A 72,089-nucleotide genomic window follows, 5' to 3' on the forward strand; every position below is an offset into this window, starting at 1 on the left:
GCTGGGCTGATTCTAATTATAATGTTGGGTTGGGCCAGCAATGTTATCAAAAAATAAAAGGGCTGAGCATTTTGTTATAAATATGTTTAAATAATAAGTGATATTATTACATTCATCCTTAAATCTTACCAAGCTTTTGTACACAATCACTAGGATTTTCGTGCCAAAACAATCCAGGATTTTATTTGTTAAGAAATTATTTTTATAAGTTAATAAGATGTGGGATATTGTTTTCTTACATATGTAAGTATCTGTTAAATATATGATGACAATAAAAATAATATATAATAACATATAAATATTTTTTTTTAGAAAAATAGGGAGCATCTCCCCGGTTCCATTGCTGAGAATGAAACCACAACATATTCTGATACAGCAGCTCAAAGAGCAGTTCGAAAGCAAAGGTAGAAAAGCTACAAACTAGGGGGGTGGATGAACAAGTTCTCCGAATAACACAAATCACCCGAGCGGTGCCAAAGGCAGAGCAGATAGAGCACTCAAATGACACAAGGAGGGTCCAGCGAAGCCTTCATGGTCTTCAGCCGAGGGGCCGTGTCAGCCAGCGGCGACCAGTAAGCAAGCGGAGACACCAGGCTGGAAGGCGTAGCATGGTGGATGTCCCTCTTTTTCGGCGCCAGGTGCCCATCATCTTCATCAGAGATCTTGAGACGAGCCCACGGGTCCAGCCCCAGAGCAGGTCGAGCCTTATTCAGCCACAAGTGATCGCTAACGGTTTCTGGAGGGATCTTGTTAGGGTTTTCACGAAGCTCATCAACTTGTTCTTGTCCGACCCGGAGGAGAGAATCGCCCAGTTCCTCACCATGTTCCTGATCAACCTCAAGACCTGCGGAATGGAAATCCAGGAGGTGTTACTGAAAATCATAGCATTTCTATATTTTTAGAGGCACCAAAGGACAGCTGAGCTAACAATGTTTAAAACTGAGAACTTTTTGGTAGCAATCCAGAATCTGGGGACAGATTCGAAGGATGAGCCAATCTGACTAGAGAAATATTCCTCAATGTGGGCCCAGAGATGTTTAGCAACTATACATTCAAAAAATAGGTGAGAACAAGACTCTTGTTCCAAGCAGTAAACACAATCAAGGGGTTTGATGATGTGTCTCTTCCTAAGGTTATCCCTAGTCATCAATTTGTTTTTGGAGAGAAGCCAGAGAAATACATGAATTTTAGGGGGAACTCTCAATTTCCAGACAGCAGGAATAAACATGGGTTGAACCCCTCTAAAGTTGATAACATGATAGAGGGAGCTAGAGGAATACTTCCCCTTATTGTCCAGCTGCCAAATCAGGGCATCCGGCTCGGAGTAAAGGTAATGCTTTTGGCAATTTCTTCCAACTGGAACCACTGTTCCATGAGACTATCACTAAAGTTCCTTCTAAAAGAGAGTTTTAGGCATTGACCATCCCAAACTTCATTGATACTTTTGTTAAGCTCATTGCGGACAGAGTAAATAGGCCAAAATTGGACTGCTAGGGGGGATGTGCCAAACCGAGTATCTTCCCAGAACTTGGTTCTGCTCCCATCCCCTATGTTCCATCTGTAGCCAAATTTCACAGCATGCATAATAGATTTTAATCCTTTCAAGAATCTAGAGGTCTTAGGGTTGGAGGAAGGGACAAAAATATTAGGTTTATTTCCTAGGTATTTATGGGCAATAAGAAGCTTCCAGGGTTTCAGGTCTTCCTCATAGAATCTTTTAATCCAAGACCCTAGAAGACAAATGTTAATTTGTTGGAGGTTAGGTATGCCTAGGCCTCCAAAATCTTTTTTCATAGAGACTAGGGTCCAATTAGCAAGGTGTAGCTTCCTATTTCCCTCAAAATCATTCCACAACAAATGAGACATCTGAGAATTGATGAGGTTCACTGCCCATTTAGGGAACTTGAAGAAGGAGAGTAGATACACTAGAATGCTAGCCAAACAAGCTTGTATGAGGATCAATCTACCTCTGTAAGAGAGAAGTTTGCCCCTCCACCCAGCAATCCTTTTAATGATTTTATCCAGAAGGGGTTGTATATCCTCTCTCCTCAGTTTATCATAATGGAGAGGGATACCTAGGTACTTAATGGGAAGTTACCTTTATTATAGACTAGAATAGAGAGGAAGTCAGCTAACTCCTGATCATCCATGTTGATAGGGATGAGTTCACTTTATAGTAGTTGATTCTCATGCCTGAGACTTGTTCAAACCAGGTTAGAACAGTTTTCAGATTGCTAGCATGTGTGGATTCATTGTCTAAGAAAAGGATGGTATCATTTGCATATTGAAGGCAGATGATGCCACCAGGGCAGACCTCAGGACAGAGCCCTGCAATCAGACTATGATCAGCAGCTTTGGTCAGCATTTTAGTAAGAACGTCCATTACTAAATTAAACAAAAGTGGGGAGATGTGGTCACCTTGCCTAAGGCCTTTACTAGCAAGGAAAAAATCACTTTCACAGTTATTTAACTTGACCCCAACGGACCCCCCATGAGTAAGTTGCTGGATCCAACTCTCCTCTATGAAAAGCTTGGAAAAGGTCTAAGAGATAATTTTTCAGCAAGTCCCAAAAATGCTGGTAAAACAAGAAGGGAATCCCATCAGGACCAGGAGCCCCATCAGGATAAGAGCTAAAAATGGCTTCCTTCACCTCTGTCTCTGAAAAAGGGGCTTCTAGCAGCTCATTTTCAGCAGGAGATATTTTTTCAGAAGCAGAGAAAAAATTGTTTTATAGAGAGAACCCATAAGGGTTTTCTTTCTTAAACAAGTCTTTGTGGAACTTACTAGCCACTTTCAGCATCTCATCTACCTCAGTAACAGGGCCATTAGGGCCATCAAGGGAGTGAATGAGGGTTTTCCTCCTCCTCTGATTAGCTACTGCATGGAAGTAAGCAGTATTTCTATCACCCTCCTTAATGTTCCTATCTCTAGACCTTTGCTTGGCTTTGATTTCTTCTTAAAGCCAAATTTTCTTAAGCTCTCCATGGACAAAGTTTAATCTATTAGTCTCAGCCTCAGAGAGGTCAGTGGTTTCTGCCTTAATATCTAGAGAATCAAACTCAAGGAGGAGAAGCATTTTGTATCTTCTAAGATTAGCTTCCTCATTGGAGTTCCACCCTTTGGTAGTTCTTCTAAATTTTCTGATTTTGATCCGTCAATTTTCTAGGGGGCAGCTGCTCCCAATAGGCTCATTTCAGATTTTCCTGACTAGCTCAGTAAAATCTTCTCTAAGCAACCACCACTTTTCAAATTTAAAACTATTGCTCTTTGGATTTTGGTTAAGATCAGAGTCCCAGAGCAAAGGAGTGTGGTCACTACCACGTCTGGGCAGAGCTCTACAACTAGAAAGGGGAAAGAAACTATCTAATTCTGTGTCACAGAAAATTCTGTCAATGGTGGACATAATCCTGGAGCAGCACTTCCAACATATCTAGCAGAACTGTGGGTTTTCCTTCTGACAGCGCAATTCTCAATTTTATGGGTAACCATTTTGTAGGTAAAACAACTCTTGGGCTTGACACATTTATCCAAATGATGCCCTGGTTCCCCACAGTTGTAGCAGATCACCTCAGAGTATGCCATAAGGCCCGAAGCAGGGGCAGGAGCAGTTTTTTGGATGTCCTATCTCTTCTTTTGCTGATTCTTGCCTTGAGATTTCTCACTGATCTGAGAGTCAAAACCACTAGCAGATTGATCTTGGGCAATTACAGGAGCCTGCCCAGATTGTGCCCCCATTTGGGGCAGAGGTGGGCCGTACCATTGCCCAACCGGTGCTCCCCCCATTGTGATAGGGGAAATTCATCGGAGTTCCTGGTTCCTTCTCGTCCTCCAGCCAGATGTTGTCTCTCAGAAAGCAGAAATAACCACCAGACAACTCAATTGAAGCAGATTGCAAGCCTAATTTCAATCTTCTATATGTTTGGGGGAGAGGTAAGGTAGGGGATCCACCTGGTCCCGCTCCGGTGGCGTGCTGGTGCGCAGGAGTCCAGTCAAGCATTCCCATCTCGCAGCACAGCGTGAATCTCCTGAATTCACTTCTCCTTTCGCACATCGAACGAACGCAGTCGGCGGCTCACTGGGGTGGGGCATCCTGTGCTTCTCCGAGAAATCTCCTTCGAAGTAGATCCGCAGGGCTAGATTCAGCAGCTCCCAATCCACATGATCCTTGCACATCCACATCTGTGATCACAGATATCGGATGCTTCTGTGCCATGCAATCAGAAAAGGTCCACAACATCCACTCGTATGCCTGGCTTGTTTCATGAGAAATTATACCACAACCAAATATAACAGTGCTGCGGTGGTGATTCAACCCGACAAACGGCACGAATGGCAGATTGTAATTGTTGGTTCTGTATGTGCTATCGAAAACAATGACGTCTCCGAAAGCCTCGTAGTCAAGTCGCGATTGACTATCAGCCCAGAACAGTCCCTTCAGATGGCCATGCTCGTCTACCAAGTACTTGAAGAAAAAATCCACATCTCGCTCTCGCCTCGCCATCATGTGCATGATCACCGTATTAGCATCACCGGCACTGATTGTCTCCTGCTTATTAGCATGGCAGAAATTATAAATGGCCCTCTTTATGCATCCAACCTTATCAAATCCACCATATTGAAAGCACAAAATATCCATAATACGGTATTTGCGGATCCCATATTTTTCCATGTCCGCAATGTCCGCTTTCTGCTCATCGCTAATTCGTCTATGCGAACGCAGCAGACAAGAAAGATCCCGTGGGGCTAGAGGATGGCTGTGCTCATCGATGAAATCCTTGACAAACCACCGACCGGTTTCCTCCTGTCTCGTAATGACCAATTTAGCATTACACCCAACACGAGTTAAACTTCGTGGCCTCCTCTTTCTATCTTCCATCTTTCTTTTCATGTGCTTCTCTTCGCGAAACCCTTGACGACTACACACAATTTTCCTTAAAATTATGTATTTGTTGGATCCATCCCACTCAACGTAGCTTTTCCTCACACTAAAACCTTTTTCAAGAGCATATTTGTTGTAGAATTCATAGCCTTCAGCCTCACTATCAAACATCTTCCTGACAACATTTAGATACTCGAACATACTCTCATCACTTGCATACGCCATGTCTTCCTGCATATGACATGTGAGGGAAACCAATCATCAACATCTTTCTGTTTATCAATATTGCAGGTGTAAAATAGCTCATAGGCAAAGACAAGTGCATGGAAAAGACTTTGCTGGTTTGACATGTGAGGGAAACCAATCATCAACGTCCAACAAGTAGTATCTCATCTTCCTTTAAACTATATTTCATGCGCTATGCAAACCTAAAGTGATGATGACTTTAATAAACTAAATTAAGTGAACTATGGAACCAGTATCTCATCTTCCTTTAGTATATCTCATCTCAAACGTCAAGGAAGTAAGCAATGCCCTCAACATCTTACTTAAACAAACATGATGCGATTAGCTCAAGAGAAACTATGCCAGGATGAAGCTTTCCATTCGTTGTTCTAGTCCGTACCCGGATCTTGTGGGGTTGAGGTTGTACTGCATGCACGGTGGAGGGGCGCAACGGCCAAGAGAACGAGCAGAACGCCAAGCCGAATTCATACCTTAAGGATGGTACGCGCGAAGAGATGGGATCGCCCGCCGCGGTCGCCGCCGATTCAGCCGGCGCAGATCCGGCCTTCTTCTTCTTCGGTGACGGCGTGGGGGGCTGGGGTTGGTTGGGTGGAGGACGAGGACGATGAATTTATTCCTCTCGCCGGGCAGGTCGAGGACGGAGAAGGTCAGGAGCGGCGAGCGGCGACGAATAGATCGGAGGAGGATTCTGAACTGGATCGAGTAGACATGGATCTGGTCCTCAGGTGATTGGTTCAAGAAAAGATATTTCCCCCTGGACCATTATGCCCTTATCGCAATTAATATATTAAATTTAATCAATTAAAATTCCCCGCAAGATCTGACGGCTAATAAAAATCAGACGTGATCAGACATGTAAGTACTGCTAAGTACTCCGAGTACTAACCCAATCACCGTAAAACAGCTCATAATATATACTCCTCTCTAATACTAGAATTATTATTTATTCTCCAGATTTATGGATCGCCAATGCGTTCCGTGACGGACAACACCATCCTTGATTCACTTGAAGAGATAGAGATTGATTATATGAAAGGGTCAGAAGATGTATTGGTGGAATTCCTAAAGCAGCTGATATCCAATAATATATGGAGCATGCCAAAGCTGAAAAGTGTGGAAATCAACATGTTGCACTCCCCTTCTTCCGTGAACGACGTGGTACACGAGCGGATCCACGCCATGTTCCCTCGGAATATCAGCATCAGATCAAATGCGTTTCCGAATGCAAGTCCGCGCCAGATTATTTGAAGCTATTATTTCTACATGACCTGCGTTTTCATACTTTTTGTTGTTGAGAAACCACCTGATATATATGCATGTGAGATTGGACCATGTTTAGAAAATCGACGGATGAGAACATAATTCTTGTGCGTAGTACTCCCTTCGTTCTTAAATATAAGTCTTTGTAGACATTCCACTATGAATTATATACAGAGCAAAATGAGTAAATCTACACTCTAAAATGCATCTGTATACATCCGTATGTGGTCCATGATAATCTCTACAAAGACTTATACTCTCTCTGTCCCATAATGTAAGACCTTTTTTATACTACACTACTATAAAAAAAAACGTCTTATATTATGGAACGGAGGGAGTAGAAGTCATGCTGCTGTCTAGCATGAGCCGCTTACTGTGGCAGGCACACTGATGTGTTTTATTATTACAGCCGTTCATCCATTCACTTGGACTTACATTCATAGATGCATTACACAGGCAGAGCACAACAAAGCACTGGTGGCTCAAGAATTGATAGATGCAGATAGTACTACGTACTAATGTACGTAGTTGTTTCAGATTGCTGCAGCAGATTCAGGTGTTGGTGGCGGCGTGGGGACTGCTACTGTCACTGGGAGTCCGTTGTGCAGCCATGCAGCGTAGCCTCCTCCCACGTTCTTCACATTCATGAATCCCTGCATACCATATGCATAATATGACCCCGTATGTTTTTTTATACGGCTAGGAAAGATAAATTGATCGTCAAAACAATTTCATTTTACTTGTACTTACAGCTGCTAGAAGATCGATGCAGGCAAGCTCGGACCTCTTGCCGCTCTGACACCCCTGCTCCTCCATCCATGGATGATTAGTGGTAGTAGTATAGTAGTACAACTAAAGGAAATTCAGACAAAATATATTACCATCGTCCTGAAAAATTTGTCTCAAATTTATCTAGATGCGGGTGTATTTAACACCAATATATGTTTAAATCCATCTGTATCTAGATAAATAGACGAGCTTTCCGGGACGGGCGGAGTATGTACAGCTACATGGAAGGACGTACGACGAGTATGTGTTGGTCTGTGCTGAAGAGCGAGGCGACCTGCTCCACGAACCGTGGGTTCTTCTCCCGGGTCCCTGCTCACAGACAGCCACCCACCAAATCAGTTCATCTAATTAAACTAATCCATTCATTTTTTTGCAAATAATTAAAGTAACACATTCTTCTTTAGCGGCTAGCGAAAGGTTGCACATGGACGGATAAGCGTCCACATACATGCATGGTTTGCATATAGACGGAGGTTAATTGGTGCCTAAGGACAGAGCTGAATCTATGATGGTGGCGGTGTTAGGATCAATAGAAGAGGAGATTAGTTAGCGCGGCATGCCTTGTGGCGTGACGAAGAAGTAGGGGACGTTGAGGGAGCCGCGGATGTGGCCCTTCCCCATCTCCTCCGTCCTCACGTCCAGGTACATCATGCCGTCCTGCTGCTCCTGGAGCTCCCTCGCCACCGTCTGCACGTCCACCGTCGTCACCGCCACGGCCCGTGCCGCCGCCATTTGCACGTCCACCGTCGTCACCCCCACGTCCGGTGCCACCGTCGTCTGCACGTCCACCGTCGTCGCCCCCACGTCCGGTGTCGCCGCCGTTTGCAGGTCCACCGTCTTCACCACCACGGCCGGTGCTGCCCCCGGCGCCGACTCCGACCTGCACTTCGAAATCCAATCAAACCAAATCGAAGGACCGAGTACGTTAATTCACAATAAGGTGCCGAGGAAGGAACTGATTCATGTCGGATGAACTAATGGCGACGGACCTGCTCATCTCGTTCTCGTGGGAGGAGGTGCCATCGCGCACTTGATAGCAGGGCTGCACAGTCCCTCAGGTGTTTCTTGGGTGTGTTTGTGTGCACTGCTTCTGGAGAACCAACTCAGTGGGTGCAGCTGTTGAGTAAATAGGCAATTTCTTGATTAAATTAATCCATGAGTAAATCACTAGCATGGCATTGACTAAGTTGATGACGTACTGACTCTGATCTAAACATGCACGTATTAAGCAAACAGTAGACAAATCTACACATACTGCGAGTACTGCTAATATGAAAATAATTAGGAGCGGGATAAACAAGTTATACCCTCTAGTAGGCCACGCAGAGGCCGCGGCTTTGGTGGCAGCAGCGGCGTCCTCGGCGGCCTTCTTTTCGGCTGCAGCTTTCTCGGCGGCGGCACGGTCGGCGTCGGTGGACATGGTGATGATGAAGGCGACGCGGACGTAGAGGAAGTAGACGATCGGAAGCGAGCAATCGCGTAATCGCTGCCTAAAAACCTATTCGCCCCTCACCCCGTACAGGAACCAGAAGGGCGTGGTTTCGGAGACCTGCTCTCCCGTCGACCGTGTACGCGGCGGACGGGATGGAGTCACCGGCGGCAGCAGCAGCAAAGGAACGACGGTGGGCGTGCGCGTGAGCAGATGTGATCTGTTCGGGGCGGCTAGGGTTAGGAGACACCGCATACTTATAGGCGCAGCCGCGTGGGCTCGACCCATGTCCGAGTCCGTGACAGCTCACGATCCGACGTCTCAGATCGTGGCCCAGCTGTCAGAAAACTCTCCGTTAGTGACTAGCAAAAATAAGCGCGTAGGTGTGAGCTCGGCTCGCGCCGCGTCGTGACGAGGCGTGGCGTGGCGAGGCGGGCGGCGGAGGAGGAGTGCGCGAGGGCCTCTTCTCTTCTCAAGCTCCAATAGCATGTAGAAGAGAAACCCTTATAAACCACTCCAACTCTTCTTCCACTTCCGGGGTGGGACTAAACTTCCCACCACACCTAGTGCCATATAACCCACATGGGCCCTTAGAGATTTTTCAGAAATTGCAATATGGGCCTAGAGCCCATCTCAGATTTCAGCAATCCCCCACCAGATCTCGAGGGCCCATTGTGTCCTCTGTTCCAATTGCTGTTTCGATATACCAGTGTTTCAGTAAAGACCTGTTAAGGTTGAACTTCACCTAGAACAAGTGGCTACATTCCTTCACAACTGAATAATGGACTATGCCTTGAATTGTCAGTTTGGCGTAAAGAAGTTTCACTACATGTCTTACTAGTACTAGGCTGCCGACGGCTAACCCCTCGGGTGGAGCATATAAGTCACACTCCTGGCCTATTCATGAGCTCACTAGAGATCACCCCAATCTCATAGACTGTGACCAGCAGTCGGGCTCATATAGGTGTGTTCCTCCAAAGATCGCTCTGTAGGATAGCATCTTGCTTTTATAAGCTTTGGAACACATTGAGACCGTAGTCATCGTACCATACAGTATCGAGAGTATTGCATCTCCAACGGAGTGGGTTAGTATAGTTACTCTCCTCAGTTCACCACTGGCTTGTTTTCCCAGGTCCTAGTTCACGGGATCTCCGATCACATAGGTTGGGTTACCACCATGGCAACTCATGTGGGTCTCATACCCATCTCCCTCGATGCATTATCTATCACAACACGTGATAGCCCTTTTGTAAAGGGATCTGCCAGATTCTTAGCCGTATGGACATAGTCCAACGCTATCACTCCGGAGTTTCTTAATTTTCTGACAGCTTTTAATCTCATTCTTATGTGTTTGGTGGACTTCATGTTGTCCTTTGAACTCTTCACCTTGGTGATGACAGTCTGATTCTCACAGTTCATAAGGATAGCCGGAACCGGTTTATCAACCAATGGCAAGTCCATCAAAAGATCTCGAAGCCATCTCGCTTCAACACCAGATGTGTCTAATGCCGTTAATTCTGCTTCCATTGTCGATCTCGTTAAGATCGTTTGCTTGCAAGACTTCCAGGAAACAGCGCCACCTCCAAGAGTAAACATATACCCAGTTGTGGCCTTCATCTCATCAGCATCAGAGATCCAATTCGCATCATTATACCCTTCAAGTACCGACGGGTATCCGGTATAGTGAAGTCCATAGTTCATAGTACCTTTCAGATAGCGCATAACTCTCTGAACATCATGCCAATGTACATCACCCGGTTTGGAAACAAACCGGCTCAGTTTGCTCACAGCAAACGCGATGTCAGGCCTCGTTGCGCTCGCTAGGTACATCAGTGAACCAATGATTTGAGAGTATCTCAATTGATCTTTAGCCATGCCTTTGGACTTTCGAATCAATACGCTAGGATCATATGGTGTTTGAGATGGTGTGCAGTCCGAATATCCAAAACGACTCAACACCTTCTCAACGTAATGGGATTGCAGAAGTGTGATCCCACCCTCATTATCTCTCAGTAGCTTGATGTTCAAGATAACATCAGCCACACCAAGGTCTTTCATCTCAAAGTTCTGAGATAGAAACGATTTGACCCCCTCAATGACTTCGAGGTTTGTTCCGAATATCAGTATGTCATCAACATACAAGCACAGTATAGCTCCTTCGCCCCCACCATGGCGATAGTATACACATTTGTCAGCCTCATTAACAACGAAACCAACAGATGTCAGAGTTGTATTAAACTTATCATGCCATTGCTTAGGTGCTTGTTTCAGGCCATATAAAGATTTTATCAACCTACACACCTTTCTTTCCTGACCATCTATCACAAAGCCATCAGGCTGTTGCATGTAGATTTCCTCCTTTAGCTCTCCATTTAGAAAAGCCGTCTTAACATCCATCTGATGGACGAGAAGACCATGTGAGGCCGCCAACGAGAGTAATACTCGAATGGTGGTCAGTCTAGCCACAGGTGAATAAGTATCAAAGAAATCTTCCTCTTCTTGCTGGTCATAGCCCTTGGCCACAAGCCTAGCCTTGTACTTTTCAATCGTACCATCGGGCCTAAGCTTCTTTTTGAACACCCACTTACATCCCAGTGGTTTGCAACCATAGGGACGGTCAGTGATCTCCCATGCCCCGTTAGCCATGATGGAATCCATCTCGCTACGGACCGCATCCTTCCAGTAGTCAGCTTCTGGAGAGGCATACGCTTCTGAAAAATAGAAGTGGGAGTATCATCCATGAGGTACATGAAGAAATCATAACCAAAGGTCTTTGCAGTCCTTTGTCTCTTGCCCCTACCAAGGGTTTCCTCGTCATCCTCCTCAGGATTTTCATCATGTGTTTGTTCATAATATTCCATAGGGATGGCAGGTTCAGGAGTCTCCTCAGATTCCTGTCTAGAAGTGCTTTGCATATCTCTCATAGGAAAAATATCCTCAAAGAATGTAGCATCCTTAGACTCCATAATTGTACCGATCTTCTGGTCAGGTACCTCAGATTTCACTACTAGAAATCTATAGCCAACGCTGTTCTTAGCGTAGCCCAAATTAATGCAGTCCACGGTCTTATGTCCAAGCTTACGCTTTTTGGGGATCGGCACGTTGACTTTCACCAAACAGCCCCAAGTGCGCAAGTACGAGAGTGTCGTCCTTCTCTTTTCCCATTTCTCATAGGGAGTGATCTCACTATCCTTTGTCGGACCTCTATTCAGGACATGACATGCCGTCAATATAGCCTTCCCCCACCATGCCTTGAATAAACCCGATGTATCTAACATGGCGTTAACCAAATCAGTTAGAGTACGGTTTTTCCGCTCGGCAACCCTGTTTGACTGGGGTGAATAGGCAGGCGTCCTCTCATGAATAATGCCGTGTTCCGCACAGAAGGAATCAAACTCACTCGAGAAGTGCTCTCCACCACGATCTGACCGGACTTGTTTAATTTTCTTTTCGAGTTGATTTTCAACTTCTGCCTTATAGATTTTAAAGTAGTGTAGAGCCTCATCTTTAGTATTTAACAGATACACATAGCAATATCTAGTGGAATCATCTATCAATGTCATGAAGTATCTCTTTCCACCTTTAGTCAACACACCATTCATCTCGCAAAGATCAGAATGTATGAGTTCTAATGGTGCTAGGTGTCTCTCCTCCGCGGCCTTATGAGGCTTGCGAGGTTGCTTAGCTTGCACACATGAAAGGCACTTAGAACCTTTGGCTAAAGTGAAACTCAGGATTAAATCCAACTTGGCTAGCCGCGTCATAACACCAAAACTAATGTGACAAAGACGTGAATGCCAAACTTCAGACTCATTAACATTCGAATGAATATGGTTCACGACTTTATTACAAAAATCTGCGAGGGAAAGGCGGAACATCCCTCCGCTCTCGTAACCTTTTCCAACAAAGAGTCCATATTTTGTAACAACTAATTTATTAGACTCGAAAACCAACTTAAACCCTTCTCTACATAGAAGGGAGCCACTAACGAGGTTCTTCTTGATGGCGGGGACATGCTGCACGTTCTTCAGCTGCACGATCCTTCCCGAAGTAAACTTCAGATCGACCGTGCCAACACCATGAACAGAAGCACTCACGCCATTCCCCATCAATACGGACCCGTGACCTGTGACCTGGTAAGAAGTGAACAAAGAAATGTCAGCCCACACATGAACACCTGCACCTGTGTCCACCCACCAATCGTTGGGTTGAAACACTGAAAAAACAGTAAATAAATTACCGTACCCAGATGCACCATTCTCATTGTTGCCCACAATCATGTTGACAGACTTGGAGTCCTGTCCTGACTTCTTGTACTTGTTTGGGCACTTGTTGGCCCAATGTTCAACCGAACCACAAGTAAAGCAGCTCTCGTCCTTCTTGTTCTTCTTGAAGGTCTTCCTACCCTTCTTCTTAAAGTCGGTATTGTGTTGGACACCGTTCTTTCCCTTGGGCTTGTGGGAGTTGAAGTTCTTCTGGTTCACCATGTTGGCAACAGAAGTTCCTTCGGCCCCTTTTCCGTGCGAGTCTTTTGCCCTCGAATTCTGCTCAACACTCAGATGGCCAATGACATCCTCCACAGAGAATTCACGCCTCTGATGTTTCAGAGTGGTGGCAAAGTTCCTCCAGGAATTAGGGAGCTTAGCGATTATGCAGCCCGCGACAAACTTGCCCGGTAACTCGCACTTGAGAAGCTCAAGTTCCTTAACAATGCATATTATCTCATGAGCCTGCTCCAATACAGGACGGTTTTCAACCATCTTGTAATTGTGGAACTGCTCTATAATATACATCACGCTCCCTGCATCGGCGGCCCCGAATTTAGATTCGAGCGCCTCCCACAAGTCCTTGGCGACATGCACATGTAAATATGCGTCGTCCAGTTTATCTCCGATCACGCTAAGAACTGCTCCGAGAAACACAACGGTAGCCTCCTTGAACGCCTTCTCCTGTTCAGGAGCAATCGTTCCCGTGGAGACACCGGTGACCCAGAACACGTTCATAGCCGTGAGCCATAACGTGGTCTTAGTCTGCCAACGCTTGAAGTATGTGCCGGTAAACTTATCCGGTTTCAGTGCAGCGGCAAAGCCACTTGCCGAGAAATTCCTACACATAATAGGTTTTTGGATTGTTGAGTAAATATGCAATTTCTCGATTAAATTAATCCATGAGTAAATCACTAGCATGGCATTGACTAAGTTGATGACGTACTGACTCTGATCTAAACATGCACGTATTAAGCAAACAGTAGACAAATCTACACATACTGCTAGTAGTGCTAATATGAAAATAATCAGGAGCGGGATAAACGAGTTATACCCTCCAGTAGGCCACGCAGAGGTCGCGGCTTTGGTGGCAGCAGCGGCGTCCTCGGCGGCCTTCTTATTGGCTTCAGCTTTCTCGGCGGCGGCACGGTCGGCGTCGGTGGACATGGTGATGATGAAGGCGACGCGGACGTAGAGGAAGTAGACGATCGGAAGCGAGCAGTCGCGTAATCGCTGCCCAAAAACCTATTCGCCCCTCACCCCGTACAGGCACCAGAAGGGCGTGGTTTCGGAGACCTGCTCTCCCGTCGACCGTGTACGCGGCGGACGGGATGGAGTCACCGGCGGCAGCAGCAGCAAAGGAACAACGGTGGGCGTGCGCGTGAGCAGATGTGATCTGTTCGTGGCGGCTAGGGTTAGGAGACACCGCATACTTATAGGCGCAGCCGCGTGGAGAGACGTGGGCTCGACCCACGTCCGAGTCCGTGACAGCCCACGATCCGACGTCTCAGATCGTGGCCCAGCTGTCAGAAAACTCTCCGTTAGTGACTAGCAAAAATAAGCGCGTAGGTGTGAGCTCAGCTCGACTCAATCCCGCAACCCACGGCGCGTCGTGACGAGGCGTGGCATGGCGAGGCGGGCGGCGGAGGAGGAGTGCGCGAGGGCCTCTTCTCTTCTCAAGCTCCAATAGCATGTAGAAGAGAAACCCTTATAAACCACTCCAACTCTTCTTCCACTTCCGGGGTGGGACTAAACTTCCCACCACACCTAGTGCCATATAACCCACATGGGCCCTTAGAGATTTTTCAGAAATTGCAATATGGGCCTAGAGCCCATCTCAGATTTCAGCAATCCCCCACCAGATCTCGAGGGCCCATTGTGTCCTCTGTTCCAATTGCTGTTTCGATATACCAGTGTTTCAGTAAAGACCTGTTAAGGTTGAACTTCACCTAGAACAAGTGGCTACATTCCTTCACAACTGAACAATGGACTATGCCTTGAATTGTCAGTTTGGCGTAAAGAAGTTTCACTACATGTCTTACTAGAACTAGGCTGCCGAAGGCTGACCCCTCGGGTGGAGCATATAAGTCACACTCCTGGCCTATTCATGAGCTCACTAGAGATCACCCCAATCTCATAGACTGTGACCAGCAGTCGGGCTCATATAGGTGTGTTCCTCCAAAGATTGCTCTGTAGGATAGCATCTTGCTTTTATAAGCTTTGGAACACATTGAGACCGTAGTCATCGTACCATACAGTATCGAGAGTATTGCATCTCCAACGGAGTGGGTTAGTATAGTTACTCTCCTCAGTTCACCACTGGCTTGTTTTCCCAGGTCCTAGTTCACGGGATCTCCGATCACATAGGTTGGGTTACCACCATGGCAACTCATGTGGGTCTCATACCCATCTCCCTCGATGCATTATCTATCACAACACGTGATAGCCCTTTTGTAAAGGGATCTGCCAGATTCTTAGCCGTATGGACATAGTCCAACGCTATCACTCCGGAGTTTCTTAATTTTCTGACAGCTTTTAATCTCATTCTTATGTGTTTGGTGGACTTCATGTTGTCCTTTGAACTCTTCACCTTGGTGATGACAGTCTGATTCTCACAGTTCATAAGGATAGCCGGAACCGGTTTATCAACCAATGGCAAGTCCATCAAAAGATCTCGAAGCCATCTCGCTTCAACACCAGATGTGTCTAATGCCGTTAATTCTGCTTCCATTGTCGATCTCGTTAAGATCGTTTGCTTGCAAGACTTTCAGGAAACAGCGCCACCTCCAAGAGTAAACATATACCCAGTTGTGGCCTTCATCTCATCAGCATCAGAGATCCAATTCGCATCACTATACCCTTCAAGTACCGACGGGTATCCGGTATAGTGAAGTCCATAGTTCATAGTACCTTTCAGATAGCGCATAACTCTCTGAACAGCATGCCAATGTACATCACCCGGTTTGGAAACAAACCGGCTCAGTTTGCTCACAGCAAACGCGATGTCAGGCCTCATTGCGCTCGCTAGGTACATCAGTGAACCAATGATTTGAGAGTATCTCAATTGATCTTTAGCCATGCCTTTGGACTTTCGAATCAATACGCTAGGATCATATGGTGTTTGAGATGGTGTGCAGTCCGAATATCCAAAACGACTCAACACCTTCTCAACGTAATGGGGTTGCAGAAGTGTGATCCCACCCTCATTATCTCTCAGTAGCTTGATGTTCAAGATAACATCAGCCACACCAAGGTCTTTCATCTCAAAGTTCTGAGATAGAAATGATTTGACCCCCTCAATGACTGAGGTTTGTTCCGAATATCAGTATGTCATCAACATACAAGCACAGTATAACTCCTTCGCCCCCACCATGGCGATAGTATACACATTTGTCAGCCTCATTAACAACGAAACCAACAGATGTCAGAGTTGTATTAAACTTATCATGCCATTGCTTAGGTGCTTGTTTCAGGCCATATAAAGATTTTATCAACCTACACACCTTTCTTTCCTGACCATCTATCACAAAGCCATCAGGCTGTTGCATGTAGATTTCCTCCTTTAGCTCTCCATTTAGAAAAGCCGTCTTAACATCCATCTGATGGACGAGAAGACCATGTGAGGCCGCCAACGAGAGTAATACTCGAATGATGGTCAGTCTAGCCACAGGTGAATAAGTATCAAAGAAATATTCCTCTTCTTGCTGGTCATAGCCCTTGGCCACAAGCCTAGCCTTGTACTTTTCAATCGTACCATCGGGCCTAAGCTTCTTTTTGAACACCCACTTACATCCCAGTGGTTTGCAACCATAGGGACGGTCAGTGATCTCCCATGTCCCGTTAGCCATGATGGAATCCATCTCGCTACGGACCGCATCCTTCCATTAGTCAGCTTCTGGAGAGGCATACGCTTCTGAAATAGAAGTGGGAGTATCATCCACGAGGTACATGAAGAAATCATCACCAAAGGTCTTTGCAGTCCTTTGTCTGTTGCCCCTACCAAGGGTTTCCTCGTCATCCTCCTCAGGATTTTCATCATGTGTTTGTTCATAATATTCCATAGGGATGGCAGGTTCAGGAGTCTCCTCAGATTCCTGTCTAGAAGTGCTTTGCATATCTCTCATAGGAAAAATATCCTCAAAGAATGTAGCATCCTTAGACTCCATAATTGTACCGATCTTCTGGTCAGGTACCTCAGATTTCACTACTAGAAATCTATAGCCAACGCTGTTCTTAGCGTAGCCCAAATTAATGCAGTCCACGGTCTTATGTCCAAGCTTACGATTTTTGGGGATCGGCACGTTGACTTTCGCCAAACAGCCCCAAGTGCGCAAGTACGAGAGTGTCGTCCTTCTCTTTGCCCATTTCTCATTGGGAGTGATGTCACTATCCTTTGTCGGAACTTTATTCAGGACATGACATGTCGTCAATATAGCCTCCCCCCACCATGCCTTGGATAAACCCGATGTATCTAACATGGCGTTAACCAAATCAGTTAGAGTACGGTTTTTCCACTCGGCAACCCCGTTTGACTGGGGTGAATAGGGAGGCGTCCTCTCATGAATAATGCCGTGTTCCGCACAGAAGGAATCAAACTCATTCGAGAAGTACTCTCCACCACGATCTGACCAGACTCGTTTAATTTTCTTTTCGAGTTGATTTTCAACTTCTGCCTTATAGATTTTAAAGTAGTGTAGAGCCTCATCTTTAGTATTTAACAGATACACATAGCAATATCTAGTGGAATCATCTATCAATGTCATGAAGTATCTCTTTCCACCTTTAGTCAACACACCATTCATCTCGCAAAGATCAGAATGTATGAGTTCTAATGGTGCCAGGTGTCTCTCCTCCGCGGCCTTATGAGGCTTGCGAGGTTGCTTAGCTTGCACACATGAAAGGCACTTAGAACCTTTGGCTAAAGTGAAACTCGGGATTAAATCCAACTTGGCTAGCCGCGTCATAACACCAAAACTAATGTGACAAAGACGTGAATGCCAAACTTTAGATTCATTAACATTCGAATGAATATGGTTCACGACTTTATTACAAAAATCTGCGAGGGAAAGGCGGAACATCCCTCCGCTCTCATAACCTTTTCCAACAAAGAGTCCATATTTTGTAACAACTAATTTATTAGACTCGAAAACCAACTTAAACCCTTCTCTACATAGAAGGGAGCCACTAACGAGGTTCTTCTTGATGGCGGGGACATGCTGCACGTTCTTCAGCTGCACGATCCTTCCCGAAGTAAACTTCAGATCGACCGTGCCAACACCATGAACAAAAGCACTCGCGCCATTCCCCATCAATACGGACCCGTGACCTGTGACCTGGTAAGAAGTGAACAATGAAATGTCAGCACACACATGAACACCTGCACCTGTGTCCACCCACCAATCGTTGGGTTGAAACACTGAAAAAACAGTAAATAAATTACCGTACCCAGATGCACCATTCTCATTGTTGCCCACAATCATGTTGACAGACTTGGAGTCCTGTCCTGACTTCTTGTACTTGTTTGGGCACTTGTTGGCCCAATGTTCAACCGAACCACAAGTAAAGCAGCCCTCGTCCTTCTTGTTCTTCTTGAAGGTCTTCTTACCCTTCTTCTTAAAGTCGGTATTGTGTTGGACACCGTTCTTTCCCTTGGGCTTGTGGGAGTTGAAGTTCTTCTGGTTCACCATGTTGGCAACAGAAGTGTTGGGGAACATTGCAGAAAACAAAAATTTTCCTACTCGTTTCACCAAGATCTATCTAGGAGTTCATCTAGCAACGAGTCATCAGATGCATCTACATACCTTGTAGATCGCGTGCGGAAGCGTTCGAAGAACGGTGATGATGTAGTCGTACACGACGTGATCCAAATCACCGATGACCAAGCGCCGAACGGACGGCACCTCCGCGTTCAACACACGTACGGGACGGGAGACGTCTCCTCCTTCTTGATCCAGCAAGGGGGAAGGAGAGGTTGATGAAGATCCAGCAGCACGACGGCGTGGTGGTGGATGCAGGGCGTCACAGTAGCAGGGCTTCGCCTATACTGCGAGAGAGAGACGTAACGGGGAGAGAGGGAGGCGCCAGGGGCTGGTGTGTCAAGTCCCTCCTCTCCCCCACTATATATAGGAGGGCCAAGGGGGGGTGGTGCGCAGCCTAGGAGATCTGATCTCCTAGGTGCGGCGGCCAGGGGGAGGATTCCCTCCCCCCCAAGGCACCTAGAGGTGCCTTCCACCACTTGGACTCCTCCCCCATGGAAACCCTTGGCGCATGGGCCTAGTAGGGCTGGTGCCCTTGGCCCATGTAGGCCAAGGCACACCCCCTACAGCCCATGTGGCCCCCCGGGACAGGTGGACCCACCCGGTGGGCCCCCGGGACCCCTCCGGTGGTCCCCCGGGACCCCTCCGGTGGTCCCGGTACAATACCGATAACCCCGAAACTTGTCCCGATGGCCGAAACAGCACTTCCTATATATAATTATTTACCTCCGGACCATTCCGGAACTCCTCGTGACGTCCGGGATCTCATCCGGTACTCCGAACAACATTCGGGTTCCTGCATATACATATCTTCACAACCCTAGCGTCACCGAACCTTAAGTGTGTAGACCCTACGGGTTCGGGAGACAAGCAGACATGACCGAGACGACTCTCCGGCCAATAACCAACAGCGGGATCTGGATACCCATGTTGGCTCCCACATGCTCCACGATGATCTCATCGGATGAACCACGATGTCAAGGATTCAATCAACCCCGTATGCAATTCCCTTTGTCAATCGATATGTTACTTGCCCGAGATTCGATCGTCGGTATCCCAATACCTCGTTCAATCTCGTTACCGGCAAGTCACTTTACTCGTACCGTAATGCATGATCCCGTGACCAGACACTTGGTCACTTTGAGCTCAATATGATGATGCATTACCGAGTGGGCCCAGTGATACCTCTCCGTCATACGGAGTGACAAATCCCAGTCTTGATCCATGTCAACCCAACAGACACTTTCGGAGATACCCGTAGTATACCTTTATGGTCACCCAGTTACGTTGTGACGTTTGGTATACCCAAAGCACTCCTACGGTATCCGGGAGTTACACGATCTCATGGTCTAAGGAAAAGATACTTTGACATTGGAAAACTCTAGCAAACGAACTATACGATCTTGTGCTATGTTTAGGATTGGGTCTAGTCCATCACATCATTCTCCTAATGATGTGATCTCGTTATCAATGACATCCAATGTCCATAGTCAGGAAACCATGACTATCTGTTGATCAACGAGCTAGTCAACTAGAGGCTTACTAGGGACATGTTGGTGTCTGTTATTCACACATGTATTACGATTTCCGGATAACACAATTATAGCATGAATAAAGACAATTATCATGAACAAGGAAATATAATAATAATGCTTCTATTATTGCCTCTAGGGCATATTTCCAACAGTCTCCCACTTGCACTAGAGTCAATAATCTAGTTACATTGTGATGAATCGAACACCCATGGAATTCTGGTGTTGATCATGTTTTGCTCTAGGGAGAGGTTTAGTCAACGGGTCTGCTACATTCAGGTCCGTATGTACTTTACAAATCTCTATGTCTCCATTTTGAACATTTTCACGAATGGAGTTGAAGCGACGCTTGATGTGCCTTGTCTTCTTGTGAAACCTGGGCTCCTTGGCAAGTGCAATAGCTCCAGTGTTGTCACAAAAGAGTTTGATTGGCCCCGACGCATTGGGTATGACTCCTAGGTCGGTGATGAACTCCTTCACCCATATTGCTTCATGTGCTGCCTCCGAGGCTGCCATGTACTCCGCTTCACATGTAGATCCCGCCACGACGCTCTGCTTGCAGCTGCACCAGCTCACTGCTCCACCATTCAACATATACACGTATCCGGTTTGTGATTTAGAGTCATCCAGATCTGTGTCGAAGCTAGCGTCGACGTAACCCTTTACGACGAGCTCTTCGTCACCTCCATAAACGAGAAACATTTCCTTAGTCCTTTTCAGGTACTTCAGGATATTCTTGACCGCTGTCCAGTGTTCCTTGCCGGGATTACTTTGGTATCTGCCTACCAAACTTACGGCAAGGTTTACATCAGGTCTGGTACACAGCATGGCATACATAATAGAACCTATGGCTGAGGCATAGGGGATGACACTCATCTCTTCTATTTCTTCTGCCCTGGTCGGACATTGAGCTGAGCTCAATTTCACACCTTGTAACACAGGTAAGAACCCCTTCTTAGAATGATCCATATTGAACTTCTTCAATATCTTATCAAGGTATGTGCTTTGTGAAAGACCTATGAGGCGTCTCGATCTATCTCTATAGATTTTGATGCCTAATATATAAGCAGCTTCTCCAAGGTCCTTCATTGAAAAACTCTTATTCAAGTAGGCCTTGATGCTGTCCAAGAGTTCTATATCATTTCCCATCAAAAGTATGTCATCTACATATAGTATGAGAAATGCTACAGAGCTCCCACTCACTTTCTTGTAAACGCAGGCTTCTCCATAAGTCTGTGTAAACCCAAACGCTTTGATCATCTCATAAAAGCGAATGTTCCAACTCCGAGATGCTTGCACCAGCCCATAAATCGAGCGTTGGAGCTTGCACACCTTGTCAGCATTCTTAGGATCGACAAAACCTTCCGGCTGCATCATATACAATTCTTCCTTAAGGAAACCATTAAGGAATGCCGTTTTGACGTCCATTTGCCATATCTCATAATCTAGAATGCAGCAATTGCTAACATGATTCGGACGGACTTTAGCTTCGCTACCGGTGAGAAAGTCTCATCGTAGTCAACCCCTTGAACTTGTCGATAACCCTTAGCCACAAGCCGAGCTTTATAGATGGTCACATTACCATCCGCGTCTGTCTTCTTCTTAAAGATCCATTTATTCTCTATGGCTCGCCGTTCAACGGGCAAGTCAGTCAAAGTCCATACTTCGTTTTCATACATGGATCCTATCTCGGATTTCATGGCTTCTAGCCATTTGTCGGAATCCGGGCCCGCCATCGCTTCTTCATAGTTCGAAGGTTCACCGTTGTCTAACAACATGATTTCCAAGACAGGGTTGCCGTACCACTCTGGTGCGGAACGTGTCCTTGTGGACCTTCGAATTTCAGTAGGAGCTTGATCAGAAGTATCTTGATCATCATCATTAACTTCCTCTCTAGTCGGTGCAGGCACCTCAGGAACATTTTCTTGAGTTGCGCCATTTGCCGGTTCTAGAGGTAATACTTCATCAAGCTCTACTTTCCTCCCACTTACTTCTTTCGAGAGAAACTCTTTCTCTAGAAAGGACCCATTCTTGGCAACAAAGATCTTGCCTTCGGATCTGAGGTAGAAGGTGTACCCAATAGTTTCTTTTGGGTATCCTATGAAGACGCATTTTTCCGACTTGGGTTCGAGCTTTTCAGGTTGAAGTTTCTTGACATAAGCATCGCATCCCCAAACTTTTAGAAACGACAGCTTAGGTTTCTTCCCAAACCATAATTCATACGGTGTCGTCTCAACGGATTTCGATGGAGCCCTATTTAAAGTGAATGCAGCAGTCTCTAAAGCATAGCCCCAAAAAGATAGCGGTAAATCAGCAAGAGACATCATAGACCGCACCATATCCAATAGAGTGCGATTACGACGTTCGGACACATCGTTACGTTGAGGTGTTCCAGGCGGCGTGAGTTGTGAAAATATTCCACATTTTCTTAAGTGTGTACCAAATTCGTGACTCAAGTATTCTCCTCCACGGTCTGATCGTAGAAACTTGATTTTCCTGTCACGTTGATTCTCAACCTCACTCTGAAATTCCTTGAACTTTTCAAAGGTTTCAGACTTGTGTTTCATTAAGTAGACATACCCATATCTACTTAAGTCATCAGTGAGGGTGAGAACATAACGATAGCCACCGCGAGCCTCAACACTCATTGGACCGCACACATCAGTATGTATGATTTCCAATAAGTCGGTTGCTCGCTCCATTGTTCCTGAGAACGGAGTCTTGGTCATTTTACCCATAAGGCATGGTTCGCACATGTCAAATGATTCATAATCAAGAGACTCTAAAAGTCCATCTGCATGGAGCTTCTTCATGCGTTTGACACCTATGTGACCAAGGCGGCAGTGCCACAAGTATGTGGAACTATCATTATCAACCTTACATCTTTTGGTACTCACATTATGAACATGTGTAGCATTACGTTCGAGACTCATTAAGAATAAACCATTCACCATAGGAGCATGACCATAAAACATATCTCTCATATAAATGGAACAACCATTATTCTCAGATTTAAATGAGTAGCCATCTCGAATTAAACGAGATCCCAATACAATGTTCATGCTCAAAGCTGGCACTAAATAACAACTATTGAGGTTTAAAACTAATACCGTAGGTAAATGTAGAGGCAGCGTGCCGACGGCGATCACATCGACCTTGGAACCATTCCCGACGCGCATCGTCACCTCGTCCTTCGCCAGTCTCCGTTTATTCCGTAGCTCCTGCTGTGAGTTACAAATATGAGCAACGACACCGGTATCAAATACCCAGGAGTCACTACGAGTACTGGTAAGGTACACATCAATTACATGTATATCAAATATACCTTTGGTGTTGCCGGCCTTCTTGTCCGCTAAGTATTTGGGGCAGTTCCGTTTCAAGTGACCCTTCCCTTTGCAATAAAAGCACTCCGTCTCAGGCTTGGGTCCATTCTTTGGCTTCTTCCCGGCAGCTTGCTTGCCGGGCGCGGCAACCTCCTTGCCGTCCTTCTTGAAGTTCCTTTTACCCTTGCCTTTCTTGAACTTAGTGGTTTTATTGACCATCAACACTTGATGTTCCTTCTTGACTTCTACCTCCGCTGATTTCAGCATAGAGAATAACTCAGGAATGGTCTTTTGCATCCCCTGCATGTTGAAGTTCATCACAAAGCTCTTGTAGCTTGGTGGAAGCGACTGGAGGATTCTGTCAATGACCGCATCATCCGGGAGATTAACTCCCAGCTGAGACAAGAGGTTATGTAACCCAGACATAGTGAGTATGTGCTCACTGACAGAACTATTTTCCTCCATCTTACAGCTGAAGAACTTATCGGAGACTTCATATCTCTCGATCCGGGCATGAGCTTGAAAAACCATTTTCAGCTCTTCGAACATCTCATATGCTCCATGTCTCTTAAAATGCTTTTGGAGCCCCGGCTCTAAGCTGTAAAGCATGCCGCACTGAACAAGGGAGTAGTCGTCAACACGTGTCTGCCAAGCGTTCATAACGTCTTGGTTCTGTGGGACGGGAGGATCACCTAGCGGTGCTTGTAGGACATAATCTTTCTTGGAAGCTATGAGGATGATCCTCAGGTTCCGGACCCAGTCCGTATAGTTACTGCCATCGTCTTTCAGCTTGGTCTTCTCTAGGAACGCGTTGAAGTTGAGGACTACGTGGGCCATTTGATCTACAAGACATAGTGTAAAATATTTTAGACTAAGTTCATGATAATTAAGTTCATCTAATCAAATTATTAATGAACTCCCACTTAGATTAGACATCCCTCTAGTCATCTAAGTATTACATGATCCGAGTTAACTAGGCCGTGTCCGATCATCACGTGAGACGGACTAGTCAACGTCGGTGAACATCTTCATGTTGATCGTATCTTCTATACGACTCATGCTCGACCTTTCGGTCTTCTGTGTTCCGAGGCCATGTCTGTACATGCTAGGCTCGTCAAGTTAACCCCAAGTGTTTTGCATGTATTCCGAGGCCATGTCTGTACATGCTAGGCTCGTCAACACCCGTTGTATGTGAACGTAAGGATCCATCACACCCGATCATCACGGCGTGCTTAGAAATGACGAACTTTAGGAACGGTGCACAGTTAGGGGAGAACACTTCTTGAAATTGTTATGAGGGATCATCTTATTTACTACCGTCGTTCTAAGTAAACAAGATGCAAAACATGATAAACATCACATGTAATCAAATAATTAACGTGACATGATATGGCCAATATCACATAGCTCCTTTGATCTCCATCTTGGGGCTCCATGATCATCCTGTCACCGGCTTGACACCATGATCTCCATCATCGTGTCTCCATGAAGTTGCTCGCCAACCATTACTTCTACTACTATGGCTAACGCGTTTAGCAATAAAGTAAAGTAATTTTACATGGCGTTTCTCGATGACACGCAGGTCATATAAAAGAATAAAGACAACTCCTATGGCTCCCGCCGGTTGTCATACTCATCGACATGCAAGTCGTGATTCCTATTACAATAGCATGAACATCTCATACATCACATATAGATCATTCATCATTCATCACAACTTTGGCCATATCATATCACAAACCACTTGCTGCAAAAACAAGTTAGACATCCTCTAATTGTTGTTGCAAGTTTTACGTGGCTGATTTAGGGTTCTAGCAAGAACGTCTTCTTACCTATGTTAAAGCCACAACGTGATTTGTCAACTTCTATTTACCCTTCATAAGGACCCTGTTCATCGAATCCGCTCCAACTAAAGTGGGAGAGACAGACACCCGCCAGCCACCTTATGCAACTAGTGCATGTTAGTCGGTGGAACCGGTCTCACGTAAGCGTACGTGTAAGGTTGGTCCGGGCCGCTTCATCCCACAATACCGCTGAAGCAAGAAAAGACTAGTAACGGCAAGAAAGTTGACAAATCTACGCCCACAACTCATTGTGTTCTACTCGCGCAAGAAGAACTACGCATAGACCTAGCTCATGATGCCACTGTTGGGGAACGTTGCAGAAAACAAAAAATTTCCTACTCGTTTCACCAAGATCAATCTAGGAGTTCATCTAGCAATGAGTCATCAGATGCATCTACATACCTTGTAGATCGCGTGCGGAAGCGTTCAAAGAACGGTGATGATGTAGTCGTACACGACGTGATCCAAATCACCGATGACCAAGCGCCGAACGGACGGCACCTCCGCGTTCAACACACGTACGGGACGGGAGACGTCTCCTCCTTCTTGATCCAGCAAGGGGGAAGGAGAGGTTGATGAAGATCCAGCAGCACGACGGTGTGGTGGTGGATGCAGGGCATCACAGTAGCAGGGCTTCGCCTATACTGCGAGAGAGAGACGTAACGGGGAGAGAGGGAGGCGCCAGGGGCTGGTGTGTCAAGTCCCTCCTCTCCCCCACTATATATAGGAGGGCCAAGGGGGGGTGGTGCGCAGCCTAGGAGATCTGATCTCCTAGGTGCGGCGGCCAGGGGGAGGATTCCCTCCCCCCCAAGGCACCTAGAGGTGCCTTCCACCACTTGGACTCCTCCCCCATGGAAACCCTAGGCGCATGGGCCTAGTAGGGCTGGTGCCCTTGGCCCATGTAGGCCAAGGCGCACCCCCTACAGCCCATGTGGCCCCCCGGGACAGGTGGCCCCACCCGGTGGGCCCCCGGGACCCCTCCGGTGGTCCCGGTACAATACCGATAACCCCGAAACTTGTCCCGATGGCCAAAACAGCACTTCCTATATATAATTCTTTACCTCCGGACCATTCCGGAACTCCTCGTGACGTCCGGGATCTCATCCGGGACTTCGAACAACATTCGGGTTCCTGCATATACATATCTTCACAACCCTGGCGTCACCGAACCTTAAGTGTGTAGACCCTACGGGTTCGGGAGACAAGCAGACATGACCGAGACGACTCTCCGGCCAATAACCAACAGCGGGATCTGGATACCCATGTTGGCTCCCACATGCTCCACGATGATCTCATCGGATGAACCACGATGTCAAGGATTCAACCAACCCCGTATGCAATTCCCTTTGTCAATCGATATGTTACTTGCCCGAGATTCGATCGTCGGTATCCCAATACCTCGTTCAATCTCGTTACCGGCAAGTCACTTTACTCGTACCGTAATGCATGATCCCGTGACCAGACACTTGGTCACTTTGAGCTCAATATGATGATGCATTACCGAGTGGGCCCAGTGATACCTCTCTGTCATACGGAGTGACAAATCCCAGTTTTGATCCATGTCAACCCAACAGACACTTTCGGAGATACCCGTAGTATACCTTTATGGTCACCCAGTTACGTTGTGACGTTTGGTATACCCAAAGCACTCCTACGGTATCCGGGAGTTACACGATCTCATGGTCTAAGGAAAAGATACTTTGACATTGGAAAACTCTAGCAAACGAACTATACGATCTTGTGCTATGTTTAGGATTGGGTCTAGTCCATCACATCATTCTCCTAATGATGTGATCTCGTTATCAATGACATCCAATGTCCATAGTCAGGAAACCATGACTATCTGTTGATCAACGAGCTAGTCAACAAGAGGCTTACTAGGGACATGTTGGTGTCTGTTATTCACACATGTATTACGATTTCCGGATAACACAATTATAGCATGAATAAAGACAATTATCATGAACAAGGAAATATAATAATAATGCTTTTATTATTGCCTCTAGGGCATATTTCCAACAAGAAGTTCCTTCGGCCCCTTTTCCGTGCGAGTCTTTTGCCCTCGAATTCTGCTCAACACTCAGATGGCCAATGACATCCTCCACAGAGAATTCACGCCTCTGATGTTTCAGAGTGGTGGCAAAGTTCCTCCAGGAATTAGGGAGCTTAGCGATTATGCAGCCCGCGACAAACTTGCCTGGTAACTCGCACATGAGAAGCTCAAGTTCCTTAACAATGCATATTATCTCATGAGCCTGCTCCAATACAGGACGGTTTTCAACCATCTTGTAATCGTGGAACTGCTCTATAATATACATCTCACTCCCTGCATCGGCGGCCCCAAATTTAAATTCGAGCGCCTCCCACAAGTCCTTGGCGACATGCACATGTAAATATGCGTCGACCAGTTTATCTCCGATCACGCTAAGAACTGCTCCGAGAAACACAACGGTAGCCTCCTTGAACGCCTTCTCCTGTTCAGGAGCAATCGTTCCCGTGGAGACACCGGTGACCCAGAACACGTTCATAGCCGTGAGCCATAACGTGGTCTTAGTCTGCCAACGCTTGAAGTATGTACCGGTAAACTTATCCGGTTTCAGTGCAGCGGCAAAGCCACTTGCCGAGAAATTCCTACACATAATAGGTTTTTGGATTGTTGAGTAAATAGGCAATTTCTCGATTAAATTAATCCATGAGTAAATCACTAGCATGGCATTGACTAAGTTGATGACGTACTGACACTGATCTAAGCATGCACGTACTAAGCAAACAGTAGACAAATCTACACATACTGCTAGTACTGCTAATATGAAAATAATCAGGAGCGGGATAAACGAGTTATACCCTCCTGTAGGCCACGAAGAGGCCGCGGCTTTGGTGGCAGCAGAGGGCGTCCTCGGCGGCCTTCTTGTCGGCTGCAGCTTTCTCGGCGGCGGCACGGTCGGCGTCGGTGGACATGGTGATGATGAAGGCGACGCGGACGTAGAGGAAGTAGACGATCGGAAGCGAGCAGTCGCGTAATCGCTGCCCAAAAACCTATTCGCCCCTCACCCCGTACAGGAACCAGAAGGGCGTGGTTTCGGAGACCTGCTCTCCCGTCGACCGTGTACGCGGCGGACGGGATGGAGTCACCGGCGGCAGCAGCAGCAAAGGAACGACGATGGGCGTGCGCGTGAGCAGATGTGATCTGTTCGTGGCGGCTAGGGTTAGGAGACACCGCATACTTGTAGGCGCAGCCGCGTGGAGAGACGTGGGCTCGACCCACGTCCGAGTCCGTGACAGCCCACGATCCGACGTCTCAGATCGTGGCCCAGCTGTCAGAAAACTCTCCGTTAGTGACTAGCAAAAATAAGCGCGTAGGTGAGAGCTCGGCTCGGCTCAATCCCGCAACACACGGCGCGTCGTGACGAGGCGTGGCGTGGCGAGGCGGGCGGCGGAGGAGGAGTGCGCGAGGGCCTCTTCTCTTCTCAAGCTCCAATAGCATGTAGAAGAGAAACCCTTATAAACCACTCCAACTCTTCTTCCACTTCCGGGGTGGGACTAAACTTCCCACCACACCTAGTGCCATATAACCCACATGGGCCCTTAGAGATTTTTCAAAAATTGCAATATGGGCCTAGAGCCCATCTCAGATTTCAGCAATCCCCCACCAGATCTCGAGGGCCCATTGTGTCCTCTGTTCCAATTGCTGTTTCGATATACAAGTGTTTCAGTAAAGACCTGTTAAGGTTGAACTTCACCTAGAACAAGTGGCTACATTCCTTCACAACTGAACAATGGACTATGCCTTGAATTGTCAGTTTGGCGTAAAGAAGTTTCACTACATGTCTTACTAGTACTAGGCTGCCAAAGGCTGACCTCTCGGGTGGAGCATATAAGTCACACTCCTGGCCTATTCATGAGCTCACTAGAGATCACCCCAATCTCATAGACTGTGACCAGCAGTCGGGCTCATATAGGTGTGTTCCTCCAAAGATCGCTCTGTAGGATAGCATCTTGCTTTTATAAGCTTTGGAACACATTGAGACCGTAGTCATCGTACCATACAGTATCGAGAGTATTGCATCTCCAACGGAGTGGGTTAGTATAGTTACTCTCCTCAGTTCACCACTGGCTTGTTTTCCCAGGTCCTAGTTCACGGGATCTCCGATCACATAGGTTGGGTTACCACCATGGCAACTCATGTGGGTCTCATACCCATCTCCCTCGATGCATTATCTATCACAACACGTGATAGCCCTTTTGTAAAGGGATCTGCCAGATTCTTAGCCGTATGTACATAGTCCAACGCTATCACTCCGGAGTTTCTTAATTTTCTGACAGCTTTTAATCTCATTCTTATGTGTTTGGTGGACTTCATGTTGTCCTTTGAACTCTTCACCTTGGTGATGACAGTCTGATTGTCACAGTTCATAAGGATAGCCGGAACCGGTTTATCAACCAATGGCAAGTCCATCAAAAGATCTCGAAGCCATCTCGCTTCAACACCAGATGTGTCTAATGCCGTTAATTCTGCTTCCATTGTCGATCTCGTTAATATCGTTTGCTTGCAAGACTTCCAGGAAACAGCGCCACCTCCAAGAGTAAACATATACCCAGTTGTGGCCTTCATCTCATCAGCATCAGAGATCCAATTCGCATCACTATACCCTTCAAGTACCGACGGGTATCCGGTATAGTGAAGTCCATAGTTCATAGTACCTTTCAGATAGCGCATAACTCTCTGAACAGCATGCCAATGTACATCACCCGGTTTGGAAACAAACCGGCTCAGTTTTCTCACAGCAAACGCGATGTCAGGCATCGTTGCGCTCGCTAGGTACATCAGTGAACCAATGATTTGAGAGTATCTCAATTGATCTTTAGCCATGCCTTTGGACTTTCGAATGAATACGCTAGGATCATATGGTGTTTGAGATGGTGTGCAGTCCGAATATCCAAAACGACTCAACACCTTCTCAACGTAATGGGATTGCAGAAGTGTGATCCCACCCTCATTATCTCTCAGTAGCTTGATGTTCAAGATAACATCAGCCACACCAAGGTCTTTCATCTCAAAGTTCTGAGATAGAAACGATTTGACCCCCTCAATGACTTCGAGGTTTGTTCCGAATATCAGTATGTCATCAACATACAAGCACAGTATAATTCCTTCGCCCCCACCATGGCGATAGTATACACATTTGTCAGCCTCATTAACAACGAAACCAACAGATGTCAGAGTTGTATTAAACTTATCATGCCATTGCTTAGGTGCTTGTTTCAGGCCATATAAAGATTTTATCAACCTACACACCTTTCTTTCCTGACCATCTATCACAAAGCCATCAGGCTGTTGCATGTAGATTTCCTCCTTTAGCTCTCCATTTAGAAAAGCCGTCTTAACATCCATCTGATGGACGAGAAGACCATGTGAGGCCGCCAACGAGAGTAATACTCGAATGGTGGTCAGTCTAGCCACAGGTGAATAAGTATCAAAGAAATCTTCCTCTTCTTGCTGGTCATAGCCCTTGGCCACAAGCCTAGCCTTGTACTTTTCAATCGTACCATCGGGCCTAAGCTTCTTTTTGAACACCCACTTACATCCCAGTGGTTTGCAACCATAGGGACGGTCAGTGATCTCCCATGTCCCGTTAGCCATGATGGAATCCATCTCGCTACGGACCGCATCCTTCCAGTAGTCAGCTTCTGGAGAGGCATACGCTTCTGAAATAGAAGTGGGAGTATCATCCACGAGGTACATGAAGAAATCATCACCAAAGGTCTTTGCAGTCCTTTGTCTCTTGCCCCTACCAAGGGTTTCCTCGTCATCCTCCTCAGGATTTTCATCATGTGTTTGTTCATAATATTCCATAGGGATGGCAGGTTCAGGAGTCTCCTCAGATTCCTGTCTAGAAGTGCTTTGCATATCTCTCATAGGAAAAATATCCTCAAAGAATGTAGCATCCTTAGACTCCATAATTGTACCGATCTTCTGGTCAGGTACCTCAGATTTCACTACTAGCAATCTATAGCCAACGCTGTTCTTAGCGTAGCCCAAATTAATGCAGTCCACGGTCTTATGTCCAAGCTTACTTTTTTTGGGGATCGGCATGTTGACTTTCGCCAAACAGCCCCAAGTGCGCAAGTACGAGAGTGTCGTCCTTCTCTTTGCCCATTTCTCATTGGGAGTGATCTCACTATCCTTTGTCGGAACTTTATTCAGGACATGACATGCCGTCAATATAGCCTCCCCCCACCATGCCTTGGATAAACCCGATGTATCTAACATGGCGTTAACCAAATCAGTTTGAGTACGGTTTTTCCGCTTGGCAACCCCGTTTGACTGGGGTGAATAGGGAGGCGTCCTCTCATGAATAATGCCGTGTTCCGCACAGAATGAATCAAACTCACTCGAGAAGTACTCTCCACCACGATCTGACCGGACTCGTTTAATTTTCTTTTCAAGTTGATTTTCAAGTTCTGCCTTATAGATTTTAAAGTAGTGTAGAGCCTCATCTTTAGTATTTAACAGATACACATAGCAATATCTAGTGTAATCATCTATCAATGTCATGAAGTATCTCTTTCCACCTTTAGTCAACACACCATTCATCTCGCAAAGATCAGAATGTATGAGTTCTAATGGTGCCAGGTGTCTCTCCTCCGCGGCCTTATGAGGCTTGCGAGGTTGCTTAGCTTGCACACATGAAAGGCACTTAGAACCTTTGGCCAAAGTGAAACTCGGGATTAAATCCAACTTGGCTAGCCGCGTCATAACACCAAAACTAATGTGACAAAGACGTGAATACCAAACTTTAGATTCATTAACATTCGAATGAATATGGTTCACGACTTTATTACAAAAATCTGCGAGGGAAAGGCGGAACATCCCTCCGCTCTCATAACCTTTTCCAACAAAGAGTCCATATTTTGTAACAACTAATTTATTAGACTCGAAAACCAACTTAAACCCTTCTCTACATAGAAGGGAGCCACTAACGAGGTTCTTCTTGATGGCGGGGACATGCTGCACGTTCTTCAGCTGCACGATCCTTCCCGAAGTAAACTTCAAATCGACCGTGCCAACACCATGAACAGAAGCACTCGCGCCATTCTCCATCAATACGGACCCGTGACCTGTGACCTGGTAAGAAGTGAACAATGAAATGTCAGCACACACATGAACACCTGCACCTGTGTCCACCCACCAATCATTGGGTTGAAACACTAAAAAAACAGTAAATAAATTACCGTACCCAGATGCACCATTCTCATTGTTGCCCACAATCATGTTGACAGACTTGGAGTCCTGTCCTGACTTCTTGTACTTGTTTGGGCACTTGTTGGCCCAATGTTCAACCGAACCGCAAGTAAAGCAGCCCTCGTCCTTCTTGTTCTTCTTGAAGGTCTTCTTACCCTTCTTCTTAAAGTCGGTATTGTGTTGGACACCGTTCTTTCCCTTGGGCTTGTGGGAGTTGAAGTTCTTCTGGTTCACCATGTTGGCAACAGAAGTTGCTTCGGCCCCTTTTCCGTGCGAGTCTTTTGCCCTCGAATTCTGCTCAACACTCAGATGGCCAATGACATTCTCCACAGAGAATTCACGCCTCTGATATTTCAGAGCGGTGGCAAAGTTCCTCCAGGAATTAGGGAGCTTAGCGATTATGCAGCCCGCGACAAACTTGCCCGGTAACTCGCACTTGAGAAGCTCAAGTTCCTTAATAATGCATATTATCTCATGAGCCTGCTCCAATACAGGACGGTTTTCAACCATCTTGTAATCGTGGAACTGCTCTATAATATACATCTCGCTCCCTGCATCGGCGGCCCCGAATTTAGATTCGAGCGCCTCCCACAAGTCCTTGGCGACATGCACATGTAAATATGCGTCGACCAGTTTATCTCCGATCACGCTAAGAACTGCTCCGAGAAACACAACGGTAGCCTCCTTGAACGCCTTCTCCTGTTCAGGAGCAATCGTTCCCGTGGAGACACCGGTGACCCAGAACACGTTCATAGCCGTGAGCCATAACGTGGTCTTAGTCTGCCAACGCTTGAAGTATGTACCGGTAAACTTATCCGGTTTCAGTGCAGCGGCAAAGCCACTTGCCGAGAAATTCCTACACATAATAGGTTTTTGGATTGTTGAGTAAATAGGCAATTTCTCGATTAAATTAATCCATGAGTAAATCACTAGCATGGCATTGACTAAGTTGATGACGTACTGACTCTGATCTAAACATGCACGTACTAAGCAAACAGTAGACAAATCTACACATACTGCTAGTACTGCTAATATGAAGATAATCAGGAGCGGGATAAACGAGTTATACCCTCCAGTAGGCCACGCAGAGGCCGCGGCTTTGGTGGCAGCAGCGGCGTCCTCGGCGGCTTCAGCTTTCTCGGCGGCGGCACGGTCGGCGTCGGTGGACATGGTGACGAGGCGTGGCGTGGCGAGGCGGGCGGCGGAGGAGGAGTGCGCGAGGGCCTCTTCTCTTCTCAAGCTCCAATAGCATGTAGGAGAGAAACTCTTATAAACCACTCCAACTCTTCTTGCACTTCCGGGGTGGGACTAAACTTCCCACCACACCTAGTGCCATATAACCCACATGGGTCCTTAGAGATTTTTCAGAAATTACAATATGGGCCTAGGGCCCATCTCAGATTTCAGCAGGAGCTTTTATGCTCGCTGATGGAGACCAATCACTGCTTCACTCACTACCAGCGATCGATTAGGAGTTGGGCACGTAGACACAATCACATACATTCTGAACGCACTTGATTGTGTGACATGTACACAATGTACACTAGCAAAATAGGAAAAAAAAAAGGCAAGACACGCACTAGTGGCACCAACAAATCGAAGCTTGTCTGCATGCGTTCGCCGCCCGTCACAACGTGTAAAGTGCACATCTCTTGCTCCATCGACCGACCACGGAAGTTCATCAATCACGTCAATGCCTACATATGCGAGCGAATGGATCAGGCCATCAGGGACGATGTGATGCCTTGTATCATTGCTGCGTGCGTACATACTCCTCTCCCAGAATAATGCCAGACCTAACTGATGGATGGGATGAGACGTGACAACTGGTGCTTGCCTTTTAAAATAAAAAAAATCCCATCTAGAAGATAGAGGAAGAGCTGAGTAGAGTATGGGTCATGCTAGCGCTTCAAGACAAGAGATCAGAAGGGCTTTCATCCACGTTCCATTTCCACTGAAATTGGAACCAGCGTTTTTTTCCCGATACAAAGGGCGCCTTTTTACTAACTCAAAGCATTCCTCAAAAAAAATAAAAAATAGAGTGAAACATTAAGGAAATACAAAACACAATGAATAAACACCCGGCCTGTGAATAACTAAGATGCATACAACCAGCACCGACACATAGGACTGGACACGAGCCGAGCCGAGCTGAGCTTGATCCGAGCCTGGCTTTGGCTCGCTCTGGAGCGGCTCGGCTCGGCTCGGCTCGCTCAGCCAACGAGCCGACCTCAGGCGGCTCGGCTCGCTTCAGCTATGGCTCGGCTCAGACCGAGCCGGCTCGCAAGCCATTTGCCCCCAAAAGTACAGAACCTCTGTATATAGTCCAGTTTTGATTTTTTTGTAGCAATTAAACCCATATTTTGAAAAACAAAAAGTTTATATTGCTAAAAGTGGAACATTCAGCAATCTATTGTTTTAACAAAAGGTCATAGAAATGAAAAATAAGCTTTCATCTATTGAATTTTGGACAGCACTTCCTTTGAACTTTACACAGCAAAGCATCAAATATTGACAGCCACACGAAATTTTTTGCATAGCACAAAGCTTCCACAGCAAAGCATCAAGTATTGACATAAAAACTGAGAAAATGTTGACAGCGAAACAATAGGACCGTAGTTCATCACAACATCATTCAAGGACCGTAGTTCATCACAACAAACACATAATCCAAAGTTCATCACAACAAACACATAATTCGAAGTTCATGACAACAAAAGAAATGGCTCGAGACGATCGCGTTGACCTCAACAATCCACATGACAAGATCATGTAGACATCCATCTTCAAAGTAGCAAGAGCAACACCAACATGACGATTATCTACATGTAACACAGATTTGGAAACATATTGGGATCATGTAAAGATATGAAAACTGAAACATGTCAAAAGAATAGTTACCAATTGTTGTTATCCCCCACATCAACAATCTTGGGCAACTTGATATTCTCAACATCGTCCTCCTCATCTTCATCTCTCTCCTAATTATTTGGAAGTTAGCCACATACAAGAAATAGACAGAAAGCATAGAAGAAAAGAGAGGAGTCATACCACCACATTGAAGTCCTTGTGAGAACCTTTGATATAACTAGCACCGCACACCAAGGCTTCCACCATTTCTGGTTTCAAAGAACTCCTGTAGTCATCTAAAACCACACAAGTAGACATATCTAAGTTCAAAGATAGGATGACAAGTTAACAAGTTAACATCCAATGTAACAAGTAGACATACCTAAAACTCTTCCACCCGTGCTAAAAGTTGATTCCGAAGACACGGAGGTATCCGGGACAGTCAAGAACCTCTTTGCCATCATTGCCAATACGGGGTATCTAGGTGCATTCACCCTCCACCAATCAAGAAGATTGAACATAGGATCCATTGCCTCATTCAAGTCATCTAGATAGTTTCTAAGCTCACTTTTTGATGGTGTTGATGAAGTTGCTGATAAGAAGGACTGAAACTCACAATCCATAAGTGGCATCGAGGTACTTGTGTTGCAATTGTTCTTGGCTGATGATCCACTAGCTCTTTCTCCAGCTTGCTTATTTTTCGCAACAAACTTCTCATACAATGTGTCCAACTCTCCGCGCACAATATTCTTCTCAGTATTTGCTTTCCCCACAGCATACATTTGGTGATAGCGCCACTCAACATACCTCATCTTGTACCTTGGGTCCAAGATGGTAGCAAGCACCATGACATTGTTCGGCTCATCCCAATACTTGTCAAATTTATCCATCATTGCATCACCCATTTTCTTGTAGCATTCATCATCATGAGCCATGGCTTTTCTCAAAGCAATCTTGATGCTGACAATGTGAGGGTAGAATATGTTGGAGGTGGGATATAATTGCCCTGAAAACGCAGTTGTCACACGAGATAAAGAGAGGAGAAATGGCTTAATAACTTCAAACTTGTCCCATTCTTCTTTTTCCGGCTCCCATTGATAGTTGGCATTTGAAGCTGCATAAGAGGACAAGGCTTCCCTATACGGGCAGGCTGTATCAAGCATCTGGTACGTTGAACTCCACCGCGTGACACAATCAAGATGCAAATGGTTGCCAACCTCAACACCCAATATTTTGCAAGTCTCAACAAACTTGTGGAGGCGACTCGGTGACTTCTTGAAATACTTAACCGTCTCTCTCAAATTCTCTATCAAAGGGGCCATGATGGTTGTCCCATCTTGCACCACCAAGTTGATAATGTGTGCACAACAACGGACATGGAAATATTTGGCTTCAAAGCCCGTACCTAGAAAAAATAGCAAGCATATGACAATATATTCAACCAAAACAGCACACATATGAGCATGTTAAACCAAAATATCATTATTTGGACAAACAAAGCATATGTACTACAAAAACAGCAAGAATATGACCATATATTGAACCAAAATAGCAAGTATATGAACATATGTAGAACAAAAACAGCAAGCATATAACCATATATTTGAAGCATTGTCTAGTGTGATGGACAAACAAAGCATATGTACTACAAAAACAGCAAGAATATGACCATATATTCAACCAAAACAGAAAGTATATGAACATATGTACAACAAAAACAGCAAGTATATACCTCTCCGAACAGCAAACTTTGCCTTCAAACCTCTGACCGCAACATCATTGTTTGAAGCATTGTCTAGTGTGATGGATATAATTTTCTTCTCTATCTTCCATTCAGTCACACACTCATAGATAGCATCTGAAATCACATGCCCGGAGTGAGGAGGATCCAAATCTATGAAAGAAAGAACACGTGTTTGCATCTTCCAATCCTTATCTATAAAGTGTGCAACCACACACATATATGATATGGTCTGGTTGCTAGTCCACAAGTCGGTTGTCAGACTAATGAAGTCCACATCCTTTAGGGCAACTTGAAGCAACTCCCTTTCTTTCTTGAAAACCCTCATGCATTCAGCTCTTATTGCCTTCCTTCCAATAGGTTGATAGTTTGGATTCAAGCACTTCATGAGAATGTTGAACCATTTATGTTCAACCATTCTAAATGAGTACTCATGGACGCAAATCATCTTTGCCATGACCTCCTTGATGAGGTCCTTATCATACTCAATGCATTGGATAGCTGGACCACTTGTTGTTGCATTGGTTTTTCTAAAAAACAGAGTAGCTTGGATGAGATCCCTATTAACCTTGTCCTTGTAATTCTTACATGTGTCCATATGTCTTCCCATGGATGAGGTGCTTCCACCTTGGACATATGCATATTGATTGTCACAATAATTACATTGTGCCTTCAACTCCATCAAACCTTCTTTCGATGGCACCTCTACCTTATGAAAGAAGGTCCAAACAGCCGACCTCAACCTCGAAGGAGCTTGACCTCTTCGCTTCTTGGCACTCTTTCATTGCGCTTTTCTTGCTTCATCCTCACTCGAACTAAGAAGTACGGTTTCTTGCTCTTGAGGCGTAGGACCAAGGCCCAGACCATCCTCGGACATGTCATCACCTTCGAAGGCTTCTTCTTCACTATCCACAAACCCATCTGAATCTGATTTGTCACCAGCCCTGGGCGGCACCTCAAACAAAGTATCTTGCTCTTCCCCGTCCTCCTCCTCGTCCTCTTCCACCTCTTCATGTTCCTCCTCTGCTTGCTTATCATGCTCCATTGCCTAGCACACAAAAATAACACACACATGAGCTTGGACACACATATATTTGACATTTGGGTACCAAAAACAGCACATATGAGCATGGGCACACATAAATTTGACTTTCAAAAAGCAAAAACAGCACATACATGAGCTTGCACAAATATATATTTGGCACATACATACCTGGGAAGATGTAGCCTCCTTCTCATAGTAGTTTGCGGAGCCGGAGGCAGCGGTGATTGCAGCACACACACCAACGCCGGCGGGGTCAGGGAGACGTCGAGGCGGAGGTTTCTTTTTTACCCTATACAACAACTCAGCGATTGGGGCATTGCTGCAATCATTTGCGAGCTTCCTCGGCAGCCGCGTAGTAGCTGCTGCATTGCCCTTCCCATTCCCCTTCTGCATCCCCGAGACCGGCACCTTGCTCTTCATAATGGATTCCAAGGTCCTCTCTTTCTCCTTCTCCTTCCCATTCGCCTTCCCCTTTTCCTTGTCCATTGTTGCGACGATAGGCGTCTGCACACATCAGCAAACAACAAACAGTCAATCATCAACAACAGTAAACTAATTACATATGGAGTCAATGTAATTTTCCAAGCAAGTAGATTTTTTTTCAAGCTGCTATGCTACATCAAGTAGATCATCAACAGCAGAAAACTAATTACACATGGAATCAATGAAAATTTTGATCTATCCATCCATTCTACCCTACAACTCCATCCATCCATGATCCATCCATCCGGATCTGCTACATCTAGCCCTACAGACTATAATACATCCATCCATGATCCATCCATCTAGCCCTACATCTACATGACTACATCCATCGATCCATCCATGCATCCATCAATAAATCAGATGCGTCATGCATGCTAGTTTAGACACGGCTAGGGTTTGGGAAGGAACAGCTACATGAGCACATCCATCGATCCATCCATCCATTGATCCATCACACACGTACTAGTTCAGAGAGCTGCGGCTATAGATAGGAAAGGAAGGAGGTACCTGCTCGTGCTCGTCACGTTCGGCGAGAAACCAGGGGAGGCGCGTCCGTCTGCGTCTGCTGTGGTGAGGAGAGGTGGCGCCGCCCGTTGCCGTCGAGCCCGTTGCTGTCGGAGTGGTGAGGAAACGGGGCGTCCCTCGTCGTCGCCGATCCAGCTTTGCGGCACAGGGGAGAGAAAGGGGCGAGGGGGAGGCAGAGCAGAGAAAGCGGCGAGGCGGCGCTGTCTCTGCGTCTCTTGTGCCCTAACGAGGGAGTGCGAGGCTGCGAGCGATGGAGATTGACGATGGATTGGGCTGGGCCGCAAACGAGTCACCGAGCTGGACCGGCCAAAACTCGGCTCGGCTCGCTCGCGAATCGGGCCTGTTTTCAGAATTGGGCCCGCTCATTTAACCTGTCGAGCCGAGCTGTAATGGGCCGAGCTGTAGCGAGTTTCGGGCCGAGCCGGAAAGCTCGCTCGTACGTCCAGTCCTACCGACACACACACACAAAGGATCACACCGGCAAAAAGCAAAGCCAAAGAAGGCTGAAGCTTTGCTGTTAGGATCACACTACTATTCCTCTCGATTCATCATTCATTCACTGATTACAACTTCGAAATACAGAGGAATCTTAAGAGAAAGGGGGATCAGAGGAAGGAGATGATGAACAACGCCTCAGCCGAAGCCGCCAGTCCGTTCCAAGCCGCCTCGTTCTTGGCATCTCCTCCCATATTTGTTGTTTGGCTGTGTGTATCCTATTTATGCAGAGACCGGGGTGTTCTCATAATATTTTGTATCCGCTTGATACTACATTTTAAGATAATAAAAGTGCCTTTCATCAAAAAAGTTTACAGAGGGAGTAATATATTATTCATTGTATTTTGTTAAATATTTGTATCGTTCTTTCGTTTAGATGCACGAGTGCAGGAACACACACTTTTATGTTCTAATAAACCATAGGACATGTGTCTAGGGTCCCCTTGACGGATGGTCTACATAGAGTGGTCATGTGTCTAGGATCCCCTTCCTGTGGCCATGATTGTGGTTGTATCCTTCTATTTCCAGTTTTAGGGCATTCTTGTGTTGTGGCCCAAAAAGACTTTGCTTTTCCTTGTTGTTGAACCTTTGGGTACTTTGTGAATTTTTGCTTTTTGTATAAAGTTTAGTAAAAAATCTAGTTTCCGATAAAACCAATCATAGTGATTATTCTTCCATAACTCATGCGTGCGAGGTTGTATGTCCTCTAAACATTTTGGTTTTGATAAAATATTGGTACCTCTGCAAGCATGTGAGAGGTTTGGAGCATGTTGAGAACACGTGGAAATAGTGAGGAAGTCATACTAGTATGTGATAGATGGGAGCGGCGTTTTGGTGCCTGGGCGTGAATATTAAAATCATGATAAATAAAAACAAAAAATCAATAAAAATTCCTTTTTTTATGCAAGATGCTTAAATGTGTGATCTTTATGCAGAATTTAGAGGAGCTCGTGCCAAAGAAAATAAAATTCGGGTCTATGAGAAACATTTGAAAACATTACTGTTTATGCCTGATTTTGTCTTTTTACCCTGCGCTCCTCGAATGTTCAAACTTCACCAAATTTTGTTTTGAACTTTTTGACATTTTAAAACGCATTCAATATGCATTTTAAAAAGCAGGTTCATGTGTACCCGGGTCTAGGACGTGTGTGCTATTTGTGTTGTTCTTTATATATATATATATATATATATATATATATTATTGTTAAATGTCTGCTTTGCAACAAGAGATACAATAACAACAACAACAACAACAACAACAACAACAACAAAGCCTTTAGTCCCAAACAAGTTGGGGTAGGCTAGAGGTGAAACCCATAAGATCTCGCAACCAACTCATGACTCTGGCACATGGATAGCAAGGTTCCACGCACCCCTGTCCATAGCTAGCTCTTTGGTGATACTCCAATCCTTCAGGTCTCTCTTAACGGACTTCTCCCATGTCAAATTCGGTCTACCCTGCCCTCTCTTGACATTCTCCGCACGCTTTAGCCGTCCGCTATGCACTGGAGCTTCTGGAGGCATGCGCTAAATATGCCCAAACCATCTCAGGCGATGTTGGACAAGCTTCTCCTCAATTGGTACTACCCCAACTCTATCTCGTATATCATCATTCCGGACTCGATCCTTCCTCGTGTGGCCACACATCCACCTCAACATATGCATCTCCGCCACACCTAACTGTTGAACATGTCGCCTTTTAGTCAGCCAACACTCCGCGCCATACAACATTGCGGGTCGAACCGCCGTCCTGTAGAACTTGCCTTTTAACTTTGTGGCACTCTCTTGTCACAGAGAATGCCAGAAGCTTGGCGCCACTTCATCCATCTGGCTTTGATTCGATGGTTCACATCTTCATCAATACCCCCATCCTCCTGCAACATTGACCCCAAATACCGAAAGGTGTCCTTCCGAGGTACCACCTGGCATCAAGGCTAACCTCCTCCTCCTCACACCTAGTAGTACTGAAACCGCACATCATGTACTCGGTTTTAGTTCTACTAAGACTAAACCCTTTCGATTCCAAGGTTTGTCTCCATAACTCTAATTTCCTATTTACCCCCGTCCGACTATCGTCAACTAGCACCACATCATCCGCAAAGAGCATACACCATGGGATATCTCCTTGTATATCCCTTGTGACCTCATCCATCACCAATGCAAAAAGATAAGGGCTCAAAGCTGACCCCTGATGCAGTCCTATTTTAATCGGGAAGTCATCGGTGTCGGCATCACTTGTTCGAACACTTGTCACAACATTATCGTACATGTCCTTGATGACCCACAAGTATAGGGGATCTATCGTAGTCCTTTCGATAAGTAAGAGTGTCGAACCCAACGAGGACAGAAGGAAATGATAAGCAATTTTCAGCAAGTTATTCTCTGCAAGTACTGAAATAAGTGGTAACAGATAGTTTTGTGATAAGATAAATTGTAACGAGCAACAAGTAACAAAAGTAAATAAGGTGCAGCAAGGTGGCCCAATCCTTTTTGTAGCAAAGGACAAGCCGGAACAAACTCTTATAATATGAAAGACGCTCCCGAGGACACATGGGAATATCGTCAAGCTAGTTTTCATCACGCTCATATGATTCGCGTTCGGTACTTTGATAATTTGATATGTGGGTGGACCGGTGCTTGGGTGCTGTTCTTACTTGAACAAGCGCCCCACTTATGATTAACCTCTATTGCAAGCATCCGCAACTACAACAAAAGTATTGAGGTAAACCTAACCATAGCATGAAACATATGGATCCAAATCAGCCCCTTACGAAGCAACGCATAAACTAGGGTTTAAGCTTCTGTCACTCTAGCAACCCATCATCTACTTATTACTTCCCAATGCCTTCCTCTAGGCCCAAATAATGGTGAAGTGTTATGTAGTCGACGTTCACATAACACCACTAGAGGTTAGACAACATACATCTCATCAAAATATCGAACGAATACCAAATTCACATGACTACTAATAGCAAGACTTCTCCCTTGTCCTCAGGAACAAACGTAACTACTCACAAAGCATATTCATGTTAAAAATCAGAGGGGTAATAATATGCATAAAGGATCTGAACATATGATCTTCCACCAAGTAAACCAACTAGCATCAACTACAAGGAGTAATCAACACTACTAGCAACCTACTAGCACCAATCCCACACTTAGAGACAAGAATTGGATACAAGAGATGAACTAGGGTTTGGAGATGAGATGGTGCTGGTGAAGATGTTGATGGAGATTGCCCTCTCCCGATGAGAGGAGCGTTGGTGATGATGATGATGGCGATGATTTCCCCCTCCCGGAGGGAAGTGTCCCCGGCAAAACAGCTCTGCCGGAGCCCTAGATTGGTTCCGCCAAGGTTCCGCCTCGTGGCGGCGGAGTCTCGTCCCGAAAGGTTGCTTATGATTTTTTTCTCATCGAAAGACTTCATATAGGAGAAGATGGGCGTCGGAGAGCCACCAGGGGGCCCATGAGGTAGGGGGCGCGCCCAGGGGGGAGGGGCGCGCCCCACCCTCGTGAGCAGGGTGTGGGCCCCCTGGCCTTCATCTTTGGCGACGATTTTTCTTTATTTATTTTAAGATATTCCATGGAGTTTCAGGACTTTTGGAGTTGCGCAGAATAGGTCTTCAATGTTTGCTCCTTTTCCAGCCAGAATTCCAGCTGCCGGCATTCCCCTCTTCATGGTAAACCTTGTAAAATAAGAGAGAATAGCCATAAGTATTGTGACATAATGTGAAATAACAGCCCATAATGCAATAAATATTAACATAGAAGCATGATGCAAAATGGACGTATCAACTCCCCCAAGCTTAGACCTCGCTTGTCCTCAAGCGAAAAGCCGATAACAATAAATATGTCCTCATGTTTAGAGGTAGAGGCGTCGATAAAAATAAAATACGGACATGAAGGCATCATGATTACTCTCATAACAGCAACATATATAGATTTATCATATGATTACTTATGTTCAAGTGATGATCTTTCCACAATGCAAAAGTATGAATCAAAAACCTTATTGGGCACTAACAAATCATAACCTCAGTCATTGGAGCAATTGCAATTTATCATAACATCAGGAAGAGTCTATGTCAGAGCTTAAAAGCAAGTCCACATATTCAACTATCATTTAGTCCTTCATAATTGCTAACACTCACGCAATACTTGTGGCTACGGAGTTTTAACCGGACACAGAGAAAGATAGGGACTTATAGTTTTGCCCCACAACCTTTTACCTCAAGGGTAATGTCAACAATAACAATTCATGCTCCCCTACATCCAATTAGATATATATATATATATCATGTTCTTTCCAACATGCAGGGCTTGCCAAAGGATAAAATGAAAAAGGAAAGGTGAAGATCACCGTGACTCTTGCATAAGATAGAAGATAATAATAAAAGATAGGCCCTTCGCAGAGGGAAGCAGAGGTTGCCATGTGCTTTTATGGTTTGATGCACAAAATCTTAATGCAAAAGAACGTCACTTTATATTGCCCCTTGTATGTGAACCTTTATTATGCAGTCCGTCGCTTTTATTGCGTCCACAACAAGTTCGTACAAAGCTTATTTCTCTGCACTAATAAGTCATGCATATTTAGAGAGCAATTTTTATTGCTTGCACCGATGACAACTTACTTGAAGGATCTTACTCAATCCATAGGTAGATATGGTGGACTCTCATGCTAAACTGGTTTAGGGGTATTTGGAAGCACAAGTAGTATCTCTACTTGGTGCTGAGAATTTGGCTAGCATGAGGGGGAAAGGCAAGCTCAACATGTTAGGAGATCCATGACAATATACTTTATCTTAGATACAAGAAAACATAACTCATTATGTTGTCTTCCTTGTCCAATATCAACTCTTTAGCATGTCATATTTGAATGACTGTTCCCAATCATAAAAGATGTCAATGATAATATATCTATATGTGAAAACTCTCTCTCCTTATTACTTCCTATTAATTGCAACGATGACCAAAGCTATATTTGCCAACTCCCAACAACTTTTTAATCATCATACTCTTTCTATGTGAAGTCATTACTCTCAATAAGACCAATATGAACTCTTTGTTTCTTTTCTTTTATTCACTCAAGATCATGGCAAAGTAATCAAGCCCTTGACTCAACACTAGTCTTTATTATATAAATATAGCTCACGGACTCGATTGCATAGAGGGATCATAAAGCAAAACTTCAAAACTAGATCATGCCATGACTTTATTCTACTAAATCAAGATACTAATAATAGGATCGAACTAAGAAAAACGGTAAAGATAGGAGTTGTGATGATGATACGATACCGGGGCACCTCCCCCAAGCTTGGCAGTTGCCAAGGGGAGTGCCCATACCCATGTGATTATGTCTCCTTCTTTGTTTTTGGCGGTGGAGGTGTTGTTGATGATGCAAGCTTGTCGTCCACCTTCCATGGCATAGGCTCACCCTCATAGAAGGATGATCGAGTCTCCGGAATCCTCAAATCTGCAAAGGAAACAGCTCGAAACGAGAACAGAAGATATTTGCGTGATACGGGAGTCAAACCTTCGGGAGAATATATAATGAATTTTTACCGACCGAAATACGTATCGTGCAAGAAAACGGAGTCCGGAGGGCACACGAGGTGCTCACGAGGTAGGGGGCGCACCCTCCACCCTCGTGGAGGCCTCGTGTCCTCCCTGGACTGCTACCTATTTTTCTATTTTTCTAAATATTCCAAAACGGAGAAATATTTCCTTAAAAATTATTTTGGAGTCGGTTTACTTACTGTACCACATACCTAGTCCTTTTCGGAGTCTGGAACGTTCTAGAAAGTGTCCCTTATGTATTCCTCCGGGGTTACGGTTTCAATAACATTGGTTTCAACATTTATGGGATTACCTGAGATATTGTGTTTGATTCTTTGACCGTTTACCACCTTCGGATTTGTGCCTTCGAAGTTGTTGATTTTTATGGCACCGGAACGATAGACCTCCTCGATAACGTAGGGACCTTCCCATTTAGAGAGAAGTTTTCCTGCAAAAAATCTTAAACGAGAGTTGTATAGCAACACATAATCACCTACATTAAACTCACGCTTTTGTATCCTTTTGTCATGCCATCTTTTAACTTTTTCTTTAAACAACTTGACATTTTCATAGGCTTGGGTTCTCCATTCATCAAGTGAGCTAATATCAAATAACCTCTTCTCACCGGCAAGTTTGAAATCATAGTTGAGCTCTTTCATAGCCCAATATGCCTTATGTTCTAGTTCGAGAGGTAAGTGACATGCTTTTCCATAAACCATTTTATATGGAGACATACCCATAGGATTCTTATATATAGTTCTATAGGCCCATAATGCATCATCAAGTTTCTTGGACCAATTATTTCTAGACCTATTAACAGTCTTTTGCAAAATTAATTTGAGCTCTCTATTGCTCAATTCTACTTGACCACTAGACTGCGGGTGGTATGGAGATGCAATTCTATGATTAACATCATATTTAGCAAGCATTTTATGGAAGGCACCATGAATAAAGTGTGAACCACCATTAGTCATTAAATATCTAGGGACTCCAAACCTCGGAAAAATAACTTCCTTAAGCATTTTAATAGAAGTGTTATAATCAGCACTACTAGTTGGAATAGCTTCTACCCACTTAGTAACGTAATCAACAGCAACTAAAATATGTGTATATCCATTAGAAGCAGGAAAAGGTCCCATATAATCAAAGCCCCAAAAATCAAATGGTTCAATAACAAGTGAATAATTCATAGGCATTTCTTGACGTCTACTAATATTACCAATTCTTTGACATTCATCACAAGACAAAACAAACTTACGGGCATCCTTGAAGAGAGTAGGCCAATAAAAACCAGATTGCAATACCTTATGTGCAGTTCTATCTCCAGCGTGGTGTCCTCCATAAGCTTCAGAGTGACACTTGCGTAGGATCTGTTCCTGTTCATGCTCAGGTACACAACGTCTAATAACACCATCTACTCCTTCTTTATAAAGATGTGGGTCATCCCAAAAGTAATGTCTCAAATCATAAAAGAACTTTTTCTTTTGTTGGTATGTGAAGCTACGTGGTATAAATTTAGCAACAATATAATTAGCATAATCAGCATACCATGGAGTGCTACGAGAAGTGCTTATGACATTTAGTTGTTCATCAGGAAAGCTATCATCAATAGGTAGTGGGTCATCAAGAACATTCTCTAACCTAGATAAGTTGTCTGACACTGGGTTCTCAGCTCCTTTTCTATCAACAATATGCAAATCAAATTCTTGCAGCAAGAGAACCCATCTAATAAGTCTAGGTTTAGCATCTTTCTTTTCCATAAGATATTTAATAGCAGCATGATCAGTGTGAATAGTTACTTTAGAATCAACTATATAGGGTTTGAATTTATCACAAGCAAACACAACTGCTAAAAGTTCCTTTTCGGTAGTAGCATAATTTCTTTGAGCATTGTCTATAGTCTTACTAGCATAATGGATAACATTTAATTTCTTATCAACTCTTTGCCCTAGAACAGCACCTACAGCATAATCACTAGCATCACACATAATTTCAAAGGGTAAATTCCAATTAGGTGGCTGAACAATAGGTGCAGAGACTAATGCTTTCTTAAGTATTTCAAATGCTTCTACACAATCATCATCAAAGACAAATGGTACATCTTTTTGTAATAAATTAGTCTGAGGCCGAGAAATTTTTGAGAAGTCCTTAATGAAACTCCTATAAAATCCGGCGTGACCAAGGAAACTTCTTATACCTTTGATGTCCTTGGGACATGACATCTTTTCAATAGCATCAACCTTGGCTTTATCAACTTCAATACCTTTTTCAGAAACTTTGTGCCCCAAGACAATACCTTCATTAACCATAAAGTGGCACTTTTCCCAATTCAAGACAAGATTAGTTTCTTCACATCTCTGCAAAACTCGATCAAGATTGTTCAAGCAATCATCAAAAGAGGAACCATAGACGGAAAAGTCGTGCATGAAAACCTCACAAATCTTTTCACAAAAGTCAGAGAATATAGCCATCATGCATCTTTGAAAGGTAGCAGGTGCATTACATAAACCAAAAGGCATACATCTATAAGCAAAAGTACCAAAAGGGCATGTAAAAGTAGTCTTTGATTGATCTTTAGCCGACACATGTATTTGAGAGAAACCAGAATAACCATCTAGAAAGCAATAATGTGTATGTTTGCATAATCTTTCTAGCATTTGATCAATAAAAGGTAAGGGGTAATGATCTTTCTTAGTAGCTTTATTTAATTTGCGGAAATAAATTACCATCCTATAACCTGTGATAATTCTTTGCGGAATCAATTCATCTTTATCATTAGGGACAACAGTAATACCTCCCTTCTTAGGGACACAATGGATAGGACTTACCCACTGACTATCACCAACGGGATAAATTATACCTGCCTCCAAAAGCTTGAGTATTTCTTTTCTTACCACTTCTTTCATTTTAGGATTAAACGTCGTGAGGGTCATGAACTGGTTTAGCATCCTCTTCCAAATTTATTTTATGTTGACAAAGAGTGGGACTAATGCCCTTAAGATCATCGAGAGTATATCCAATAGCTGCATGGTGCTTCCTCGGAGTTTTCAGTAATCTTTCTTCTTCATGCTCTGAAAGGTTAGCACTAATAATAACAGGATATATTTTCTTTTCATCAAGATAAGCATATTTAAGATTATCAGGCAACGGTTTAAGCTCAAACATGGGATCACCCTTGGGTGGAGGAGGATCCCCTAGGATTTCAACAGGCAAATTGTGTTTCAGAATAGGTTCCTGTTTAAAGAATATTCCATCTATTTCCCTTCTTTCATTCATGAACATCTCATTTTCATGGTCTAGCAAATAGTGTTCCAAAGGATCACTAGGAGGTACGGCAATAGAAGCAAGACCAATAATTTCATCCTTACTAGGCAATTCTTCCTCATGATGTTGTTTACTAAATTTAGAGAAGTTAAACTCATGAACCATATCATCCAAGCCAATAGTAACAACATTCTTTTCGCAATCTATCTTAGCATTAACAGTGTTCAAGAAGGGTCTACCAAATATAATGGGACAAAAGCTATCTTGTGGAGAACAAAGAACAAGAAAATCAGCAGGATATTTAGTTTTTCCACACAAGACTTCAACATCTCTAACAATTCCCACTGGTGAAATAGTATCTCTATTGGCAAGCTTAATTGTAACATCAATATCTTCTATCTCAGCGGGTGCAATTTCATTCTTAATTTCTTCGTAAAAAGAATGTGGTATAATACTAGCACTCGCACCCATATCACATAAGCCATGATAACAATGATCTCCTATTTTAACAGAAATAATAGGCACGCCTACCACAGGTCTATGTTTATCTCTATCACAGGGTTTAGCAATTCTAGCTGTTTCACCAGAGAATGCAATGACTGAAGGAAATATGCCCTAGAGGCAATAATAAAGTTATTATTTATTTCCTTATAATCATGATAAATGTTTATTATTCATGCTAGAATTGTATTAACCGGAAACATAATACATGTGTGAATACATAGACAAACAAAGTGTCACTAGTATGCCTCTACTTGACTAGCTCGTTAATCAAAGATGGTTACGTTTCCTAACCATGAACAATGAGTTGTTATTTGATTAACAAGGTCACATCATTAGTTGAATGATCTGATTGACATGACCCATTCCATTAGCTTAGCACCCGATCGTTTAGTATGTTGCTATTGCTTTCTTCATGACTTATACATGTTCCTATAACTATGAGATTATGCAACTCCCGTTTGCCGGAGGAACACTTTGGGTGCTACCAAACGTCACAACGTAACTGGGTGATTATAAAGGAGCATTACAGGTGTCTCCAAAGGTAGATGTTGGGTTGGCGTATTTCGAGATTAGGTTTTGTCACTCCGATTGTAGGAGAGGTATCTCTGGGCCGTCTCGGTAATGCACATCACTTAAGCCTTGCAAGCATTGCAACTAAATGAGTTAGTTGCGGGATGATGTATTACAGAACGAGTAAAGAGACTTGCCGGTAACGAGATTGAACTAGGTACTGGAATACCAACGATCGAATCTCGGGCAAGTAACATACCGATGACAAAGGAAACAACGTATGTTGTTATGCGGTCTAACTGATAAAGATCTTCGTAGAATATGTAGGAGCCAATATGGGCATCCAGGTCCCGCTATTGGTTATTGACCGAAGACGTGTCTTGATCATGTCTACATTGTTCTCGAACCCGTAGGTTCCGCACGCTTAAGATTACGATGACAGTTATATTATGAGTTTATGCATTTTGATGTACCGAAGGTTGTTCGGAGTCCCGGATGTGATCACGGACATGACGAGGAGTCTCTAAATGGTCGAGACGTAAAGATTGATATATTGGAAGCCTATGTTTGGATATCGGAAGTGTTCCGGGTGAAATCGGGATTTTACCGGAGTACCGGGAAGGTTACCGGAACCCCCCGGGAGCTAAATGGGCCATGATGGGCCTTAGTGGAAAAGAGAAGAGGCAGCCAAACATGGTCTGTGCGCCTCCCCCTTCCCCTAGTCCTATTAGGACCAGGAGAGGTGGCCGGCCCCCTCTCTCTCTTTTCCCCCTCCGTGAATCCTATTCCAACTAGGATTGGGGGGGGGGATCCTACTCCCAGAGGGAGTAGGACTCTCCTGGCGTGCCACACCTTGGCCGGCCAGCCTCCCCCCTCTGGTCCTTTATATACTGAGGCAGAGGCACCCTAGAACACACAAGTTCATCCACGTGATCTATTCCTTAGCCGTGTGCGGTGCCCCCTGCCACCATAGTCCTCAATAATACTATAGCGGAGTTTAGGCGAAGCCCTGCTGCTGTAGTGCATCAAGATCGTCACCACGCCATCGTGCTGACGGAACTCTTCCCCGACACGTTGCTGGATTGGAGTCCGGGGATCGTCATCGAGCTGAACATGTGCTCGAACTCGGAGGTGTCGTAGTTTCGGTGCTTGATCGGTCAGATCGGGAAGACGTACGACTACTTCCTCTACGTTGCGTCAATGCTTCCGCAGTCGGTCTGCGTGGGTACGTAGAAAACACTCTCCCATCTCATTGCTATGCATCACATGATCTTGCGTGAGCGTAGGAAATTTTTTGAAATTACTACGAAACCCAACAGTGGCATCCGAGCCTAGGTTATTTATGTTGATGTTATATGCACGAGTAGAACACAAGTGAGTTGTGGGCGATATAAGTCATACTGCCTACCAGCATGTCATACTTTGGTTTGGCGGCATTGTTGGACGAGACGACCCGGACCAACATTACGGGTACGCTTACGCGAGACCGGTTCCCCCGATGTGCTTTGCACATAGGTGGCTTGCGGGCGACTGTCTCTCCAACTTTAGTTGAACCAAGTATGCCTACGCCCGGTCCTTGCGAAGGTTAAAACGGAGTCTATTTGACAAACTATCGTTGTGGTTTTGATGCGTAGGTGAGATTGGTTCTTGCTTAAGCCCGTAGTAGCCACATAAAACTTGCAACAACAAAGTAGAGGACGTCTAACTTGTTTTTGCAGGGCATGTTATGATGTGATATGGTCAAGACATGATGCTGAATTTTATTGTATGAGATGATCATGTTTTGTAACCGAGTTATCGGCAACTGGCAGGAGCCATATGGTTGTCGCTTTATTGTATGCAATGCAATCGCGATGTAATGCTTTACCTTATTACTAAGCGGTAGTGATAGTCGTGGAAGCATAAGCTTGGCGAGACGACAACGATGCTACGATGGAGATCAAGGTGTCACGCCGGTGACGATGGTGATCACGACGGTGCTTCGGAGATGGAGATCACAAGCACAAGATGATGATGGCCATATCATATCACTTATATTGATTGCATGTGATGTTTATCCTTTTATGCATCTTATCTTGCTTTGATTGACGGTAGCATTATAAGATGATCTCTCACTAAATTATCAAGAAGTGTTCTCCCTAAGTATGCACCGTTGCGAAAGTTCTTCGTGCTGAGACACCACGTGATGATCGGGTGTGATAGGTTCTAAGTTCAAATACAACGGGTGCAAAACAGTTGCACACGCGGAATACTCAGGTTATACTTGACGAGCCAAGCATATACAGATATGGCCTCGGAACACGGAGACCGAAAGGTCGAGCGTGAATCATATAGTAGATATGATCAACATAACGATGTTCACCATTGAAAACTACTCCATCTCACGTGATGATCGGTTATGGTTTAGTTGATTTGGATCACGTAATCACTTAGAGGATTAGAGGGATGTCTATCTAAGTGGGAGTTCTTTAATTAACTTGATTAACTGAACTTAAATTTATCATGAAACTTAGTACCTGATTAGTATCTTGCTTGTTTATGTTTGATTGTAGATAGATGGCTCGTGCTGTTGTTCCGTTGAATTTTAATGCGTTCCTTGAGAAAGCAAAGTTGAAAGATGATGGTAGCAATTACACGGACTGGGTCCGTAACTTGAGGATTATCCTCATTGCTGCACAGAAGAATTACGTCCTGGAAGCACCGCTGGTTGCCAGGCCTGCTGCAGGAGCAACGCCGGATGTTATGAACGTCTGGCAGAGCAAAGCTGATGACTACTCGATAGTTCAATGTGCCATGCTTTACGGCTTAGAATCGGGACTTCCACGACGTTTTGACCGTCATGGAGCATATGAGATGTTTCAAGAGTTGAAGTTAATATTTCAAGCAAATGCCCGGATTGAGAGATATGAAGTCTCCAATAAGTTTTATAGCTGCAAGATGGAGGAGAACAGTTCTGTCAGTGAGCATATACTCAAAATGTCTGGGTATAATAATCACTTGATTCAATTGGGAGTTAATCTTCCAGATGATAGTGTCATTGACAGAATTCTTCAATCACTGCCACCAAGCTACAAGAGCTTCGTGATGAACTATAATATGCAAGGGATGAACAAGACTATTCCCGAGCTCTTCGCGATGCTGAAAGCTGCGGAGGTAGAAATCAAGAAGGAGCATCAAGTGTTGATGGTCAACAAGACCACTAGTTTCAAGAAAAAGGGCAAAGGGAAGAAGAAGGGGAACTTCAAAAAGAACGGCAAGCAAGTTGCTACTCAAAAGAAGAAACCCAAACCTGGACCTAAGCCTGAAACTGAGTGCTTCTATTGCAAGCAGACTGGTCACTGGAAGCGGAACTGCCCCAAGTATTTGGCGGATAAGAAGGATGGCAAGGTGAACAAAGGTATATGTGATATACATGTTATTGATGTGTACCTTACTAATGCTCGCAGTAGCACCTGGGTATTTGATACTGGTTCTGTTGCCAATATTTGCAACTCGAATCAGGGACTACGGATCAAGCGAAGATTGGTTAAGGACGAGGTGACGATGCGCGTGGGAAACGGTTCCAAAGTCGATGTGATCGCAGTCGACACGCTACCTCTACATCTACCTTCGGGATTAGTATTAGACCTAAATAATTGTTATTTGGTGCCAGCGTTAAGCATGAACATTATATCCGGATCTTGTTTGATGTGAGACGGTTATTCATTTAAATCAGAGAATAATGGTTGTTCTATTTATATGAGTAATATCTTTTATGGTCATGCACCCTTGAAGAGTGGTCTATTCTTGTTGGATCTCGATAGTAGTAACACACATATTCATAATGTTGAAGCCAAAAGATGCAGAGTTGATAATGATAGTGCAACTTATTTGTGGCGCTGCCGTTTAGGTCATATCGGTCTAAAGCGCATGAAGAAACTCCATTCTGATGGACTTTTGGAACCACTTGATTATGAATCACTTGTTACTTGCGAACTGTGCCTCTTAGGCAAGATGACCAAACGCCGTTCTCCGGTACTATGGAGAGAGCAACAGATTTGTTGGAAATCATACATACAGATGTATGTGGTCCGATGAATATTGAGGCTCGTGGCGGATATCGTTATTTTCTCACCTTCACAGATGATTTAAGCAGATATGGGTATATCTACTTAATGAAACATAAGTCTGAAACATTTGAAAAGTTCAAAGAATTTCAGAGTGAAGTTGAAAATCATCGTAACAAGAAAATAAAGTTTCTACGATCTGATCGTGGAGGAGAATATTTGAGTTACGAGTTTGGTGTACATTTGAAAAATTGTGGAATAGTTTCGCAACTCACGCCACCTGGAACACCTCAGCGTAATGGTGTGTCCGAACGTCGTAATCGTACTTTACTGGATATGGTGCGATCTATGATGTCTCTTACTGATTTACCGCTATCGTTTTGGGGATACGCTCTAGAGACAGCCGCATTCACGTTAAATAGGGCACCATCAAAATCCGTTGAGACGATGCCTTATGAACTATGGTTTGGCAAGAAACCAAAGTTGTCGTTTCTGAAAGTTTGGGGCTGCGATGCTTATGTGAAAAAGCTTCAACCTGATAAGCTCGAACCCAAATCGGAGAAATGTGTCTTCATAGGATATCCAAAGGAAACTATTGGATACACCTTCTATCATAGATCCGAAGGCAAGACTTTTGTTGCTAAATTCGGAAACTTTCTAGAGAAGGAGTTTCTCTCGAAAGAAGTAAGTGGGAGGAAAGTAGAACTTGACGAGGTAACTGTACCTGCTCCCTTATTGGAAAGTAGTACATCACAGAAAACTGTTTCAGTGACACCTACACCAGTTAGTGAGGAAGCTAATGATAATGATCATGAAACTTCAGATCAAGATACTACTGAATCTCGTAGATCAACCAGAGTGAGATCCGCGCCAGAGTGGTACGGTAATCCTGTTCTGGAAGTCATGCTACTAGATCATGATGAACCTACGAACTATGAAGAAGCGATGGTGAGCCCAGATTCCGCAAAGTGGCTTGAAGCCATGAAATCTGAGATGGGATCCATGTATGAGAACAAAGTATGGACTTTGGTTGACTTGCCCAATGATCGGCAAGCAATTGAGAATAAATGGATCTTCAAGAAGAAGACTGACGCTGACGGTAATATTACTGTCTACAAAGCTCGACTTGTCGCGAAAGGTTTTCGGCAAGTTCAAGGGATTGACTACGATGAGACCTTCTCACCCGTAGCGATGCTTAAGTCCGTCCGAATCATGTTAGCAATTGCCGCATTTTATGATTATGAAATTTGGCAGATGGATGTCAAAACTGCATTCCTGAATGGATTTCTGGAAGAAGAGTTGTATATGATGCAACCAGAAGGTTTTGTCGATCCAAAGGGAGCTAACAAAGTGTGCAAGCTCCAGCGATCCATTTATGGACTGGTGCAAGCCTCTCGGAGTTGGAATAAACGCTTTGATAGTGTGATCAAAGCATTTGGTTTTATACAGACTTTCGGTGAAGCTTGTATTTACAAGAAAGTGAGTGGGAGCTCTGTAGCATTTCTGATATTATATGTGGATGACATATTACTGATTGGAAATGATATAGAATTTCTGGATAGCATAAAGGGATACTTGAATAAGAGTTTTTCAATGAAAGACCTCGGTGGAGCTGCTTACATATTAGGCATAAAGATCTATAGAGATAGATCAAAACGCTTAATTGGACTTTCACAAACAACATACCTTGACAAAATTTTGAAGAAGTTCAAAATGGATCAAGCAAAGAAAGGATTCTTGCCTGTGTTACAACGTGTGAAATTGAGTAAGACTCAATGCCCGACCACTGCAGAAGATAGAGAGAATATGAAAGATGTTCCCTATGCATCAGCAATAGGATCTATCATGTACGCAATGCTGTGTACCAGACCTGATGTGTGCCTTGCTATAAGTCTAGCAGGGAGGTACCAAAGTAATCCAGGAGTGGATCACTGGACAGCGGTCAAGAACATCCTGAAATACCTGAAAAGGACTAAGGATATGCTTCTCGTATATGGAGGTGACAAAGAGCTCGTCGTAAAAGGTTACGTTGATGCAAGCTTTGACACTGATCTGGACGATTCTAAATCGCAAACCGGATAAGTGTTTACATTAAACGGTGGAGCTGTCAGTTGGTGCAGTTCTAAACAAAGCGTCGTAGCGGGATCTACATGTGAAGCGGAGTATATAGCTGCTTCGGAAGCAGCAAACGAAGGAGTCTGGATGAAGGAGTTCATATCCGATCTAGGTGTCATACCTAGTGCATCGGGTCCAATGAAAATCTTTTGTGACAATACTGGTGCAATTGCCTTGGCAAAGGAATCCAAATTTCACAAGAGGACCAAGCACATCAAGAGACGCTTCAATTCCATCCGGGATCTAGTCCAGGTGGGAGACATAGAGATTTGCAAGATACATACGGATCTGAATGTTGCAGACCCATTGACTAAGCCTCTTCCACGAGCAAAACATGATCAGCACCAAGGCTCCATGGGTGTTAGAATCATTACGGTGTAATCTAGATTATTGACTCTAGTGCAAGTGGGAGACTGAAGGAAATATGCCCTAGAGGCAATAATAAAGTTATTATTTATTTCCTTATAATCATGATAAATGTTTATTATTCATGCTAGAATTGTATTAACCGGAAACATAATACATGTGTGAATACATAGACAAACAAAGTGTCACTAGTATGCCTCTACTTGACTAGCTCGTTAATCAAAGATGGTTATGTTTCCTAACCATGAACAATGAGTTGTTATTTGATTAACGAGGTCACATCATTAGTTGAATGATCTGATTGACATGACCCATTCCATTAGCTTAGCACCCAATCGTTTAGTATGTTGCTATTGCTTTCTTCATGACTTATACATGTTCCTATAACTATCAGATTATGCAACTCCCGTTTGCCGGAGGAACACTTTGGGTGCTACCAAATGTCACAACATAACTGGGTGATTATAAAAGAGCATTACAGGTGTCTCCAAAGGTAGATGTTGGGTTGGCGTATTTCGAGATTAGGTTTTGTCACTCCGATTGTCGGAGAGGTATCTCTGGGCCGTCTCGGTAATGCACATCACTTAAGCCTTGCAAGCATTGCAACTAAATGAGTTAGTTGCGGGATGATGTATTACAGAACGAGTAAAGAGACTTGCCGGTAACGAGATTGAACTAGGTACTGGAATACCGACGATTGAATCTTGGGCAAGTAACATACCGATGACAAAGGGAACAACGTATGTTGTTATGCGGTCTGACCGATAAAGATCTTCGTAGAATATGTAGGAGCCAATATGGGCATCCAGGTCCCGCTATTGGTTATTGACCGAAGACGTGTCTTGTTCATGTCTACATTGTTCTCGAACCCGTAGGGTCCGCACGCTTAAGGTTACGATGACAGTTATATTATGAGTTTATGCATTTTGATGTACCGAAGGTTGTTCGGAGTCCCGGATGTGATCACGGACATGACGAGGAGTCTCAAAATGGTCGAGACGTAAAGATTGACATATTGGAAGCCTATGTTTGGATATCGGAAGTGTTCCGGGTGAAATCGGGATTTTACCGGAGTACCGGGAAGGTTACCGGAACCCCCCGGGAGCTAAATGGGCCATGATGGGCCTTAGTGGAAAAGAGAAGAGGCAGCCATACATGGGCTGTGCGCCTCCCCCTTCCCCTAGTCCTATTAGGACTAGGAGAGGTGGCCGGCCCCCTCTCTCTCTTTTCCACCTCCGCGAATCCTATTCCAACTAGGATTGGGGGGGGGGGGAATCCTACTCCCAGAGGGAGTAGGACTCTCCTGGCGCGCCACACCTTGGCCGGCCAGCCTCCCCCCTCTAGTCCTTTATATACTGAGGCAGAGGCACCCTAGAACACACAAGTTGATCCACATGATCTATTCCTTAGCCGTGTGCGGTGCCCCCTGCCACCATAGTCCTCAATAATATTGTAGCGGAGTTTAGGCGAAGCCCTGCTGCCGTAGTGCATCAAGATCGTCACCACGCCGTCGTGCTGACGGAACTCTTCCCCGACACTTTGCTGGATCGGAGTCCGGGGATCGTCAGAGCTGAACGTGTGCTCGAACTCGGAGGTGCCGTAGTTTCGGTGCTTGATCGGTCAGATCGGGAAGACGTACGACTACTTCCTCTACGTTGCGTCAACGCTTCCGCAGTCGGTCTGCGTGGGTACGTAGACAACACTCTCCATCTCGTTGCTATGCATCACATGTTCTTGCGTGAGCGTAGGAAATTTTTTGAAATTACTACGAAACCCAACAATGACATGCCCATCAATATTATCAGACAAGAGATCTTTAACAATAGCAATATTAGGTTCTACTTTGACTTGCTCAGGAGGTGTATAAGTTCTAGTATTGCTTTTACGAACAACAGTTGAAGCTTTAGCATGATCCTTTACTCTAGCAGGGAAAGTTGGTTTCTCAACATAAGAGGTGGGAACAATAGGATCATTATAAGTGATGGTCTTTTCTTCAACTTTAATAGGTGCAGCTACTTTTACTTCTATGGGAGGATGATATTTAAACCACTTCTCCTTGGGGAGATCAACATAAGTAGCAAAAGATTCACAGAAAGAAGCTACTATCTCAGAGTCAAGTCCATATTTAGTGCTAAACTTACGGAAAATGTCGGTATCCATAAAAGATTTAACACAATCAAACTTAGGTGTCATACCTGACTCCTACCTTCATCGAGGTCCCAATCTTCAGAGTTGCGTTTAATTCTATCCAATAAATTCCATCTGAATTCAATAGTCTTCATCATAAAAGAGCCAGCACAAGAAGTATCGAGCATGGTTTGATTATTATGAGAAAGCCGAGCATAAAAATTCTGAAGAATTGTTTCTCTTGAGAGGTCATAATTGGGGCATGAATATAACATTGATTTAAGCCTACCCCAAGCTTGAGCGATGCTTTCTCCTTCGCGAGGCCAAAAATTATATATATAATTGCGATCACGATGAACAAGATGCATAGGGTAATACTTTTGATGAAATTCCAATTTCATTCTTTTATAGTTCCATGATCTTGTATCATCACATAGCCTATACCATGTCGATGCGTCTCCATCCAAAGATAAAGGGAAAGCCTTCTTCTTAACAACATCATCGGGTATACCTGCAAGCTTAAATAATCCACAAATATCATCCAAATAGCGTAGATGCTCGTCGGGATGCTTAGTCTCATCTCTTGTAAAAGTATTAGCCAGCAGTTTTTCCATAATACCCGAAGGAAATGCAAAAGGAGTTTCATTTTCAATAGGTTCAGTAGGTAGAGGAGCAACTCTTTGCTCTACTGGACGGGGTGAAGATACCCCGAACAAGCCCCTCAGAGATTCAGTTTCCATAGTAACAAGTGACAGAAAATTTCAGCACACTATATAAATTTTTCCTTACCAAATTCCACTTACCAAAGGCGCTACACTCCCCGGCAACGGCGCCAGAAAAGAGTCTTGATGACCCACAAGTATAGGGGATCTATCGTAGTCCTTTCGATAAGTAAGAGTGTCGAACCCAACGAGGAGCAGAAGGAAATGATAAGCAGTTTTCAGCAAGGTATTCTCTGCAAGTACTGAAATAAGTGGAAACAGATAGTTTTGTGATAAGATAAATTGTAACGAGCAACAAGTAACAAAAGTAAATAAGGTGCAGCAAGGTGGCCCAATCCTTTTTGTAGCAAAGGACAAGCCTGAACAAACTCTTATAATAGGAAAAACGCTCCCGAGGACACATGGGAATATCGTCAAGCTAGTTTTCATCACGCTCATATGATTCGCGTTCGGTACTTTGATAATTTGATATGTGGGTGGACCGGTGCTTGGGTGCTGTTCTTACTTGAACAAGCACCCCACTTATGATTAACCTCTATTGCAAGCATCCGCATCTACAACAAAAGTATTAAGGTAAACCTAACCATAGCATGAAACATATGGATCCAAATCAGCCCCTTAAGAAGCAACGCATAAACTAGGGTTTAAGCTTCTGTCACTCTAGCAACCCATCATCTACTTATTACTTCCCAATGCCTTCCTCTAGGCCCAAATAATGGTGAAGTGTTATGTAGTCGACGTTCACATAACACCACTAGAGGTTAGACAACATACATCTCATCAAAATATTGAACGAATACCAAATTCACATGACTACTAATAGCAAGACTTCTCCCTTGTCCTCAGGAACAAACGTAAATACTCACAAAGCATATTCATGTTCAAAATCAGAGGGGTAATAATATGCATAAAGGATCTGAACATATGATCTTCCACCAAGTAAACCAACTAGCATCAACTACAAGGAGTAATCAACACTACTAGCAACCTACTAGCACCAATCCCGGACTTAGAGACAAGAATTGGATACAAGAGATGAACTAGGGTTTGGAGATGAGATGGTGCTGGTGAAGATGTTGATGGAGATTGCCCTCTCCCGATGAGAGGAGCGTTGGTGATGATGATGATGGCGATGATTTCCCCCTCCCGGAGGGAAGTGTCCCCGGCAAAACAGCTCTGCCGGAGCCCTAGATTGGTTCCGCCAAGGTTCCGCCTCGTGGCGGCGGACTTTTGTCCCGAAAGGTTGCTTATGATTTTTTTCTCATTGAAAGACTTCATATAGGAGAAGATGGGCGTCGGAGAGCCACCAGGGGGCCCACGAGGTAGGGGGGCGCGCCCAGGGGGAGGGGCGCGCCCCCCACCCTCGTGAGCAGGGTGTGGGCCCCCTGGCCTTCATCTTTGGCGACGATTTTTCTTTATTTATTTTAAGATATTCCGTGGAGTTTCAGGACTTTTGGAGTTGCGCAGAATAGGTCTTCAATATTTGCTCCTTTTCCAGCCAGAATTCCAGCTGCCGGCATTCCCCCTCTTCATGGTAAACCTTGTAAAATAAGAGAGAATAGCCATAAGTATTGTGACATAACGTGAAATAACAGCCCATAATGCAATAAATATTAACATAGAAGCATGATGCAAAGTGGACGTATTAGTCCTTGATGAGGGTAATGTACTTTGCTGGGACTTTGTGTTTCTCCAAGGCCCACCACATGACATTCCGCGGTATCTTATCATAGGCCTTCTCCAAGTCAATGAACACCATGTGCAAGTCCATCTTTTGCTCCCTATATCTCTCCATAAGTTGTCGTACCAAGAAAATGGCTTCCTTGGTCGACCTCCCAGGCATGAAACCAAACTGATTTTTGGTCACGCTTGTCATTCTTCTTAAGCGGTGCTCAATGACTCTCTCCCATAGCTTCATTGTATGGCTCATCAGCTTAATTCCACGGTAATTAGTACAACTCTGAACATCCCCCTTGTTCTTGAAGATTGGTACTAATATACTCCGTCTCCATTCTTCTGGCATCTTGTTTGCCCGAAAAATGAGGTTGAAAAGCTTGGTTAGCCGTACTATCGCTATGTCCCCGAGACCTTTGCACACCTCAATGGGGATACAATCAGGGCCCATCGCCTTGCCTCCTTTCATTCTTTTTAAAGCCTCCTTTACCTCAGAATCCTGGATTCGCCACACAAAACGCATGCTGGTCTCATCAAAGGAGTTGTCCAGTTCAATGGTAGAACTCTCATTCTCCCCATTGAACAGCTTGTCAAAGTACTCCCGCCATCTATGTTTAATCTCCTTGTCCTTCACCAAGAGTTGGCCTGCTCCGTCCTTGATGCATTTGACTTAGCCAATGTCCCTCGTCTTCCTCTCTCGGATCTTGGCCATCTTATAGATATCCTTTTCACCTTCCTCCGTGCCTAACCATTGGTAGAGGTCCTCATATGCCCAACCCCTTGCTTCACAAACAGCTCGCTTTGCGGCCTTCTTCACCATCTTGTATTTCTCTATGTTGTCTGCACTCCTATCCAGGTATAGGCGTCTGAAGCAATCTTTCTTCTCTTTAATCGCCTTCTGGACGTCATCATTCCACCACCAAGTATCCTTATCTTCGCTTCTCCTTCCCCTGGACACTCCAAACTTCTCCGAGGCCACCTTACGAATGCAAGTCGCCATCTTCATCCACACATTGTCCGCATCCCCTCCTTCCTCCCAAGGGCCCTCCTTAATGACCCTCTCCTTGAACACCTGAGCTACCTCCCCCTTGAGCTTCCACCACTTCGTTCTAGCGACTTTGGCACGCTTATCCCACTGGACACGAATCCGAAAGCGGAAGTCAGCAACCACCAGCTTATGTTGGGGTACAACACTCTCTCCAGGTATCACCTTACAGTCTAGGCACGCACACCTATCTTCTCTTCTCGAGAGGATGAAATCAATCTGGCTAGAGTGTTGGCCACTACTAAAAGTCACCAGATGTGATTCTCTCTTTCTAAAGAGGGTGTTAGCTACAATCATGTTGTAGGCTAGAGTAAAGCTTAAGACATCTTCTCCTTCTTGATTCCTGATACCATAGCCAAAGCCCCCATGCGCCCCTTCAAAACCTGTGTTAGATGTACCCACGTGGTCATTGAGGTGTCCTCCTATGAAGAGCTTCTCAGCAATCCGTACACTCCTAACCTTGTCTTCCAGGCCTTCCCAGAACTCCCTCTTGAAGTTCTCATTGTGGCCTACTTGCGGGGCATACGCGCTGATAACATTGAGAACCAAGTCCTCAACTACCAGCTTGACCAGGATAATCCGGTCCCCACGTCTCTTGACGCCTACCACTCCATACTTGAGGCTCTTGTTGATCAAGATGCCTACACCATTTCTGTTTGCAGCCGTCCCCGTGTACCACAGCTTGAAGCCTGTATCCTCCACCTCCTTTGCCTTCTGTCCTCTCCATTTGGTTTCTTGGACGCAAAGGATATCAACACCTCTCCTCACCGCTGCATCAACTAGCTCCCGAAGCTTCCCTGTCAGAGACCCTACGTGTTGGAAATATGCCCTAGAGGCAATAATAAATTAGTTATTATTATATTTCCTTGTTCATGATAATCGTTTATTATCCATGCTAGAATTGTATTGATAGGAAACTCAGATACATGTGTGGATACATAGACAACACCATGTCCCTAGTAAGCCTCTAGTTGACTAGCTCGTTGATCAATAGATGGTTACGGTTTCCTGACCATGGACATTGGATGTCGTTGATAACGGGATCACATCATTAGGAGAATGATGTGATGGACAAGACCCAATCCTAAGCATAGCACAAGATCGTGTAGTTCGTATGCTAAAGCTTTTCTAATGTCAAGTATCATTTCCTTAGACCATGAGATTGTGCAACTCCCGGATACCGTAGGAGTGCTTTGGGTGTGCCAAACGTCACAACGTAACTGGGTGGCTATAAAGGTACACTACGGGTATCTCCGAAAGTGTCTGTTGGGTTGGCACGAATCGAGACTGGGATTTGTCACTCTGTGTGACGGAGAGGTGTCTCTGGGCCCACTCGGTAGGACATCATCATAATGTGCACAATGTGATCCAGGAGTTGATCACGGGATGATGTGTTACGGAACGAGTAAAGAGACTTGCCGGTAACGAGATTGAACAAGGTATCGGGATACCGACGATCGAATCTCGGGCAAGTATCGTATCGCTAGACAAAGGGAATTGTATACGGGATTGATTAAGTCCTTGACATCGTGGTTCATCCGATGAGATCATCGTGGAACATGTGGGAGCCAACATGGGTATCCAGATCCTGCTGTTGGTTATTGACCGGAGAGTCATCTCGGTCATGTCTGCATGTCTCCCGAACCCGTAGGGTCTACACACTTAAGGTTCGGTGACGCTAGGGTTATAGAGATATTAGTATGCGGTAACCCGAATGTTGTTCGGAGTCCCGGATGAGATCGCGGACGTCACGAGGAGTTCCGGAATGGTCCGGAGGTAAAGAATTATATATATGAAGTGCTATTTTGGCCATCGGGACAAGTTTCGGGGTCACCGATATTGTACCGGGACCACCGGAAGGGTCCCGGGGGTCCACCAGGTGGGGCCACCTGCCCCGGGGGGGCACATGGTCTGTAGGGGGTGCGCCTTGGCCTATATGGGGCAAGAGAAGGGGAAAAGGGGAGAGTCCTAAAGGGGGAAGGCACCTCCGAGGTGCCTTGGGGAGGATGACCTCCTCCCCCCCTTGGCCGCACCCTTCCTTGGAGGAAGGGGCAAGGCTGCGCCCTCCCCCTCTCCCTTGGCCCTATATATAGTGGGGGGAAGGGAGGGCAAACCCATCTAAGGCCTGGCGCCTCCCTCTCCCTCCCGTGACACATCTCCCTCCTCCCGCAGCGCTTAGCGAAGCCCTGTTGGAATCCCGCTACTTCCACCACCACGCCGTTGTGCTGCTGGATCTCCATTAACCTCTCCTTCCCCCTTGCTGGATCAAGAAGGAGGAGACGTCGCTGCTCTGTACGTGTGTTGAACGTGGAGGTGCCATCCGTTCGGCGCTAGGATCATCGGTGATTTGGATCACGACGAGTACGACTCCATCAACCCCGTTCTCTTGAATGCTTCCGCGCGCGATCTACAAGGGTATGTAGATCCACTCCTCCCTCGTTGCTAGATGACTCCATAGATTGATCTTGGTGACACGTAGGAAAATTTTGAATTTCTGCTACGTTCCCCAACAGTGGCATCATGAGCTAGGTCTATGTGTAGTTTCTATGCACGAGTAGAACACAAAGTAGTTGTGAGCGTTGATTTTGTTCAATATGCTTACCGTTACTAGTCCAATCTTGATTCGGTGGCATTGTGGGATGAAGCGGCCCGGACCGACCTTACACGTACTCTTACGTGAGACTGGTTCCATCGACTGACATGCACTAGTTGCATAAAGGTGGCTAGCGGGTGTCTGTCTCTGCCACTTTAGTCGGATCGGATTCGATGAAAAGGGTCCTTATGAAGGGTAAATAGCAATTGGCATATCACGTTGTGGTCTTTGCGTAGGTAAGAAACGTTCTTGCTAGAAACCCATAGCAGCCACGTAAAACATGCAAACAACAATTAGAGGACGTCTAACTTGTTTTTGCAGGGTATGTTATGTGATGTGATATGGCCAAAAGGATGTGATGAATGATATATGTGATGTATGAGATTGATCATGTTCTTGTAATAGGAATCACGACTTGCATGTCGATGAGTATGACAACCGGCATGAGCCATAGGAGTTGTCTTTATTTATTTATGACCTGCGTGTCAACATAAACGTCATGTAATTACTTTACTTTATTGCTAACCGTTAGCTGTAGTAGTAGAAGTAATAGTTGACGAGACAACTTCATGAAGACACAATGATAGAGATCATGATGATGGAGATCATGGTGTCATGCCGGTGACGATGATGATCATGGAGCCCCGAAGATGGAGATCAAAGGAGCAAAGTGATGATGGCCATATCATGTCACTATTTGATTGCATGTGATGTTTATCATGTTTATGCATCTTATTTGCTTAGAACGACGGTAGTAAATAAGATGATCCCTCAATAATAATTTCAAGAAAGTGTTCCCCCTAACCGTGCACCGTTGCGACAGTTCGTTGTTTCGAAGCACCACGTGATGATCGGGTGTGATAGATTCTAACGTTCACATACAATGGGTGTAAGACAGATTTACACACGCGAAACACTTAGGTTGACTTGACGAGCCTAGCATGTGTACAGACATGGCCTCGGAACACAGAAGACCGAAAGGTCGAGCATGAGTCGTATGGTAGATACGATCAGCATGAAGATGTTCACCGATGTTGACTAGTCCGTCTCACGTGATGATCGGACACGGCCTAGTTGACTCGGATCATGTAATCACTTAGATGACTAGAGGGATGTCTATCTGAGTGGGAGTTCATAAGATGAACTTAATTATCCTGAACATAGTCAAAAGGTCTTCACAAATTATGTCGTAGCTCGCGCTTCAGTTCTACTGTTTAGTTATGTTCCTAGAGAAAATTTAGTTGAAAGTTGATAGTAGCAATTATGCGGACTAGGTCCGTAAACTGAGGATTGTCCTCATTGCTTCATAGAAGGCTTATGTCCTTAATGCACCGCTCAGTGTGCTAAACCTCGAACGTTGTCTGTGGATGTTGCGAACATCTGGCATACACATTTTGATAACTACGTGATAGTTCAGTTAAACGGTTTAGAGTTGAGGCACCGAAGACGTTTTGAAACGTCGCGAAACATATGAGATGTTTCGAGGGCTGAAATTGGGATTTCAGGCTCGTGCCCACGTCAAGAGGTATAAGACCTCCGACGATTTTCTTAGCCCACAAACTAAGGGAGAAAAGCTCAATCGTTGAGCTTGTGCTCAGATTGTCTGAGTACAACAATCATTTGAATCGAGTGGGAGTTGATCTTCCAGATGAGATAGTGATGTTTCTCCAAAGTCATTACCACCAAGCTACTAGAGCTTCATGATGAACTATAATATATCAGGGACATATATGATGATATTTGAGATATTCGTGATGTTTGACACCACAAAAGTAGAAATGAAGAAGGAGCATCAATTGTTGATGGTTGGTGAAACCACTAGTTTCAAGAAGGGCAAGGGCAAGAAGGGATACTTCATGAAACGGCAATTCAGCTGCTGCTCTAGTGAAGAAACCCAAGGTTGAACCCAAACCCGAGACTAAGTGCTTCTGTAATAAGGGGAACAGCCACTGGAGCAGAATTACCCTAGATACTTGGTAGATTAGAAGGCTGGCAAGGTCGATAGAAGTATATTGGATATACATTGTGTAGATGTGTACTTTACTAGTACTCCTAGTAGCACCAGGGTATTAGATACCGGTTCGGTTGCTAAGTGTTAGTAACTCGAAATAAAAGCTACGGAATAAACGGAGACTAGCTAAAAGGTGAGATGACGATATGTGTTGGAAGTGTTTCCAATGTTGATATGATCAAGCATCGCACGCTCCCTCTACCATCGAGATTGGTGTTAAACCTAAATAATTGTTATTTGGTGTTTGCGTTGAGCATAGACATGATTGGATTATGTCTATCGCGATACGGTTATTCATTTAAGGAAAATAATGGTTACTCTGTTTATTTGAATAATACCTTCAATGGTCTTGCACCTAAAATGAATGGTTTATTGAATCTCGATCGTAGTGATACACATGTTCATAAGATAGTAATGATAGTACCACCTACTTGTGGCACTGCCACGTAAGTCATATCGGTATAAAATGCATGAAGAAGCTCCATGTTGATGGATCTTTGGGCTCACTCGTTTTTGAAAAGTTTGAGACATGCGAACCATGTCTATTGGTGTATATGCATGAAGAAACTCCATGCAAATGGACCGTTTGGACTCACTTGATTTTGAATCACTTGAGACATGCAAATCATACCACATGGGCAAGATGACTGAAAGCCTCGTTTTCAGTAAAATGGAACTAGAAAGCAACTTGTTGGAAGTAATACATTTTGATGTGTGTAGTCCAATGAGTGCTGAGGCATGTAGTGGATATCGTTATGTTCTTACTTCACAGATGATTTGAGTAGATGTTGAGTATATTTACTTGATGAATCACGAGTCTGAATAATTGAAAGGTTCAAGTAATTTCAGGGTGAAGTTGAAAGATCGTCGTGACAAGAGGATAAAATATCTATGATATGATCATAGAGATGAATATCTGAATTACGAGTTTGGCACGGAATTAAGACATTGTGGAAATTGTTTCACAACTAATACAGCCTGGAACACCATAGTGTGATGGTGTGTCCGAACATCATAACTGCACCCTATTGGATATGATGCATACCATGATGTCTCTTATCGAATTACCACAATAGTTTATGGGTTAGGCATTAGAGACAACCACATTCACTTTAAATAGGGCACCACGTAATTCCGATGAGATGACACCGTATGAACTATGGTTTAGAGAAACCTAAGCTGTCATTTCTTAAAGGTTTGGGGCTGCGACGCTTATGTGAAAAAGTTTCAGGCTGATAAGCTCGAACCCAAAGCGGATAAATGCATCTTCATAGGACACCCAAAACAGTTGGGTATACCTCCTGTCTCAGATCTGAAAGCAATAAGGGATTGTTTCTAGAATCGGGTCCTTTCTCGAGGAAAAGTTTCTCTCGAAAGAATTGAGTGGGGGATGTTGGAGACTTGATGAGGTTATTGAACCGTCTCTTCAACTAGTGTGTGACAGGGCACAGGGAGTTGTTCCTGTGGCACCTACACCAATTGAAGTGGAAGCTTATGATAGTGATCATGAAACTTCAGATCAAGTCACTACCAAACCTCGTGGGATGACAAGGATGTGTACTACTTCAGAGTGGTACATAATCCTGTCTTGGAAGTCATGTTGCTAGACAACAATCAACCTACGAGCTATGGAGAAGCGATGGTGGGCCCGGATTCCGATAAAGGGCTCGAGGCCATAAAATCCGAGAGAGGATCCATGTATGGAAACAAAGTGTAGACTTTGACAGAACAGCTCGATGGTCGTGAGGCTGTTGAGTATAGATGGATTTTAAAAGGAAGACGGACAATGATGGTAAATGTCACCATTAAGAAAGCTCGACTTGTCGTTAAGATGTTTTCGGACAAGTTCAAGGAGTTGACTACGGTGAGATTTTCTCACTCGTAGCGATGCTAAGAGTCTGTTGGAATTATATTAGCGATTACTGCATTATTTATGAAATCTTGCAGATAGGATGTCAAAACATTGTTTCCTCGACGATTTTTGAGGAAAGGTTGTATGTGATACAAACCGGAAGGTTTTGTCAATCCTGAAAGATGCTAATAAGTATGCAAAGCTCCAGCAATCCTTCTAGGGACTGGAGTAAGCATCTCGGAGTTGGAATGTACACTTTGATGAGATGATCAAAGATTTTGGGTTTATACAAAGTTTATGAGAAACTTGTATTTCCAAAGAAGTGAGTGGGAGCACTATAGAATTTCTGATAAATATATGTTGACATATTGGTGATCAGAAATGACGTAGAATTTCTCGAAAGCATATAGGGTTATTTGGAAAGTGTTTTTCAATGGAAAGCCTGGATTAAGCTACTTGAACATTGAGCATCAAGATCTATAAGGATAGATCAAAACGCTTAATGGTACTTTCAAATGAGCACATACCTTGACATGATCTTGAAGGTGTTCAAGATGGACCAGTCAAAGAAGGAGTTCTTGCCTGAGTTGTAAGGTATGAAGTTAAGACTTAAAGCTCGACCACGGCAGAATAGAGAGAAAGGACGAAGGTCGTCCCCTATGCTTAAGACATAGGCTCTACAGTATGCTATGCTGTGTACCGCACCTAAAGTGTGCCTTGCCATGAGTCAGTCAAGGGGTACAAGAGTGATCCAAGAATGGATCACAGGACAGCGGTCAAAGTTATCCTTAGTAACTAGTGGACTAAGGAATTTTCTCGATTATGGAGGTGGCAAAAGAGTTCGTCGTAAAGGGTTACGTCGATGCAAGCTTAACACATATCCGGATAGCTCTGAATAGAGATACCAGATACGTATAATGGAGCAACAATTTAGAATAGCTCCAAGTAGAACAGTTATTTGGAATAGCTCCAAATAGAACGTGGTAGCTACATCTAGGAGATGACATAGAGATTTGTAAAGCACACACGGATCTGAAAGATTCAGACCCGTTGACTATAACATCTCTCACAAGCATAACATGATCAAACCCAGAACTCATCGAGTGTTAATCACATGGTAATGTGAACTAGATTATTGACTCTAGTAAACTCTTTGGGTGTTAGTCACATGGGGATGTGACCTTGAGTGTTAATCACATGGCGATGTGAACTAGATTATTGACTCTAGTGCAAGTGGGAGACTGTTGGAAATATGCCCTAGAGGCAATAATAAATTAGTTATTATTATATTTCCTTGTTCATGATAATCGTTTATTATCCATGCTAGAATTGTATTGATAGGGAACTCAGATACATGTGTGGATACATAGACAACACCATGTCCCTAGTAAGCCTCTAGTTGACTAGCTCGTTGATCAATAGATGGTTACGGTTTCCTGACCATGGACATTGGATGTCGTTGATAACGGGATCACATCATTAGGAGAATGATGTGATGGACAAGACCCAATCCTAAGCATAGCACAAGATCGTGTAGTTCGTATGCTAAAGCTTTTCTAATGTCAAGTATCATTTCCTTAGACCATGAGATTGTGCAACTCCCGGATACCGTAGGAGTGCTTTGGGTGTGCCAAACGTCACAACGTAACTGGGTGGCTATAAAGGTACACTACGGGTATCTCCGAAAGTGCCTGTTGGGTTGGCACGAATCGAGACTGGGATTTGTCACTCTGTGTGACGGAGAGGTATCTCTGGGCCCACTCGGTAGGACATCATCATAATGTGCACAATGTGATCCAGGAGTTGATCACGGGATGATGTGTTACGGAACGAGTAAAGAGACTTGCCGGTAACGAGATTGAACAAGGTATCGGGATACCGACGATCGAATCTCGGGCAAGTATCATATCGCTAGACAAAGGGAATTGTATACGGGATTGATTAAGTCCTTGACATCGTGGTTCATCCGATGAGATCATCGTGGAACATGTGGGAGCCAACATGGGTATCCAGATCCTGCTGTTGGTTATTGACCGGAGAGTCATCTCGGTCATGTCTGCATGTCTCCCGAACCCGTAGGGTCTACACACTTAAGGTTCGGTGACGCTAGGGTTATAGAGATATTAGTATGCGGTAACCCGAATGTTGTTCGGAGTCCCGGATGAGATCGCGGACGTCACGAGGAGTTCCGGAATGGTCCGGAGGTAAAGAATTATATATAGGAAGTGCTATTTCGGCCATCGGGACAAGTTTCGGGGTCACCGGTATTGTACCGGGACAACCGGAAGGGTCCCGGGGGTCCACTGGGTGGGGCCACCTGCCCTGGGGGGCCACATGGGCTGTAGGGGGTGCGCCTTGGCCTATATGGGCCAAGGGCACCAGCCCCAAGAGGCCCATGCGCCAAGATAAGGGGAAAAGGGGAGAGTCCTAAAGGGGGAAGGCACCTCCGAGGTGCCTTGGGGAGGATGGACTCCTCCCCCCCTTGGCCGCACCCTTCCTTGGAGGAAGGGGCAAGGCTGCACCCTCCCCCTCTCCCTTGGCCCTATATATAGTGGGGGGAAGGGAGGGCAAACCCATCTAAGGCCTGGCGCCTCCCTCTCCCTCCCGTGACACATCTCCCTCCTCTCGCAGCGCTTAGCGAAGCCCTGTTGGAATCCCGCTACTTCCACCACCACGCCGTTGTGCTGCTGGATCTCCATTAACCTCTCCTTCCCCCTTGCTGGATCAAGAAGGAGGAGACGTTGCTGCTCCGTACGTGTGTTGAACGCGGAGGTGCCGTCCGTTCGGCGCTAGGATCATCGGTGATTTGGATCACGACGAGTACGACTCCATCAACCCCGTTCTCTTGAACGCTTCCGCGCGCGATCTACAAGGGTATGTAGATCCACTCCTCCCTCGTTGCTAGATGACTCCATAGATTGATCTTGGTGACACGTAGGAAAATTTTGAATTTCTGCTACGTTCCCCAACACTATGTTCCAGCTACCTAAGCGAATCCTCCTAGGCTCGGCTAGCTTCCTTACCCTTCGCACTCGTCGAGTCAAATGCGAAGACCGTTGCTCATTTTCCACTACACCCGGGCGCCGATGTAGCGCGCCACTAAGGATGCGACGACCCGATCCTCGCTCACTTGCCATCGTATCCGGATCAAGATACGGCGCGCCACTTGGGGGGTGACGGCCCGGCCCTTGCCCATTTTCCACCACACCTTGGTTCCGACGTGGCGCGTCGCTGAGAGGGTTACGCCCCAACGAAAATCTTTTGGATTTCATCTCCATAAGAGTGGCTGAGTTTTTACGTTGGCTCGCCAAGCCTATCACAAGCCTCCTCCTTTACCCGGGCTTGGGACCGGCTATGTTGAGACAACATAGGCGGAGTTGCTTTGCAACAAGAGATAATACTTCTAAATGTTAGATGATTACAACAATCACGTCTAAAGAACACTATCAACCAACCATAGCTGCATTTTGTTTCACAATGGTGTAACTTCTTAACCTACCCAAAGAGGACATATGAGTAAGAAACATCAATTTACTCGCACCTCTTCACATGAAAATATTGCATATGCAAAACAACTACAACAATCACGTTTAAGCAAGGTTGGGTGGGACATCAACTGGTTAGGGGTAACCACCTATTTGTTTGGCTTGACGGATCAACGGTGCAAAGGTTGTTGCATAACTTAATATTCTTCTGTACCGTGACATTACCCTTTAATACATGCAATTTGAACAACATTAATTTGGAGTTCCGATGACCTTTTTTGTTGTTGCGAAGTGTATCAACCTTCTTTTCTTTGCAGAGTGCACCAAGCAAAACATCGTCTACCGTGTGATTGTACTCTAATTGCCACATGGCCGTGCCCGGTGAGAGAGACCAAATGTAGACTTCTTGGAAAAGTGCATCAAGGACACAAACACGCTGACAACAATGCATCAAACAACTCCACTTTCTGAACCGTGCCTAGTATCAAGTATCAAACCCACGCCACGCGT

At 44.8% G+C, this 72,089-nt stretch overlaps 4 protein-coding genes across 5 annotated transcripts; all 4 read right to left on the minus strand.

Moving 5' to 3' along the window:
• Positions 1-6,688: 6,688 nt before the first annotated feature.
• Positions 6,689-8,266, minus strand: LOC125514621 (thiosulfate sulfurtransferase 18). Of its 2 annotated transcripts, none has more exons than XM_048679958.2 (5): positions 8,165-8,266; positions 7,736-8,055; positions 7,411-7,484; positions 7,137-7,190; positions 6,689-7,039 (listed from the first exon to the last, which is right to left on the minus strand). In XM_048679958.2, the coding sequence occupies exons 1-5, from the start codon at positions 8,170-8,172 to the stop codon at positions 6,920-6,922; spliced, it is 576 nt and encodes a 191-aa protein (XP_048535915.2). In that variant the 5' UTR covers positions 8,173-8,266; the 3' UTR covers positions 6,689-6,919. The 2 variants fall into 2 exon arrangements, with proteins under 2 accessions (XP_048535915.2, XP_048535914.2); XM_048679957.2 differs by having other exon boundaries at positions 7,137-7,238.
• Positions 8,267-18,177: 9,911 nt separating this feature from the next.
• On the minus strand, positions 18,178-30,128 carry LOC147964083 (uncharacterized). The gene is made up of 4 exons (XM_087529821.1): positions 30,026-30,128; positions 27,360-28,196; positions 18,315-18,579; positions 18,178-18,202 (listed from the first exon to the last, which is right to left on the minus strand). Exons 1-4 carry the CDS (start codon positions 30,126-30,128, stop codon positions 18,178-18,180), a joined length of 1,230 nt encoding a protein of 409 aa, XP_087385947.1.
• Positions 30,129-35,464: 5,336 nt separating this feature from the next.
• LOC125513187 (zinc finger BED domain-containing protein RICESLEEPER 2-like) lies at positions 35,465-36,782 on the minus strand. Its single transcript, XM_087528678.1, has 3 exons — positions 35,800-36,782; positions 35,619-35,713; positions 35,465-35,548 (listed from the first exon to the last, which is right to left on the minus strand). Exons 1-3 carry the CDS (start codon positions 36,737-36,739, stop codon positions 35,465-35,467), a joined length of 1,119 nt encoding a protein of 372 aa, XP_087384804.1. The 5' UTR covers positions 36,740-36,782.
• Positions 36,783-37,939: 1,157 nt separating this feature from the next.
• On the minus strand, positions 37,940-38,689 carry LOC147964084 (uncharacterized). The gene is made up of 2 exons (XM_087529822.1): positions 38,372-38,689; positions 37,940-38,206 (listed from the first exon to the last, which is right to left on the minus strand). Exons 1-2 carry the CDS (start codon positions 38,687-38,689, stop codon positions 37,940-37,942), a joined length of 585 nt encoding a protein of 194 aa, XP_087385948.1.
• Positions 38,690-72,089: the final 33,400 nt, after the last annotated feature.

This window comes from Triticum urartu, chromosome 6A (genome assembly GCF_056163025.1).
Source record: "Triticum urartu cultivar PI428250 chromosome 6A, HENAU_Tu73, whole genome shotgun sequence".
NCBI lineage: Eukaryota > Viridiplantae > Streptophyta > Magnoliopsida > Poales > Poaceae > Triticum > Triticum urartu.

What these genes read in the sequence shown, in the direction of transcription:
- LOC125514621 (XM_048679957.2), bottom strand. An exon ending in CAGACCAACACATACTCGTC is followed by an intron (nt 7,239 to 7,410) that starts GTACGTCCTTCC and finishes AATTTCCTTTAG; the next exon opens with TTGTACTACTATACTACTAC. An exon ending in GCATCGATCTTCTAGCAGCT is followed by an intron (nt 7,040 to 7,136) that starts GTAAGTACAAGT and finishes TATGGTATGCAG; the next exon opens with GGATTCATGAATGTGAAGAA.
- LOC147964083 (XM_087529821.1), bottom strand. Translation starts at nt 30,128, where the DNA reads ATGCCTGACATCGCGTTTGCTGTGAGAAAACTGAGCCGGTTTGTTTCC. An exon ending in AGACTCGCACGGAAAAGGGG is followed by an intron (nt 18,580 to 27,359) that starts CCGAAGGAACTT and finishes TTTCTGCAATGT; the next exon opens with TCCCCAACACTTCTGTTGCC. An exon ending in AATGAGAATGGTGCATCTGG is followed by an intron (nt 18,203 to 18,314) that starts GTACGGTAATTT and finishes ACTTCTTACCAG; the next exon opens with GTCACAGGTCACGGGTCCGT.
- LOC125513187 (XM_087528678.1), bottom strand. Translation starts at nt 36,739, where the DNA reads ATGGCCCCTTTGATAGAGAATTTGAGAGAGACGGTTAAGTATTTCAAG. An exon ending in CACGGGTGGAAGAGTTTTAG is followed by an intron (nt 35,714 to 35,799) that starts GTATGTCTACTT and finishes GTGTGGTTTTAG; the next exon opens with ATGACTACAGGAGTTCTTTG. An exon ending in ACAAGGACTTCAATGTGGTG is followed by an intron (nt 35,549 to 35,618) that starts GTATGACTCCTC and finishes CCAAATAATTAG; the next exon opens with GAGAGAGATGAAGATGAGGA.
- LOC147964084 (XM_087529822.1), bottom strand. Translation starts at nt 38,689, where the DNA reads ATGGACAAGGAAAAGGGGAAGGCGAATGGGAAGGAGAAGGAGAAAGAG. An exon ending in AGGAGGCTACATCTTCCCAG is followed by an intron (nt 38,207 to 38,371) that starts GTATGTATGTGC and finishes TTTGTGTGCTAG; the next exon opens with GCAATGGAGCATGATAAGCA.